General features: G+C 46.0%; 1 protein-coding gene across 1 annotated transcript; it reads right to left on the bottom strand.

Annotated features, from left to right (window-relative positions):
- Positions 1 to 2,042: 2,042 nt before the first annotated feature.
- On the bottom strand, positions 2,043 to 47,282 carry LOC115323378 (arylsulfatase B). Its single transcript, XM_042291610.1, has 10 exons — positions 46,826 to 47,282; positions 46,623 to 46,735; positions 31,679 to 31,838; positions 30,730 to 30,842; positions 22,209 to 22,319; positions 22,003 to 22,125; positions 12,571 to 12,697; positions 11,787 to 12,080; positions 5,183 to 5,628; positions 2,043 to 2,171 (listed from the first exon to the last, which is right to left on the bottom strand). Exons 1-10 carry the CDS (start codon positions 47,280 to 47,282, stop codon positions 2,043 to 2,045), a joined length of 2,073 nt encoding a protein of 690 aa, XP_042147544.1.
- Positions 47,283 to 60,157: the final 12,875 nt, after the last annotated feature.

Genomic DNA, 60,157 nt, shown 5'->3' on the forward strand with positions numbered 1-60,157 from the left:
TAAAAACTGTCCCCGAGGTGTGCCTCGAAAATTGGGTTTAGAACTTCCCATAAGTGACCATAAGGCAATGATCACTTTAGTCCCTAAAGATTAAATAAAGACAACTAAACAACGAAGTCGTGCACGTGTCTTCATCGCAATCATATGTAAATCGCATAGATGTATAGTCGTCTTAAAGTTGTCGTAAAGTTCTCGTAAAGCCGGTCCTCCTACTTCACGTGAAGTGGATGGGCTCTAATATATATATATATATATATATATATATATATATATATATATATATATATATGTGTGTGTTTGTGTTTGTGCGTGTGCGTGTGCGTGTGCGTGCGTGTGCGTGTGTGTGTGTGTGTGTTTTCAATTTGCGTAGAGTTTGACCTCGGTAGGTCTTCTGCTACTACACGCACTTGGGCCAGCTTGCTAGAAACAGCGTCTCAGCTGAGACTGGGGCCAACAAAGTACTGCCAAAGCCAGCGAACAAACTAAGCGGGACTCAAACCGCGTCACCAGACGCTCGTGCGTCCCAGACTTTGCAGTGCTTTCTTTTACCCAGCATCCGCGGAGATGCTGTTCTAGCAAGCAGACCCTGGTTTCTAATTATTTTTTACTGCGCAGCTGTGTCTTCTTCTCATTCTAATTGCCATCAATGACCGTACTGAAATGAAGCCTCAAGGCGAAAGCCTTATATTTCTCATCGTTCAGTCCTTCAGCGAAAACACGTCGGCTTCAAGAAAGGTACCAAAACGTTTACGTGACATCTGCAAATATTAGGGGGTTTAGGATAACGTTTACGTGACATCTGCGAATATTAGGGAGTTTTAGAATAACGTACGCAATTTTCGCGCACGTTACCTGTTAGCGCTAGATTTAGCGTTTGCGTTAGCGCACGCTACGTAAGAGAGTTTTAGAATAGCGTTTCTCCGCCGTGACGCAAAAGCCCAAGCAAAAGCCCAAGATAGCCACAATTTTTATTTCACACACAACGTACTATAACTTGAGGAAAAAAAAAACAATGTTTTTGGTGGGTCCAGAGTACCATTTTAGATTTGTTTAAAGATGAAAATGCGATGCATGCGATCGACCGGTCGTGTCCGCCTGCGTTGCCTCAGCAAGAGGGGTCTCGTGTACTGGCCTTCACACACCGTACCTTCTCCGATAAATGTTCGTGCGTCGCAGGTGATCGTTGCCCCTTACCGGGTTTTCCAAACCGAGTGCAATATCGTCCCGTATTAAAACTCGCAGTCGCGAGGATGCCGCCGACGTCACGCTCACGACACCGCCATGGTCCTGGGAGCCGCCATTTTTAACCCTGCTCGTCTTAGCTTCCAACTTCTCACTACGAATCCATCTTGGGGGTGCGAAGACAGTTCGCGTAGACAGGCAATTTCCGAAAATAGCGTACGCTAAAATATCGCACGCATAGCGCAAAACGTGGCTAGTGTTCGGCGCATGCGCAGTGGCGACGACGGTATTCTCTACATACGCAAAGCTTTAGCGTGCGCTGTTCTAAAGTCCCTATCAATATTCATCAACAAAAAAAAAAAAAAAAAAAAAAAACTTCTCGCTTTTGTTCCTCGGCAGGCCTCGAACCAGCGACCTTTCGTTGAGTAGTCCGACATGGTACCCTTCTCCATGGGCGGAGGGGTACCGCCGCAATCGTAAGTCATGTGTCTCTCTTTAAGTCTGTCTTTAATGCATCGGTGCTCGGGCTTTCGCCTTCAAATCTGTCTTAGGGATAACATAAAATACCCTCCGTTTTTTTTTTCTTGTGAGCATTGTTTAAGGTACAATTATGTCTTGGTTCAAGATGTGCGCACTGCGAATAATGTCTGCCCTGAACGGGAAGGGGCGACAATTGAAACCACGCCAATTACTTAAATATACATAGTCAACTGGACCTTTTTCTAGCAATGCCTAACACAATATACGGCGCTTTTAAAAACATTGAATGTGCTTAATTTGAATTTCTCCATTACACTAAATGAGATATTGTATAGGATCAGTTCTTAGCCTATTTATAAAATTAGAATTTAGAGTTACGATTAATCTAGCCACGGAGACCAGATGCCGCCGTGATATTCGGGGAATGCTCTGGGGTCCTCGGGCTGAAACAGAGGTGGCACCATGGTGGCGTTGTAGGCGTCCAACTTCGTCATCAGGAAACGAAGTGTCTGCGATCAAAATATGAACAGTATTAAACATTGGCGCTCATTCCGCCTTTTTGAACCGCAGTTAACTAATGCAACACCGTGGAGGACATATCCATGTGTCCATGGGCGACTACACTATGAGAGGAGCACTTATATGATGTACTGAAATCCGTTTTCCCAACCCTTACTATCCGCCAAGTGATTCTTGAAAATGATCCAAACCAAAATATGTTTGATTCCAGAAACTAAATGCAATCGGCGCTGACCTTTGGCCACGTGGAATTTTTTGGGGTGATGATCGCGCCGCCGATGGTATTTTCGTGTGTAAAAAGTGTTACTTCACGGCTACGGCTTTTATAATGCAACTTTCCAGCGAAATCGTGCGTCGTCCGTACGCAAAAAACCCACCCCACATAATCGCGGAGCGCGCACCGTCCCATCGCTGAGACGGTATCGCCACCTCCCCATAACCGTGTCCTCTCTCACACCCACGGCATGTACTCTACCTATGCGCCCCATTGCTCCGCCTCTCTTGCGCCTCTCTCTCCCCCCCCCCCCCCCCCCCCCCGCCCCCCACCCCAAGCCGCGGTCACCGCTGCTTCGCCGCCACTTAGGAATTCTGGAAAGTTCTCCGGCGCGTTTACTAGGAACAATTAACCAAAATCAAGTCACATTAACCTACAAGGTGATGGAGAGAAAGGGACGAGAGTGCATGGAAACGTCAGAACGCCCAGCTCTGATTGGATCAATTAGTGGGTAGACCTAAAGCTAACTGCCTTGGTCTACCCACTTATTATTCCAATCAGAGTTCATCCTCCTGGCGACCCCCTCGCGTTTTGGTGTCCTTCTCTCCCTCACTTTCTCGGGGAATATTAGCAATTCAACCAAGCAGTGTTGACATTTTAGCGATTTTGTCGCTAGATTTAGCTATTTTTTTTATACATTTAGCGACGGACTTTTTTTAATTTAGCGGCTAGCGACTTTTTTTAGCGACTTTGGTGTTCAACCGTAATCTTGTTATTTTGAACAATTTTAGAGATACTCAGGGTCTAAACCCTCTTGCTTCTCTTGCCGAGTTCGCTTTGGAAAAAAAAAAAAAAAAAAAAAAAAGAAAAACGCATTTTTACGTGGTGAATGATGTTGATTGCGGCGAAGCTCTGGTGGTGCTTGTCTGCGTAGACGCTGAGCCGCAGCATGCCGAGCCTTTCGTTCGTTTTCATCCATTTCACGCTGCGGTCAAATGCTCAGATGCGTATATAACCACGTTTCATATCACACATTCTCTTTCTGACATGGATGAAAACGAACGATAGGCTCGGCATGCTGCGGTTCACCGTCTACGCAGACAAGCACCACCAGAGCTTCGCCCCAATCAACATCATTCACCATGTGGAGATGAGTTTTTTTTTTTTTTGCCCAACACGAGCACGGGAGCACGTGCTCACGTGCTCGTGAGCACGTGAGCGGGTGAGTTCACGAGCAGGAGGACGTGCACCCGACAGCGGACGGACATACGGACATGGCTAGCCGCTAAGGAGCTTTGCCCCTAAAAAAAATGTCAACACTCTCAACACTGCAAACCATCTCGTCCGCGCCCACGTACGTATACGTGCCCTCCGTCAAACGTTGCTATCCGCCAGCCAAGAGCGCAGCCGCTTTTGGCTGGCCGCTGCGCTCTTGGCTTTCGCTTTTGACCACGAGCTTCCTGAAGTTGTTCAACGAATTGGCACACTTGAAGCCTACAAAGCTGGCAACGAACCGTCGACATTACCGATTGCATCGGTAATGTTTTATTTGGGAAACAACCAACCTAGTTGTTCTTCAGTGTAAGTTTAACCTCTCGAAATACCTGAGATGTGATTATTTGAGGGTCACTTACTTTAAAAGGGTTTAATAAGCTTTTGGAATTCAGCGAAAATTTTAGCGACTTCCTGGCGAATCTAGGGACTGTTTAGTGACTTACTGGCCTCAATTGAGCGGCGCGCCCAAAAAAAGAGGTGCCAACACTGAGCGCGTGCCTGTCTCACTTTCTGGCCAAAAGCGCCTCTGATCAAAGCATTCCGCAGAAGCAGACATCTCCTAAAGCACAAGTCCTAATACTTGCTGTAAAAACTGTTCTGAAGCCGGCGCGAATCTTACGCTTTCATAAAGTATATTAGTGTCTTCGAAAACTGCGCTACTTCATTTTCTTCTAACAATAGTTTAGTCACCGAAAGCTCTAAAAACACACAAGGCGTAGTTAGCCGTGAACATCATAGCATCGCTCCGAAGTCTATAAGATTCCATCTGTCGATTAAAAAAGTACCTCAGAAAAAATCACCGGGCGAGAAGCGTTATATAATAAGTTACGCCCAAAGTTTGTTTTTATTTTTTTTTTTTTTTTTAGATGTAAGTGACTATACGGAGAGGAAGACATCTGCTTCTCGCGAAGGGGTTGCGGTAGCGTCAGAACGACGCAGAACTTTGATTGGCTTCGATTAAAAGGATGGTGGGTAGTTAACTATTAAATACCGAGTTTTGCTGCTTGTGTGCCATGTCTGTTTTAGTTATATCGTATGAATTTTAACGATTTACGTGAATATATCTATTTTAACACTCATGCTGTTTTTACTCGGTTCTGATATGAGCTGTATTTGTTTATTGGTTCCCGCAGAAATCATGAGTACTACTTTTTTTTTCATACCAGTTCATGCATTAAAATTTATCATGTTGTCATTCATGTGAGCACCTGTTGCACTTTACGAACCCTTAAAAGGGCTCTGTAAGGTAAAAATTAATAAATAATATAAATAAGTATTTTTAGCTCGTACGTTCTAGAAACAATGTGTGTCTAGAGATAATCTTTCATAAAAAAGTGTCTCCCTGAGTGTAACAAAAGTAGATAACGGATGTGTAACGCCAAAGAGTAGCATGTGATTGATAAATTAAGTTATACGCCATTTAAGACTCAATATATTGTTAAACCCAAAAGACGCTGCATATTCTGTGTCTCTCGAATGAAACCGTTTTTTTTTCTTCTAGGGTTGACTTACATTTTTATGTGTTCCTGCCAAATTGTTGAGTTCGCAGGGATCATGCTTTATATCGAAAAGGTACGGGGGCTGGTGAGGAACGAATTTGTCGGTCAACTGATTCCTTCGACAGTCCACAACGACGTTCTTCCTCCAGGGCAGTGGCCACCAAAGTCGGTTCTGCTTCAAGTAGAACTTCCTGAGTACCTGCGCCACTTTGGAGTTCCTTCTTAGATGAGGGACGTCATTTGTCGGTCGCTTGCCACCGGGAAAGTGATAGTGCCCAGGCAAGTCGTTATCGGTACCTAGGCCCACGACAAGTTTGTACTGCTTGTAGCGCAGTGCCGCGCTGTCGTGCATTGGATCAATGTTCAGGAGAAGCTCTTTGCGCGGAGACGCCGAGCCGCGGGTCAGGGAAAGCCACATGTCGACTCCATCCATCGCGCCGAGAGTAGACGCGTCACCGCCTGTGAGGAATATTTGAGAATCGCGTTAAACACTTTGGGGCACAACCCGGGATGCAGCAGCTTGGCACGATGGATTTGCAAGGCGCCACAAAAATTGCACTAATAGGTCAATCCCTGTTCATTTTTTTTTCTAACTAAATTTTGTAAGCTACATGCTGTCGCTAAAACTAGCTGAGTGGAGACATATGCTTAGTTAGGACAAAATTATTAAAAAAAGTGAAAGTCGTGTACAACTCCCTGTAACGCCGAATTAGAGCGCAGCTTTTGAGGATTAGGGAAGGGTACTGAGGGGAAGGGGCTCATGTGAACTCGCGGAGGGGGGGGGGGGGGCATGTGACCTCGGGGGGTCACGTGACCCCCCCCTCCCCGAGGTCACCGGAGATCACAATGAATTGCAGTAAAAATTGTAACTTGAGAGTATCTTGAAAGTAACGAGTTACATTTTTGGAATATTTTGGTCTTTACTCAATTACTTTACAAATTTGAGTATTTAATGGTCTACTCAGTTACTATTTTTCGTGGTACTCAGTAACTTAATTAAATACTTTTGGTGAGTATCTTGTACAAGCCTGTGATCCCCCCACATTCTGTAGTAAACTTTTTCTGGGTCTAGACCAATATTTATAAATCTACCAGTTCTCCAAGAGCCGACTCAAGAACCGAAGCACTGATTTCATCGCAGCACTAAAGAAGCTCGCACACACGTGCGATTTCAAATACATCTTGAACAATGTCTTACGTAACCGTTTCGTCTGTGGGTTAAGGGACGAGTATTCAATAAACCTCCTGCTCATCAAGTCTGCTTGAGTGATCGCCCAAGTTTTGGAACTCGCAAGACAGGACAGGACAATCGTCAACTAACTCAGCATGCACCTCCTCACGACGGAAACATTCAGAAAGTTCAGGCCCAGGCAGGTCCATCAAAGAAGAAGCCGGTATCATTAGCATTGAGCGTCCCGGCGACACGTACCTGCCATCGTTGCGACAATTATAACCTTCAACAGACTAACTGTCCTTTCAAAGGCGGATTTGGGCATAACTGCGGGAAGAAGCGACACACCGCTCGAGTTTGCCGGAGCAAAGGACGTGTGTTTCACAACACATCAAATAGCTAGCTAAGAAAGTCTCCAAGACGACAATGTCACTCTTTATACAACTGATGGCATCATTTACACCGCCAGCGACGGCATTGAGGTCCTGCTGACGCTTGCAGGAAACCCGGTAAAAATGCTGCTCGATATCAGAGCGGCTTTGACCATCATCTCATGGAGACAATCTAATGAGTCGCTGCGCAGTTGGCCGCTTCAACCCTCGACCTTGCGGTTCTACTATTACACGGGCGACACCATTCCTGGGCTTGGAGAGCTACAACTTCCGGTCACATATGCAGACCAGGCGATAAGACTGTCATTTCGTAGTAAAACAATATTATATATAAAATTATTTCTTGGTCCAATAAACGCATATGATTAAATAAGATCATATAAGAACAAACGAGACATTAAAAATAACATATAAGAATGATATAATATTATATCAGCAGTTATAAGAGACTGATAAAAAGTTTCTTATGACTTCTTATATAATCTTAGTTTGTACTTATATGGTCTTATAAACTTCTTGTATGCTCGTATATGATTTTATTTAATCATATGCGTTTATTGGACGAGGACATTTCTTATGTGTATCAGATTCTTTAGTAGGGTTGGCGGTCGTCCAAGGAGATTATTGGAAGAAACTAGTCGATGCACAACCGCATCAACTGGTCAGATGAATTTTCCCTCTCAGTGCTTGCAGCACGGACCGGATTAGCCAACCTGTACACAAGCGCTTGATGCTTTTGAGCGAGCAACTGGGAACGGTTAAATCAGTCAAAGTTGCAAATCACGTCCAGTCTGAATCCGGTCTAATCTTCTTTAAGCACGTCCCCTTTCTTATGCCCTGCGTGAGTTTGAAGAGAAAGAGTTGAAGCTTTTGAAAACCTCGGCGTCAAGACAAGTACATTGGACTTTGTGGAGACTACAAGGTCACTGTAAACCGTTGCATTTGACCGGATGCCTACACGTTACAGACTGCAGAAGACTTGTTTGCCACTCTAGCTTGCGGCAAGTTAGTTCAGTAAGGTAGATTTGGCCAGTGCCTACCAACAGTTGGAGCTTACGCACAACTCGAAGGTCCACACCAGCACCATGCAGTAAGGACTCTGCCAATACGATCGCCTACCGTACGCAGTCTTCACAGCGCCATTAATTTTCCAGCGTACCATCAACAAGATCCTACAAGGAGTTGAACAAGCGGTAAGCTACCTCGATGACTTTTTGATTACATCAAGCACTCTCAAGGATCACCATCAAATGTTGGACCAAGTCCTTTGCTCTACTAACGGCGAACGAATTTCGGGCAAATCTTCAAAAATGCGAGTTGCTTCAAAGTAGCGCGGAATACCTTGGCTATTCAATCGTCACCCAGACATTATATCCCACCGACAATAAGGTGCAGGTCATTTAAAACGCTCAGTCTCCTTCCAATGTAATAAATCTGCGCTCGCTCTTATGCCTCCTCAACTACTACGGGCGATTTTAGAGCGCAGCTCTTAGGCGCCCGTTCCCGGCTTGAGCGGCGTCGGCGTCGCCGTCGGCGTAACTGCGCGGTGCATTATGGGTGAATTTCCCCGCTAAATCTAGCGGAAAAATTTCCCCGCTAAATCTAGCGGAAAGATTTCCCCGCTAAATCTAGCGGAAAAAATTCCCCACTAAATCTAGCGGAAAAAATTTCCCCGCTAGATCTAGCGGAAAAAATTCCCCGCTAAATCTAGCGGAAAAATTTCCCCGCTAGATCAAGCGGAAAAATTTCCTCGCTAGATATAGTGGAAACAATTTTCCCGCTAAATCTAGCGGAAAAAATTCTTCGCTAAATCTAGCGGACAAATTTCTCTGGGGGGTCACGTGACCCCCCCGAGGTCACGTGACCCCCGTGGACACGTGACACCCCCAACGTAACGTGACCTTGGGGAGGGGGTCATGTGAACCCGCCAAGGTCACTTGACCTCAGGTCACGTGGCCAACCCCCCGAGGTCATGTGACCTCCCCCCCCCCCCCCGAGAACACTTGAACCTTAGTACCCTTACCTCCTCCTCCTCAAGAGCTGCGCTCTAATTCGACGTTACAGGGAGTTGTAAACGGCTTTCATTTTTTCACAGCCCTCCCCATGACATTAAAACCGCTCCACTCGCTTCTATAGAAAAACGACCGTTGGAAGAGGATACACGATTGCGAAAAAAATTTCAAGGAAGAAAACGACAGCTTGCTGCAGAGCATGTGGGTAACTCAGTACGACCCAGGCAAGCCTCTCTGCTTCTCCTGTGATGCATTTCCAGGTGGGGTGGGAGCAGTCATATCGCACATCATGCCAAATGGTAAGGAAAGACTAAGCGCGCAGGCCTCCAGAACACTCTCAACAATCGAGCGTAGCTACGTACGAATCAAGAGAGAGCCGCTTGGTATTGTGTCTGAGGGGAAGATATTTTACGAGTTCTTGTACGGTCGGAACTTTACCCTTATTACAGACCATAAATCTCTAACTGCGATGCTCCACAGCCAAGCGTGAATCGAAAGTTTAGCCGCGCTAAGAATGCAGCATTGGCCACTTAAGGCCCGTTCACACTCTTGCGACCGAGTACGACTGAGAGAGACGAGATCTCTTACAACTTCTTAAATGTTTCTAGAATGAGGGAACACACTGACATTGTGGCGCCATCTATGCGGTGACCCTAGAACTGCATTTCACAAAAGCGAAGGTTTGGCGGGATTTCCGAGGTCAAATGTGCGTAATACCCATAGAAAGGCTCGTTTATAACATTGACAAAGGTTTTTCGAGCCAAAAAAGAAAGGATATTGCGCGAGAAATAAAAAAAATATGCCGGACCGCCGAGTTTACACTGCTTCCCAATAGATGGCGCCAGTGTGTTCTCTGGTTTAAGAAGTTTTAAGGAACCCAGGTTTAAGAGGTCGCAAGCAGTCGCAAGAGTGTGAACGGGCCTTTACACTTCGAATACCACTATGACATCGTGTACTGAAAATGCTATCACAACAGAAATGCTGACGCACTATCGCGATTGCCTTCAGACCCTGTTTCTAGTAACCCTGACGAAAACACGTCGGTACTTCAGGTCTCCCATGTCGAACAACTTACTGTCACTAACGACAAAATTGCAGTGGAGTCTAGAAGAGACCCCAACGCTATCCAGGGGGCTGGACTTGACTCAGAAGGGTCGGTCAACCTCCGTCCTGGACAAGGCGCTTCACACTCACTTCGACAAGAGGGTGCAGTTGTCTACAGACCAAGGTTATCTTCTGTGTGAATGCCGAGCCATCATACCGCCAGTATTTTGAAAGCGACTGCAGCATGAACTCCACGAGGTTGACCCAAGTCTCAGTCGCATGAAAGCACACTTGAAATCTTCTTTTATGGACAGCGTTGGACTAAGATATAGAATACTTTGTAAAGAAGTGCTGTGCTTGTGCATCAATTCAAAATCAACTGGCTGCAGCACCTCTACACCCATGGTCTTGGACAAGAAACCCGTGGAAGGGGATCGATGTTGACTTCACCGAACTTAACAAGCAGCACTACCTGGTCGTCATAAAGAGTTTTTTTAAGTGGACAGAAGTCCTACCCAGAAAGACGACGACAGCCGCTCGCACCATCGATTTGCTCTGGAAGCTCTTCCTGTCCTACAGGGTACCATCAGACGTTGTCCCATATAATGGACCGCAGTTTATTTCCGGAAACTTCAAGAACTTCATTTGAACCACCGGGGTAAAGCAGATTTGTGTAACTCCCTATCACCCAGCATCGAATGGAGTGGCTGAACGAGTAGTACAGACAGTCAAACGAGCTTGGATGAAATAACCAGGAAATAAAGTTGACAGAACAAAAAATCAAAGGCTGGTCAGGTTACTCCTTAACTATTGTAGTGCTCCACAGAGCACCAAGGAGAAGACACCAGCTGAACTGCTTCTCAAACGACCACTTCGCACTCGCCCTTACCTGATCAAGCCAAGCATGGAGAGAACCGTAAATAAGCGTCCGCGCCCGCAACAGATGGCGCACAAGTCTCGAAGACCACTTCGTTAGTTCAAGCAGGTGAATGGGTGCTCGTTTGAAATGGCAGCAGGAACTCTTGGTCACAAGGAATCATTGTTTCCCGGCGAACGAGCACTTCGGTATGTCGTGGAAGTACGAAATCTTATAATTTCTTTACATTTGGATGGTCTATTAAAGGTAAACACCCATCTTCGAAGAACTGTACGGCTAACTCCAGGTCTGCAGCCATGGATGCTTCTGGGTCCAACAGGAAGTCCTGGTGCACGGCCACAAGATAAGGTGGAATTTTGCCGCGTTCATAGGAAAGAATCCCACCTCCTGCGATGCAGACAAGTTCGGCTGGAGGCGCATCTACAACTCCGTCTGAGGATCCTCATCGACATTCTCAACGCATGCGACGTTCCCCGGACAGACTAGGCATGCCGCCTAAAGCCTAATGTGCTGTCGTTACCGTTGGGACTCAGACCTAAAGCGTGAGAAATTTAGCATAAAAAAATAGTCAGAGTGCAGGCGAGCTGGTGTAAGTTGAACATGATTGTAAACCTGAGACTGGGACAGGAAGAGAACACAACAGAAGGTGGTAAAAAAGGAGGCAACGTTTCAAACTCAGCTGCAAAGTTTATTTCGAACACGCTTAATATACCCCATCTCCAGCGCCGTCTCTACAAAAAAAAAAAAAAAAAAAAAAAACACATGACAAGGGGACAATAACACTTCGGTAAACCTTCTCTTATCGAATAAAAGGTTAAAAAGCGCGAACAAACGAGGACAATAAAGAAACACGGACGACAGGACAGGAAGCGTTTGTCCTGTCGTCCGTGTTTCTTTATTGTGCTCGTTTGTTCGCGCTTTTTAACCTTTTATTCAGTAATGGACCAACTAGCCCAAACCCAAGTTTTAATGCTTCTCTTATCTCCCTTGACCTTGGCTGTGGGACACAATGTGTCCCCGTCGGACCAGCACTACGTTAACACAGCCTGAAAAGTAAATAAATGTAAATATACGACAATGACCACGATGACGACTGGCGCAAAAATGGTAAGGCATCTTACCTGCTGCCGAGTAGAGCGTCGGGAGCCAGTCACTGATGTGCATAAGTTGATCAGAGACCCGGGGCATCTTTGCGAGCTTTGAACTCCAGACGAAGGCCGGAACTCGGATAGCGCCTTCAAAAAGAGTGAACTTAGCTCCCCGGAGTGGCCAGTTGTAGCCACGGTTGGATTGCAGCCCGTACGGAGATCCGCCGTTGTCCGAACTGAAGGCGATGATGGTGTCCTCAAGCATTCCGGCGTTGTCCAGGGCCTCGACAATACTCCCGATGGACTCGTCAAGGGCGTCTAGCATTCCTGGATTTTTCAACATTAAAAGCGTGAACCACAGCCGCAGACAGAACTTGCAGCATATATTATTTTTGTATTTATTGAAAGCTTGAGAAATGCAGGGTGTTACTTAATATGTTCACATACCTTGCCTCGTGATCGGATTTTAAGCGTTCTTGTCGGCCAATGCCGCAGACTCATTGACTGCGAAGGTATGTGTCAATAAGACTCGACAAGGCCTGCGTTTCTTAAGCTGTCAGGGACCATAAATGCTGCAAGCTATTTGAACAACCTTATCGTTTTAGTATCATTCGTCTTTTTCGAACCTCAAACTAAACTAAACTAGTGACACCGAAGCGACCGCGCAATTTCCAATAAATATTGGTTATTGTTGCACAAATATTCAAGTTAAGTCGCCTTAATTGCGTGATGGCGTAAAAGGCTAAGAAGATTGCACAATCTAGAAATGGTTATGGCTAGAAAAGATATGGCCAGAAACTATCGATGGCCTTCTCACCCGCGTATAATGTCCTGTTCGTCTCTCCTATATAGGGAAACTTGAGAACATTGCGTGCGGGAGCTTGAAAAGGTTCCGTCTCCAACGCACCGTGCACTGCCTGGTGACTGAAGTAGCAAAAAAAGGGCTGCGAATAAAAGTTGGACGACAAATTATTAGATCCTATACGCCGCACCTCGAATACTCTTTCTTCATTTTTTTTTTTGCACAATAACCACACAATGAGATATGTGATATGACATCAACATCTTTTTGCATTTATAGAGTGTACATTAAATCAAATAACTGTTTGTTTCGACACGAGGTGTGAGCACTGCATGCGCGTGCGCCATGCCAATGCGGAGAGTAGGTCGCCCGTTTCTTGCGCAGGTGTCGCGGTGACGTCAGAACGACACCGAGTTTTGATTGGCTTTGATTGAAAGGACAGTTGGTAGACCTCAATGCTAGATGCCTCGAGGTCTACCCACTATTCTTTTCAATCAGTCAATAAGAGCTCGGCGTTCCGACATTATCGGAACCCATCTTCAAGAAGCAGACGATCTTGCGCTCCGCAGCATCACCGTAGTGGCATGACGTCATTGCCGCGTGTTGCTGTATAAGATGGCGCTGGAACTTATATACGACTTATATAGTTTAAACTTATGCTTCCGTATGTCCATTACACATATTACATAAAACTCTTTCGATTTCCAATAGGTACAAAGCGAGACAAACGTCTGTACAAGAAATTATGTCTAGTACGTTATTTCCAAACACTGCAGCTACAGATATGTAGTTAAGAGCGTGACTTCTAACATTTTAGTATAAAAATAATACTTTATGAATGCGAGTGTTCAGGGTCATGTAGCTTGTTGAACAACGTAAAAAAGATATGCAGGCTGCTTCTCTAATGCCGGGCCAAATTGCCACTGCAAGAGTACGTACCGCACAGATATAAGGTTGATATCCTATTGGTTCTGTAAAGAGGCCTATTGTCGAAAAAATTAAAGTTGTGTGCGATTTGTTCCTTACTTCTGCATAAGTAACTTCTTAATTTGTAAATGCAAGCAAGTTTCGCAATTATAGACTTTCTGCTTATGATCGGAAACTACTAAATCAGCATACTTTACAAAAAATATAGCTTATAAGGCACACGGAACATTTCACGGCCTTCCGGAAACCACTCAAATTGAACGCGTTTCGAAGTTTGGGTTCCTTATTGTAGTGTTTTGGATTGTTCTAGACTCGAAGTTAAACTGTTCTGGAACGATTGGTAAGAAAACTAACTTAGTATTTTTTCAAGATAGGACCGAGGACGAGAAGCAGTCTTCGGAGTCTGGTGCCGTTCGGTTGTGAAATTTCTGTGCAGTCCCCCTGGTGATCTTGCGCAGTATTCTTTGATACGCTCGTGCAGTGGCATAGGCAGGAGTGGGGTTTGGGTTGTTGAAACCCTACCCCCGTGGAATGCCAAAGCTACCTCCCCCCTGCTCCATAAGGGGGAAGAGGTGCTCGCTGCCCTGCTCACGCAGTCGGTTTTGCACGGGGTATGGAGCAAAGGGGGAGCGCGGACTACATCCAAATTATATATTTTCGGGAAAAGTGTTTATGGGGCAGAAAATGCTTAAATTAAAAAAAAAAAAAACGGGCAATATTTCCTCAATCATCTTTATTTGGTTGGGTGCGGAACTTCTCAGATAAATAGAGGACGGATATTTCGAAACATTTGCGGGGTGACGGGTGCCAATTTCAAGGCAAAGTATAACAAACTATCCTGCCTAAAATACACAGCTTAGTCAAACCAGAGCGAACATAATAAAACGAATGCATGGTGATAATATAAAACAATGTCAGTGATGTAATATTAAATAAATTGTAAAAACGATTGCACTGTAATCAATAGGTGGCGCTGCGCTCACTCACGTCTTGACTACTGAAAAGAATTACGTGCTTTTAGGGGCGTAGCCGGGGGGGGGGGGGGGGGGGCTTATAGGGCTTCTCTCTCCCCCCCCCCCCCCCCTCACCGCCGAAATCGAGCCGACCGTATCATATACATTTGCACTTTGACCCTCCCTCATCCACTCCTTACCCCAAGTCATAAATAGCCCAGACAGCTGAGCCCCCCACCCTCGAAAAAACATTCCTGGCTACGCCACTGCCCTGGTGCGTACAGTGAGAGAGAAATATCCACGCTGCGATGGTGGAACATGAGTTATAATCCAATGTTATGCAACCTACCACTAATGCAAGTGTGCGGCAAGTTCAGCCGACGACGAGACACATGAATCGACTATCGCAATCTGAAGAAGCTCTCAGGAGCCGATCGAATCGAGAGGAGAAATTTTCTGTCGGGAGCCACTGTATGTCGGTGCGTGCGTGACCACAGTACTCTCTCCCCAGAGTCTAGGCGAACGTTGGTAGAATGGTGTTATCCGAACCTATGCTTTTGCCTCGCTGCGGGCGAGCTAGTAAGGCGTGTACCAGCTGTAGGTGAAGATGCGATGCCCAGGCTCTGTGGCCAATGCACGTGGCGGCCGAAGTGCGTCTAGATCTTCGGTTGCTGGACATTCGGAGCGATGATCTGCGGGCAATCGGGTGGAGGAGGAGGAGAGGTCGGCGCAAGCATTGTTTGTTTAGGCGGTGCTTCCGGGTGGGTGGTACAGTTGCAGGAGTGTCTGTTGGGGCGCCCATCCAAATAAGCTAATTCAACGCAGAATAATGCGACGACCAGGAATTGCATGTAAGATGTTATTTGAACCTTGCCTTAAGACCTTGCGTGGCCCATCGTACGGCGGTTGCAGGGTCATTTCGCAGAAAGACATGTGTGCAGGTTGTCAAGTCCTTGCTGATGAAGGAGGATTGGCTGGGGGTTCGTCGGGGTGCAGTAGCGCCGATGTGTGTTTTGGCCTCCCGGAGGTTGGTCACGGTATAGGTTGTTTCCAGATAGGTGTCGCCTTGCGTGAAAATGAAGAATTTATCGAGGAGACGAAGCGTTGTCCCGAAGACCAACTCCTCAACGCTGCAGCCAAGATCAAATTTGAGGGCTGTCCGAATGTTGAGAAGAACGAAGGGCAGAACTTCCATCCGATATTGACGTTGATGGGTCTTGAGGGCGGTTTTCAGCTGGCGATGAAAGTGCTCAACCATGCCATTGCTTGGAGAATGGTAAGCAGTTGTGCGAATGCGCCAGGAACCCATCAGCTTGGTGAGACCATTGAAGGGACTGGACTCAAACTGCCGGCTCCGGTCTGTGGTTGTATTGATAGGAGTGCCGAACAGCGGAATTCTGTATGCAACAAGAAAATGCGAAACTGTTTCCGCCGTGATGTTAGGCAGAGCGATGACTTCCGGCCAGCGAGTGAAACGGTCAGTGCAAGACAGAAGGTAGGCATTTTCCAGGGAAAGTTGCAGGGGTTCCACGCTATCTATGCGGATGTGGTCGAACCATGCGTCGGGTAGATCGAATGCTCCTAAGAGTGTGCCCATGGCATGCCGAACTTCGCAGCGCTGACACTGTAGGCAAATGCGGGCCCAGTGGCGAACATCTTTGTTGATGCTGGGCCTCAAGAAGCGAGGCTTTATAAGATGTTGGGTAGCCTTGATTTCGGGGTGAGAAAGTCCGTGAAGGGCATCGAAGATCCGGCGGTGAAACTATAGTGGCACGTAGGGGCGCGGTGATCCCGTTGTTGTGTCCCAGATGAGGTCGATGGGACACATGGGAAGAGGGACTTCACAGAACACAAGCCGGCTGGGTGTTGGACGGAGGTCGCGCAGTTGCGCGTTGTCGCATTGCGCAGCTGCCAGTTTTACCAAGTCGACGACAGCCAGAGTATCGCTGGTGCAGGTGCCTATTCGTGAAAGAGCATCAGCCACGACGTTCTCTGCTCCATAAACGTGCCGGAGGTCCGATGTAAATTCCGAGACACATGACATTGGTCGCAGAGAACGAAAAGCGTGCACGAGGGGCTTGTGATCGGTCAACGCAAAAAAAAGAAAAAAAAAGGAATATCTACCTTTGCCGTAGTGCCTGAAATGCGACAAGGCCAAGTACGCCGCCTGTAACTCGCGGCTTAAGTTGTTGTAACGCAGCTTGGTGGGACTCAGTTTCTGGGAAAAGAAAAGAAAGCGGCTGCCACTGTCCGCGTACTTCCTGTTGAAGTACAGAGCCAGCGGCGTTGTCCGAAGTATCGCTGGCTACCGAAAGTAGGACTGGTTCCTTGGAATCCACAAGCATGGTTGTTGTGATGACAAGTTGTCTGGCAAGATCGAATGCGGAAGTAGTGTGCTCGTCCCAAGCGAGCTCGGCTTTGGAGTTACGTGCACCCGGAAGCATGCCGTGCAGCGGATGGAGCTTTTCTGCGCAGCCCGGGAGAAACAGCAGATAGAATTTTATCCTGCCGAAAAACTCCCGGAGTTGTTTCTTGGTTATTGGCTTGGGAGCTCTTGGGTGACCTGCACCTTGATGGCGAATGGGTGGGTGCTGAAAGGATTGACTGTATGGCCGAAAACGTCGAGATCGGGCTTGCCAAAAATGGACTTCTCCACATTGATGACAATTCCAAATTGTGCCAGAAGAATGGACAGGGTTCGGAGGTGTCCGAGATGTTCGTCGGTCGATTTGCTTGCCACAAGGGTGACATCAATGTGGGCGTAGAAGAAGGGAAACCCCCGCAACACCTGGTCTACGAAACGGTGGAAGGTCTGCGCAGCGTTTTTGAGTTCGAACAGCATCCGCACAAACTCGAATATACCAAAAGGTGCGGTGACGGCGGTCTTTGGAATGTGCGAGGGCTCGACAGGAATTTGATAATAAGCAGGTACCAGATTGATCCTGGAGAAAGTGGTAGTGCCTAGGAGCGATGCGGTGAAGTCGTGAATATGCTAAATCGCATAGCGATCTTCTGCTGTGTTGCGGTTGAGGGCTCGGTAATCGCCACACGGGTGTCAGTCCCCTGGCGCGGGCTTGGAAACCATGTGGAGAGGCGAGAATAGGAACTCTCCGACTGGCGAACAAAAAGCCCAGCTCAAGCATGTGTTCGAACTGTTGCCGCGCGGAAAATCAACCTTCACGTGCCCGTTGTGCGCCCTGCCAGCTTGTACGCTGCAACGAAGACTCTGCGGATCACCCCCCCCCCCCCCCCCCCCCCCCCTGTGCAACCCCTGTGTGGGAGCCGAGAGATAGCAAACTAATCACTGCGGCGGGGCTGCTTGGTTCATGATCGCCATGCAGTGACCGTCGGACTCAGTGGCTACGTTTACATGGGTGCGACAGCAGCGCATCGGATCCAGTTAGCGAACCGGATCCGCTTCAACCACTACGTTTACATGGATTCGGATCGACCAGTAGCGGCACCTCGTGTCGAAGGATCACAACGCACCTCGGGACCTTCGGATTGTTTCCGCTAATGCCTCCGTTGTAAGAGGCTTGGGAGTTTGTTTAGTGCTTTCAGAGTCTTTTCAAGGCCTACTCCAAGCCCACCTCTTGAGGCCAGCGAATGTGCACCGGCCATTTGAGGTTTCTCTGGTCCCGGACCTTCGCATTGGGAGCGGTAACGACCCGGTCGTCCACAAAAGGGTGGAAAGCATCTTCTCCTCCAGCCACACCCTTGGGGGCGGGCGAAGGATCGTGGGCGAGCTGCTTTGTTGTCCGGCTCCAAGGTCGTCTTCGGAAACAGGAACGACCCCATTAGGAGAGGATCAGGCGTGACCTACTTTCCGGCCCAGCCCACGAGATATGAGGGAGTTTTAGTAGACCGTGTTTCCCCCTCCGCTAATCCTCCGCTACGAAGAAACCGCCACCGCGCCTGCGTGCCGATGGCCTTGGCTGTAGAGTTCCGGGTAGCGGAGCGGCTTAGTGGAGGGGGAAACACGGTCTACTAAAACTCGCTATGGTTTCCGAGTTTCAACGCAGCGGAAATGAGGACAGCACAACGCTTCTCCCCGGTAGGGAAATTTCCCTACCGGGGAGAAGCGTTTTCCCCCAAAGAAAAGGGACCGTCATGACAAACTCACCCGACTGTCGGGGCGTGTGTTTGCGGAAACGAGTGTCGACGCGTCCGTGACGTCAACGGAACGTGTGTGAGTGTGTGTGTGTGTGCGTGTGTCTGTGTGTGTGTGTTGGTGCGCTCAGGAAAGGCAGAGAGACGTGGCCTAACTGCGCGCGAACGTTTGCTGCATCATGCATTGGCGGCAGTTTTGCTACCCTGGCGGGGAGTGAGGGAGAGACGGACCCCATATAAGGCGGAGCGAGACACTGCTCCGATTTTCTCTCCGGTTTTGACGACTGTATTGCAAACATGCAATGGACCTTTTCCACGTACCGACGGCACCAGGCGGTGGCTGCACGAACTAAAAATCGAGGAAGTGACCTACCTGCGCTACCAATCGATTATGGAGGCTACACTACCAGTTTCTTCGCTTTCTGAGCAGCTGCGCTTGCCCAGCGCGACCTTAAAGGGGGGAATCCGTGGCGTGCACCCAAATGTCGTGTTTTCCTTTTCGTCGACGTTCTTTTTTTGTGTAACCCAATTATATATATGCTGCAGTTACGTGTTCTACTCGCTAATATACAACCTCGTTCCGAATTTCCTCGATTTTTCGTTCCAACTTCCGCCGCTTGGCATCGGGCGCTCGCGCGTGCGCAGAACGCTTCTCGGAAAAGGTCCATTAAACCGTTCGTTACGTTGCCAAGTCTCCCACCTCCACTGAACACTTGGGTTCTTCACATCGGGAAATGGACGTCGTCGAGGGTAAGGAAGCCCCAGGACGTGCGGCTCAAACCCCGCCTCTAACAGTGGGTTGGTGTCCACTCGCCAAGTTTCTCTGCGGTCAAGAGTTGCTGTAGGCGTTTCTCCTCTGAGGCGCTTGTCCGGCGGATCAGCTGTGCCTTTAGGGTGTTTTAGGCATCGATGACTGGCGGTGTGAGCAGCAGATCCCGCACCTCTGTGGCGATTGTTGGGGAGAGGCTGAACACGACGTGCAAAAACATCGCCATGTCAGCTGTGATTCGTTGAGTGGCGAATCGAGACTCGACTTGGACGAACCATATTTGCGGGTCCGTTGACTGGAAAGGAGGAAACTTGCGGGGCGACGGTGGAGACAGTGCTGGAGGGGGGCTCCTCGTCCCGCATAGCTGAGCTGGGTTTGTTGCTGGTTACGTGGGGGAAAACCAGTACATCACTGTAGCGTCTGTGGTTGTTCCAGACTCGAAGTTAACTTGGTATGCAACAATTAATAAAAACGCTAACTTTTCTTTTTTTTTTTCAAGATTGTGTCGAAGACGGAGGAGCATTCTTCGTAGTCTAGTGCTGTTTTGTTGTGAATTATCTCTGTGCAGACTCCCTGGCGATTTTGCGCCGTATTAGAGAGTTTTAGCAGATCGTTTTTTCGCCCCGATGACGATACCTCCACTCCCTTCCGGCGGCCTTGGGCATGCATCGTATAGTTATCGGGACGAAAAAACGATCTACCAAAACTCTCTATTGTCTCCTGATACCCTGGTTCGTTGGGTTACCTCGCGGTGTTGTAAACCGGAGAAATGGCGATGCAATACGGCAACCAGACGAAAGTGCAGTATCCGCGGCGTGATGGTGAGCCATGAGGTTATTATCCAGTGTTATGCAACCCGTATATTACGCGAAACTGATGCAAGCGTGCGGCAAGTTCCGTCGACGACGCGGCACCTGAATTGGATATCCTAATCCGTTGATTTCAGGAGCCGTTCGAGTTCAGCGGAGAAATGTTCCCTCGGTAGCCGGTCTGTGTTAGTGCGTGCGTAACCACTTTATCAAAACGGATCTCGGCACCAGTGGTTCTACTCCCCTGTCGCCAAAGCATGCAATGAACACGCGGCACCGCGCAGTCTCCGCACGACGGAAGTGATCCAAGAATCAGTGTTTTTTTTTGTTTTGTTTTTATTGTACTTCGAACAGCATAGTTCGAAGGACTATGCTGTTCGAAACGCGTCCACATTGAATGTTATTTCGGAACGGCGAAAAAATATTGTGCATGCCAGATATTTTTGTAAGGTGCGCTGATTTAGGGGATATTCATTATGCCCAGAGAATTTGTAATTAAAATCATACCTTTAAATTTACTAACTGGAAGTTAATTATTTGAACGTAATTAAGCACCTAATTTAAACTCAATGTTAGTAGTTTTCGTGAATATTCCCTATGGAATAAAGCATTATGACACCCCCTTCTATTTGTACGATGCGTACTTGTATGAGCGATTCAGCGCACGTTACAAGAAAAGCGAGCACATAAAATATCATGCTTATCTTCCCCCGCGTTTTCCACGTTGTCGAAGGAATGCTTTTCTTTAAGCTCGAGCGTCATCCATTGGAGGCGCTCCATACATTCTCAGAAGATCCATTTCGATTTTCGATCAGAAGATCGAAAATCCAAATGTTTTATCTCTTTCAATCAGCTGAGCAAATGAGATAAGATATCGGTTTTTATGCTCCCACGGCCACGGAGGCTAAGGGGCGAAAATAGTTGTCATCTCTGACGTTGAAATAAAATGATCGCTGGGAGGTGATACATCGTGCCTTTCTAGCTATCAAAAATTATTAAATGTAGAAACATTATTGACATTATGTATGGGACGCCAAGAATATTGTATATTTTTTTTGCAGGTGTGGATCTCTCAAGCATACTTGAAAAGTAATCTGTTACTTTTTCAAGTAATTTTGCCATTTCTACGTAACTTTTTTGCGACTGTACTTTATAATGAAATTTCCTTTCAAATTAGTGTACCGGATTAATTTGATTACTCGCTTCTTCTTAGAAATATCATAAATACAGAAACTAGGGCAGTTGGAGTGTGCGACCACCCGCTCGACGAAAGTACAAAAACGAGCGTCGTTCCACTGCATTTTTCAGTTATAAGCTGACAGTGCGTCACACCTGCAGGCACGAGACCCCAGTTTTGCGACGATGCACTCGTCTATGAAGAGCCCATTTCATAAGGGAGCTTTCCGTAGATCGGTCCCCAACCTCCGAACCTCCTAGCGGAGTAGACACTGCTATTGATCGTGCCCACGGCTAGCTTTGTCTGCAGAATAGGGATCCTTTCCGTTAGCCGTTAGCCAGCGGGATGGCGGCTGTGGTTGCAGCTTTCGCTGCCTTGTCATCTTACAGGTGAACGGAGTGCAACTACATTCTGATTCTTATTAAATAAATCGCTATTTTTTCAAGGACTACCATAAGGCGGGTGTATGAGAAATGGAAACTAGTGTTACACACAGAATTGTTTCAATATTTTTATATGTGTACGTTAAAAGTAACGTGAAAGTAATTTTAACGTAACGAGTTAAGTAATCCGTTAGTTTTCAGAAAATGTAATTTGTTACGGTAATCAATTACATTTGAGACTCGGTATTTTGTAATTGTAATGTATTACATTATTTTTAAGTAACGGGCACAAGTCTGCTCAAGCTAGGTTAAGCAGTACCTTTGATTTGTTGCGGTTTCCAACGAGAGAACGAAATCTGTTTGTAAAGCGATGGGTATTGTAATATCCCGTCTCATTCAAGATTGGCGTCTCGTAGTCTCTGGAGTCGTATCCAATGTGGTCCTGAAAGACGTCCCAAGAAGTCTTACAAAGACGCGTCATATTGTCCTCACCACTTCTGTACTGTCTGTGCTCACATCACTTACCATTCCAGCGGTGTGATTGTAGTAATCGTTGTAAGCTGTATAAAATCCAAAGAAGCTGTCGAAACCTCGTCTGGTCGGAGTGTATTCTGTTTTGTAGAACCCCAGATGCCACTGGAATCGAAAAAAATTTACCCAGGCTTTTCCGTTAATCACTGAAATTGAAAATGACTGCATTCGTCCGCATTTCGTAAATATTTCTTTAATGGTCAAAGGAGTAATTTCTTTGGGACTGAATGATTAATACTAATTATGCAAAAAAAAAAACATATGTTACCTCGACAATGTAGGAACCTCCTTGAGTTATTTGAATTAAAGCCAGTGTTTCGAGAAGAAAACTCTGTTTCTTCTATTTGATATCGGAACGTCAACTGTTGTTCCGAGGCTTCAAGAATATTTTCAGAAAACCAACTTTGGTTATGATTTATGTAGGAAGCTCAGATGTTACGCGATCCTCTGTTTTAATAGCTCAAAAAGCTCAAAGGAACTTCTAAGTTAAATACTAAAGACGTGACTGAGTGCTGACGAGTTGTGTACGAGTGTCGCACGACACCATAGCTCATAGAAAATGGAAACACAAACTTAATAAACAACCTTTATGGCGTGAAAAAGTGAGCCTTAAGCGCGCATGCTAAGTAATCTCATGAAGGTCTGAATATTTTTTTGAACTAAGTTGGATATTTCACTCTAACCTTAGTATATATATATATATATATATATATATATATATATATAAATATGTGCAGATGAATGAACCGTACTTAATCCAATGAATCAAAGAATCAAAGTTTTCAGGAACCCGCCGAAAGCCTGGCTCCGCCAATTTTTGGCTTTCGGCGGGTTCCTGAAAATTTTGATTCTTAAGAACGGCTCATTCATCTGCAGATATTTGTTTATATATATATTCGAATTTCTTTTTGCGAAATCTTCGTTTTACACGGAGTACTTTTGAATATGTTTGGTTGTTCGCAAGCTCGCTAATTGTCTCCTGCAAAGTACTTTTCTTATTCATTGCCATCTTGGCGCATCACATGTCTGGGCAAGAAAGTTTACAGTGGTGTTCCAACGCAAAGAAAAACGGAGGGAGGGCAGGAGAAAAGAGCGGGCGAAGGCGCCACAACACCAAGCTCTGGTTGGAATGACTGGTGGATAGGGCTAAAGCTGGCTGCCTGTGTGTCCGCTGCACTCGTCGAACACGTTCGAATGCGAAAGGAATACGGTGGACGCCGACGTTCGGCGTTCGAATGCGTTTGACCAGTGCACTGGAGACAAAGGCCACTAGCTTTAGATCGACCCATTAGTCATTCCAACCAGAGCTCGGCGTTCTGACGTCCCCGAGCGCTCTCGTCTCCTCCTCTCCCTCAGTTGCCTGACGTATAGTCACTGCAAGCTTACCAAACGCAGTGCCTGGCTCATTATCGTCAGGTTTCTTGCGTTGTGATTTGTTCTGGGACGCTCATATCGACCAATGCAGCAGCCTCATTGGCTGCCAAGCGATGCTAATAAGTTTCCCTGCATTCGTTACGCCCTGTGTTTTAAGTTTTCAGTGACTGTAACGGGCGCACTCACAGGCATGGCTAGATGAACACTGCATATTTCTCGACGGTGGGAGACACGCGGCATGGCAACGCCGCTGTCGCCGGATTGGCTGTTCCTCGAAGAGGACGCTTCGTCGCCACACATAGCAGTGCGAGATTGCTTTACCGGCCGTTAGGTGTTGTTTGGATATCACTGGGGCGCATTTGAACCAACGTCCTCCTTCCCCCCCCCCCCCCCCCCCCCCCCCCCCCCTTCCCCCGTTTTCACGCCGCCGCTTCGCAGCGATGTTGCGCGTGTACCACTGCGGTGCGCGAATGATTCGCCCAGACTGTCGCCGCGAAGCTGCGTCACCGGGAGGATAGGGGAAGGGGGAGGGGGGGGGGGGGGGGGGTGAGGTTAAAGCGCGCTTCAGCGCTATGCCCATTGTCCGCCGGCGCAGTGAGCATAGGCCGTAGCGCGGCTAGCGGAGGAGCTGGCGTTCGACAGTGAGGCGCGTTCAGCAGCCTGCGGCGCCTTTCCGCATCCGAAGCTGTGGCGGCGGAAGCGCGCACGGACGAAACTTTTGCTTTTTGAGCCGATACGTTGAGGGCGACGTTGCATGAGTGCTGGGGCAGACCTAAGAAGGGCATCTAGCTGTTCTCCACTTCTTACATATTGAGTTTGAGTCGTTATTTGGGGGTAATTTCTCTAGTTGCGACCAAAAAAGGGGTTGGAGCAATTTTCCGAGAAGTAAGACGGCCACCACCATAATTGCTCTGAGTGGTAAATTTGTTTCGCTCGTCGTTGTAGACGGGACTGCTAGAATGATGATATTTGGAGGCGAGTGATGTGTTCACTAAGTTTGTGCACGAAGTCTGCCAAGTTTCATTAAGGCAGCAGGTGTGAAAGTTACGTTTCAAACGAATAAAGAAATAAAGCTGTACGGGACATCCAATATTGGACCCAAAATGTTGTGTTATAACCGGGCTGTGCGAAGTGCAGCTTTGGGCACACAGGTGCTTGGACTTGACAGCAAAATGATACAGCGCTTATTACACCAAAAATAGGTGGCATAGGGAAACCAGGTGAAAATTTGGTTTGAGCGGCGAAACTCAATGGTAACCATGAACCATTATAACCATGAAAGGGCTGTCAAGAGAATACTACTCGTCGTGGGAGGTGGAGACTTTACAGGTAGGAAGGGACTAGTGGACTGCACGCCCAACTGAAACAGCTTTACGAAAAGTGGTTCTAAAGCCGAGAAAACTGTTTGGTTTGGCCGTCAAAGGCTTTTGCGGTCAGCTGTTGTGTAATAACCTGTTGCGCGAGGTGCTGATTTTCGGCACACATATACTTTGACCTGACCGTAACTTGACGCAACACTTATTATACCAAAAAGAGGTGGCATAGCGAAACCAAGTGGAAATTTAGTTTAGGCGCCGTAACTAAATGGGAACCAGTTTTGACCGTCAAAGGCTGTTAAGATAACACCACTCATCGTAGGAGGTGCACATTTTACAGGTAGGAAGGGACCAGTGGACGGTACTTCCAGTTCGAACAACTTTGTGATAGGTGGCTCTAAAGCCGAGAAAAAAAAGTTGTCTACAGAACTCGAGGTGTCAGCGTTTCCACATCCAAAAGGAGGCTGATCAAAAAGAAAGAACACCACATAAACTTCCATACTCAATCGTCGATTCTCCAATTATTCCGAGTTTCATTGTAGTTGTCCTTAGATTTATATTTGTCACTTTTTGTTTTTTACCGTTCGAATTTTTCTACATGAAGTACAGAATACGTGCCCTACTTGTCCGTAAATATCATCGACACGTACGATGGGGACGGAACTTCTTTGGAGGGTATTTCTCCAACGAAATTGGCACTGCATACCCGCAGTGTGGGATGGCATTTCAGTTCGTCCCATCGGCGCTAACACATGTAAGCGTCACTGGTACGAAAACAAACGCAGAGCGCAAAGCGGCAGTGTAGAATATGTCAGCCGTACCGACACAGTGGCAGATATGATCGGGAGACCAAATTTTTTGCGTAGTACGGCGCGGGTCCATCGTTGTCGCTGTCCCACAAAACATCGGCGAGGTGAAAAACTGTGAAACTTTGTCCCCACGAGATACGAGGCATAACTAAGCACTTCATGCTGTGAACCCAGCGCAACCGCACCGCTCCGACTTCAATGCATACCAAAGTATGTAGCGTAGTTTCGGTTTCGTTTTCTCTGGGGTTCTCACTGCCTACCTTCGTTAACGGCCGCGCGGCGGCGCGCCAGTCGCGTCGCACAGAGTGTGACTACGCACGCAGCGTTCTCTTCGAGGGCCAGCCAGCCCGGCGCGGGCGGCGGCGCCATGCCGCGTATCACCCACTGTTGACAATTGCCCGGGACCAATCATTGGTCCCGGGCAATTTTTATCAGATAAGCCAGTGAGGAAGAACAACCTAAGACTTCACCGCACCGCCATGCGCGCAGAAAACCGATCATTATTCCTTACTAGAGTGGACAGTTGGGCTAGCGGGTTTACGCTCATGTAGAAACTCATAAAATGCAAAAACAACGCCTTGACCTGTGCGTAATTCTCTCCTCTCTGTCCTCGTGTCTTTTGCGCTGTTTTTCATCATTAACCCTCCTTACTTCGTTTGCCCCAATAAAAATAGCGAGCGCTATCAGGGCTCCAGAGTCACGACTTCTCGGTCCCGCCTTCAGCCACTTAGACCGCTTCACCGCTAGAGGCTAGAGCAAGACAGCAATCGCTCCCCTTACTGGCCAAAGTTTTATAAAATACAACTGTAGCGATGTAATGAGATTCATGAAAATGTGAAGGTATGCAAAGCGAAATAAATTCGAGGGGCTGTACAAGATCAGAGACCATGGCGCATTCCGCTTTCTATACTACCAAGAGGTTCAGGGGCACGATGCAACGGGTTAGTACAGTTTACCCACCAGGATGTACTTTCTAAATCATTAAGTTTGAATTCCTCTCCCACCTGAATAGTCAGTTCCTTAAAAACGCTGGGCGTATTTTTTAATGAGAACGTGTCCTGGGATTGTTATATAAATTATCTTATTCCAAAGCTATTTCGAGTGATATAGATCCTAAATCGCTACCTTTCTTTGTTCCCCACGAAAGTTTATTTGTTAATTTAAAAGTCTCCATTTTCTCATACTTAACACACTGTCATCTAGCCTGGGGTTCATCAACTCTTACCAATATTAAAAAAACAGTTTTTGTTACGAAAAAAAAGAAAAAAGATTAAGGAGCGTATGTGATGTTCGTTATGATACTCACGCAGCTAAGCTATTTAGGAACATTAAGATAAGTACAATTTACACGTTATATGAATATAGACTATGTCGTCTGTTTTAAGATAAAAAAAATAAAAAAAGCTAAAGCAAAAAACAAAAAGTGCTTTGCGTCTCTTGAGGAAAATTTACCAGCGCATCCCACTCGCTGCGTGGATAAGTGGAGGATGACAATTCAGCGAACAATGGACTTCAAATGCATAAATTTGCACTCCCTCATTCGTTAAACATTTTTTTTTTATGTAAATAATGTAGGTTTTTACTACAGCGTTTAAACATTTTCGTTTGTATTTTTCCATGTGATTTCTATTTTTGTCTTTGTTTTGTTGATTTGCTAGGTTAGAATCCGTAGTCATGTGAGTTCCAATTGTTGCTTTTTGTGTGTGTGCATTACTTTTTTCTGTATTTCCTACACGCTCTCCATTAACAACTGTAGGAAACTAAGAAACAGTCAAGCGGCACAATGCAACTTTTTGTTGTCGTTTTTTTTTCTCAAAACGACAGAAAGAAGTGTATAAATATTGGGACACAAATTTCAGAATATCGGCTATAACACCATATGCGCCTAAGTTGCAGGCATAGTTGGTCTTTGAATTGATATAATAATAATACAACTTCATTTACATCGTCTATGATGGTGCGCCATCATAATAAAAGAAAATAAATAGGTATTATTATTATAATTATATTAATTCAAAGACCAACTAAGCCTGCAACTTTACGCTGCTATAACCGATATTCTGAAATTCGTGGCTTAACAGTTGTATATCCTTATTTTGTTCTTTTGAAAATAATCAGCGAAAACACAAATACGACTTCCATGAGAAAGAAAAACTATTGGTGCTCTATCTACAGTGGCCCAATTTCTTTAATACTATCAAGCGAGCGTCGACCGCCGGGACGGCCAGCGCTGTGCCGCGGAAAAATGCGGCGTCACGGGAGAGATTAGACGCGTGCGCACAAAGCTCTTTCTGTTGCGAGCGTCGTCTGCTAGGCCACACAGCCCCTGTTCATTATCTGCTGGCATAGATAACCGCCTTTGAGCAAAGATAGGGGGGCTAAGCTCGCCTTTGGCGGGAATCTCTCCGATGCGACGTAACGGGTGAGGGGAGGAGCTTCTTCTGACTCCGCCCCGGCGAGTTTCCCACTCTTCCTCTTACATTTCTTACCCCCCCCCCCCCTCCCCCCCCCCCCTCCCCCCCGGGCGGCGGCGAGTTCCCCAGCGTAGCTCCGATTTGTCCCTACGCTCCGCTCCTGGATTCAATCCTCACCCCTGCCCCTTTGGATCTTGATGATCAACGTACCGGCGCGCGGTCGTGTATGACTCACAACTCCGTGGTGCACGTTAAAGACCCCAGGCTAGCGGTTGTACTGCACTGGTTAAATTTCTCATCTACAGCTGGGAGAATCATCGCCCGTTGAGGCAGGCCAAATTTTAGGCTGTAAAACATACACAGAACCCAATTTTTTTTTATTTAAATCGTAAATGACAAATAAGAATCGGTAACAGCACGGATCCTAATTATACAAATGCATATGGGCTAGGTGGTTATACATTGTGATGGTTTGCTGCGCTGCGTAGAGGCAAGAAAAACGCATTTGATAACGATTTACGCTCAAGCAGAGAATAGACGAAAAACAACGTACAGGAATGGCGCAGACTAACAACTCTGTAATTTCTTTCTCATTTTTCTAGCCCCACACCGCCACACTGCCACAATATATTTTCAAAATAGGGTGCACGTGGAGCGAAAGCTCGCGCTGCAGAACCCAGGATCTTGGGTTCAATCCCCACCCCTGCACGTGTCGATCTGAATGAACATCGTACCGGCGTGCGTTCGTGTATCACTACTGCGTGGTGCACGTTAAAGACACCAGGCTAGCAGTCGTACTGCACTGGCTAAATTGCTTATCGACAGGGGGTGACAATGTCGCCATGTTCTGGCATGTTCTCCTGCTGTATAAATAACTAACGACCAATTTGTTTGCCAAAATACGGTGTGGAGGGAGAAAGACGAAAAAGAAATTACACAGTTGTTAGTCTGCGTCATTCATGTACATTGTTTTTCTTCTATCATCTGTTTTAGTTTCAATTTTATCAAGTGCGTTTATCTTGCATCCACGCAGCGCAGCAAACAAACAAAAAAAAATTGTAAAAGCCTGTAGGTAATGATAAATTGCGTTTCTGATTGCAGAATGCCGTAAAAACATTTGTCTCTAGAATTCACTTAGTAGAATTCGTATGTAGAATTCACGACGGGGACGACGGTCCATTCACGGCTCCATCGCCTCAAGCCCGGTTCGCCACGCAGTTCATCGCACAGCCACCTTACCACGTCTTTCGAGAGGCGATAGTGTTGTTGGAAATAAACGTCGTTCATGTCAAACACATTGGCGTGGCTTAAATAGCTAAGCCGACGGCGAAACACGAACGAATGCGCTGCCATTTTGGATGCTTCTCCCTCATCTTGCGCCCAACTCGCCCAAACTCGCCTAGGTCGGAGCCGGCAAGCTTTTCCTATCCGCGGCGGCTTTTGCCACGTCACAATGACGACACAGCATCTCGCCGCGAGTTCCGAATAGGCCAATCTCCGACCGCCTCAAACCCTCCGTTCTGACGTCATGACCTAGGGAGTGACGGCGCGTGTCGTCATGCACGGCGCCGACCAATCGCGACGGGCGGCGAGTTTGGCGGGGAACTCGCCTTGATCTCTCCTCCGTGCCGAGCTTAGCCCCCCTGAACAGCGCTTGCTTGCGTGATACTGTACCGGCGTGGCGTAAACCGCGCGTCATCTCGAGGTTAATTTACTTTTTTTGTTAATTTCATGTTTGCGTTTACTTTTGTGGACACCAACAGAAATAAAAATACGGTGACGCGACACACTTAATGCAACGATGCATTGAAACTATGTACCGCAGACAATGCTACGAGGCATCAAAACCAATCTAGTGCTTTTACCCTGCCACGTGATATCGTGCTTCCCCGCGCAGTTATACTTAACGGGAAGGCCACGTGACACATTTTTAGCGATGGACTGGCCAAGATAACTCGCAGCGTCGGCTGCGGTACAACACAAAGTGCAAGGTGAAACGGAGTATAGACGGCGTTTCCGCTTCGGCTTGGTGTTTTGTGTTATCAACTGCGTTGTTGCTGTCGTCATCTAGCTTATGTAGACAGTAGCCGGGTAGTCACAGTTTTTTTCTTATTTTTTTTGACCAGAGGGCGCGCACACTTTTATGCCTCCTCCAGGGCCCATAAAAACACGGGAACGCGTCGTGAGAATGTCGATTGTGGCATGACGCAAAGGGATATAGAAACAACAGTCGGGGTTACACAGGCTAACGTCAATAGGATTTTGAACGCATTTCAAGAAGAGGGCCGTATCGGCGATGCACTTCGACATTGCAAGCGCCCTGCCCTCCTTTGCTATGGAATAGGGGCTGTGTGCCGTCAACGGAATAGCCTAGCAGACGACGCTTCCACCAGAAAGGGCTTTGTGCGCACGCGCTTAATCTCTCCCGTGTCGCTGCATTTTTCCGCGGCACAAGCGCTGGCCGTCCCGGCGATCGACGCTCGCTTGACATTATTAAAAAAATTGGTCCACTACATGTTATGACAGTTCACGCGCAGGCGCTTCTACTTCTTCGACAATCTAACTCAATATAACGCGAAGAATAATTATCACTCAAGATTACTTTGCCGATCATGTTCACTTCGTAGCCCAAATCTTTGAAATGCTGCGGCAGGATCTTTATTTCCAGTGGTAGGCCCCACGGGGCAGCGTCCAGGATAACGCTAGACTGCATGCCTAAGACAATAAAGAAACTGATTAGTTTTAAAGAACTGTGCAGAACTTTATGATTTGCTTTTTTGCGTGCTTCTCTGCCTGAAAAAAAAAACAACAACAAAAAACGTGACTAATGATATGACGCGTAGAAACAATTTAAGGAAAGTTCAATGTATTTAAAATATTTCTATGAATAAACTCTTCACATTGAAAAAAAGTGAATAGCAACAGGGACTTCAGTAGATAGCAAAAGTTTAGGACACGTTTCTAGAAAAAGGGGAAGTGTTTCCCTAAATTTTTATGTTTAATAGAGTAGGTGCTGTTACTCTGATTTGTCTGAATGTTTAAGGGAACTTGGCTGGCAGTTGGTATTATTGGGCAATCTCTGAGTGTTCCGAAAAATGTAAGTGCAGTCTTAGAGCCCCCTGCAATTATAAGACTCGGTGTTGCACTTGGGTCACCAGTCATCGGTTTTCCTTTAATCAGGCTAAGCTAATATAAAGTGCTAGCAGCATATTAAGCCGCCAATGCTCATGCCATCTCGGTGGTAAAACAATATCTACTCTTTTTTTTCTCCCAGCACAAGGTTCATATTGGATTTAACTGATTAAACGGAATACAATAATTCTTGAATGGGGTGCATCCTGGAGCAGTATATACTCAAGGATTTCTCATAGTGTTGCACGTGAAGCTTTTTTAGTACCTGCTTCTCTGCGCAGAGGCGACACAACAAACACATGGCTGACCTAATCGCAACGCACGTAAGCAATCACTTTCTTTTGCCAGGAACCAAAGAAATTGTCCCCATTATATGAAAGCCGAACTCATGTGCTTAGAAGGGGAAGCCAATATTGTACCTGTGTGAATTGGATATAACCCAGTCATCAGGGCAGCTCTGGATGGAGTGCAGAGCGGCATCACGTAATAGTTGTTGAGTATGACACCATCTCCCGCCAGGACATCGATATTTGGCGTTGGTATTTGGGTGGAACCGTGAAAACTAACGTCTCCCCATCCCTGAGGATAAACACAATAAAATATCCAGATTAATTCGACGACTCATGACACGCTCTATTGAAAAATATATTTTGCCGAGAAATGATTGCCGGTACAGTATCGATTTTACTGGATTATGGGCCTCTTTTCACTTCCAGAATGGCCTGAATTTACCGGAAATCGCTAGAATTTACCAGAAGCCACCGGATTTCCCTAGATTCACCGGAAAACACTATACGTGACTGGATTTGCCGGGATTCACCAGAATGCATCAGAAGCTTTTTTTTTTTTTTTTTTTTTTCGGACCTCATCGGAAGGCACTTAGGGCGAGCCAGGGAATCATGGGTAGTGGATGTTTACCAGATGCTGGAAGATCCGGTAACCATGCATTAAAATGGCTAATTCATACAGACTTGAAAGTTCCATGTCTTTATTCCACAGAGTTGCAAACAGTGAAACAATTTTCACGACGAAAACTATATTATTCCAAGCATTGAATATTAGAAATATTTATCCCATAACATGCAACATAGTGCTACCCATGATGGCATTTATCTAAACACTTTGAGCGCCTAAAAGTATTAAAACAAACTGGGCAGGTGTAAATAAAACAAACGTTTAGTAACAGGAAAATGAAGTGTATGACGAGAAAAAAAAACTGGAGGTGGTTGTTTTAAAGAGGATACAAGCCTCTTTACAAGGTTAGGTAAAGGTGTTCCACTGGCATGTATTTAATAGTAATATTAAGAAATATAAATCCACCAGCAGAACTGGCCAGGGCACCCAGAAAAACATTCCACATTAAGAGTACCTCTATTGGCTTTCGAAAGGAAACATGACATAATGAATATCTAATAAAAAAGGCATTTTGTCTGAGCCATCCTTAACAACAGTTCCCCGATCAATGCGATTGAAATCGTGTGCGAATATGATTATCTGAAACAACTGTAGTGAGGCGATTGAATTATGTTTCAGTTCTTTCCGCCAAATTTATTGGACAAACTGAATCGGTCTCTTTGTCCCGTGACCGCCTTGCTCCGGGGTGAAGTTGGAGAGCTTTCCAGAGTAATTAAACCCACTCGTCATGACGCTGCGGGGACTTACGGGAAAACACCTTCCTCTTCGTCTCCTCGAGGCACGAGTTTCTATAGTCAAGCGTTTTACTACCTTTAGGTTCCACGTGAGGTCACATAAGAGATGAGCGCCAAGGTATTTAAAGGATGAGAAATTTTCAATGGCGTCACTTCCAATGAAGTACGTGTGAGGAGTGAGATGTCGTTTCGAGGTGAAGGTCATAGCTTTTGTTTTGTGTGTATTTATTTTCATCAGCTTCACACCAGTTGGAAACTTTGTCCAAGTCATCTTGGGAAATTATACTATCGTAAGGTTCCATAACGGGACGGTCCGCGAATAGACGAGTGCGAGATTAGGTGTTAGAGTGAAGGTCATCGATGTACATAAGAAAAAGCACAGGACCCAATACAGATCCCTGCGGGGCACCTGACGTCACGGGAAAAATGAAAGACAGGCGTTTGTCAACCACAACTGATTTGCGTTTGTTAGCCAATATGTTTTTATTCCATTTAACAACACATGTGGATAATTTTAGTTTAGTTAGCTTATATATCAACCAGTTATGTGGTACGCAACCAAACGCTTTCGCAAAGTCAATAAAGATAGCGTCAACGTGTCTGGAGAGGTGAACAAAATGATGAAGGTAATTTAACAACGCAGACAGCTGCGTCTCACATGAACGTCCACACAGAAAACCATGCTGGTTAATAAAAAGAAGTTGATTGGTAGTCAGGTGGGATATATTGTGTTTTAGAAGTTTACAGGAAACACAGGCGTGTGATATGGGTCTGTAGTTGTCAAATTAATTTTTATCTCTCGTTTTAAGTATAAGAACAACCGTGACATATTTCCAATCGTCTGGTAATTTACTCATGGAGTTTGATTGTTGGAACAGCCCTCCCAGAAGAGGTACAGAAATTTATTTGGTTAGATTTAATAACTTTGTAGGTATGCCATCCGGGCCAGGACTAGAGTTAGTGGGGAGTCGGTCAATGGTACATATAACCCCATATAACGCCATAGGTATAAATTACAATATCCTTCCAAATTCCTTTCAACTGATATTTCTGATATGGTCGAATCAAAAAGAATGCCTTCAGCAGTGAAAACACTGCTGAAAAACTCGTTGAACTGATTGGCCAACTGAGATTCACCAAGGTGTCACCAGAACCAAAGCACTGGAGCACACTTACAGGGTGCGGGTTGACAACCATTCAAAATTTCTTCGAGTCTGACCGTAGCATATCCGAGACATCAGCGTCAAAGAAACCTTGCTTGGCCTCTTTTATCAAGTTCCTGCAGCATAAAGCATACGCATGATAGGAGGTCCAATCGCGGTCCAAGTCAGAGCTCTTCGCTTGCTTATATAAACGTTTTTGGATACTTCGTTTAATTTTAGATGTAAACCATGGGGAACGTAGACATGGTGCTATGTTTAAAACAGGAATACAGGCAGCCAAAAACTTTATTAGTTTGCCGCGAAACAACATCCAATTTCTATTTACGAAACGCTCATCAAACCCACTCAAAAAATAGGTGTAAAACATAGACAATCTTGGCATCAAAGATTTCTCATCTGCTCTCCTTTAATCAAAATTTTGTTTCCCGATAATATCACGCTTTGAAACGTATAAAGAGAAGGTACAATGTACAACACAATAATCTCTAATTTCGTCATAACATTAACCGATGAGTGCTCAGGCTGCGTTGTAAAAATTAAATCCAGCACAGCATCTCCACGTGTAGGGGTTGGGACAATCTCCTCTAGTTAGCTCGCCATCTCAAGAACTTTTAGGCATTCCCTCTTGTTTGTACAGTTGCCAGAAGCTTCATTTGTTGTCCAGTCTATACCAGTATAGGTAAAATCACCTGCCAGGACTCTAGGAGTGTTAGGGAACTTAGACTGTAAATCGTCTACAAGTTCTGTTAAGTGGTTAATAAACTCTGCCTTGGAGTCCGGAATAAATGACAATGGGATGCACGTTTTTACGGCGTTCATAACCCCCGCCCCCCTCCCCTGGAGTAAAACCGGTCCTTTTGATAGACTGAAAACAGATCTGCAAATGTCAACTCTGAATTTGCCATGTCTGAGCTGAGGTATGTCTCAGTTTCCAAAATGACGTCAGCGGAACATATATCAATAAAAGGGAGTAAGTCATCCTGTTTCGGTGTTAGACTCCGAAAGTTGGCGACAAGAAAGGACAGCTGACCAAACTTCTCAACGACACTAGATTTGAAAAGGCTGCCGCTTGGTAACGTTCCAAGAGTAATGATTTTGACAGGGCACATCCTGTCCGTCGTTAGAATCACGTTTCTAAACCGCATTGTTAAGAAAAAGCTTGTCGTAGGAGAGCCAGTATGTGCTTTTGCCTTTATTCAGCCTTGCGATGTCCCTCAGTCTTTTGCGGATGAGTTGCATTTTAGGTGAGAAGTCACCTCCGACCCATACTTCAGGCGGTGTCAGGTTTTTTTAGATTGCACGCACTACCCAAGACCTCACTCTTGCTTTTGTAGTTGAGGAATTTTATAATTATCCGGTGGTTAAATCCGGGTCTGCGGGGTCCAAGTCGGTGAGCAGGCTCAAGTTTTCTCCGACAATTATGTATAAAGAGAAGCTGACATACTTCTTGAAAAAAAACGAGTTAGAGGTGAATTCTGGCGTATTTTTATCCCGTGAATCTGAATATCACGTTAATTTTCCTCGGACATGTAACTAAACGCGAGGAAACACGAAAAACCTCCGACCAGTCGTGACGTCATACTGGGATCTTTGGGCCGCTAAGCGCGTGCCGCACGTGTGGGCAGGGCGTGCGATCGCAAGCCTGACAGCAACGTTATTAGATTACCTCAGTTGTGGAACTCCCGCGGAGGGGAGTACCCCTCCTCACTCACCCCACTCCGCCAAGCGTCGATCGAAGCGCCATCTATATTTTCGTTTCATAACTATGCGTTCCGAAGAGCCCAGCTGACTGAAGCACCAAATGGCGATCACAACGCCGCCATTTACCCTGCAGCGGTCACTCAAGGAACTACACGTAACATCTATTTTGGCTTCTATCGGCCATTTCGGAGCCGAAACAGATACAGTGGAGAGGGTCACAGGGATACCACCCCGTGTCCCCAGCGGGCGTGCCGGGAATTCGACCCCGAAGTTAAGATTAGCCTAGGTCGGGACGCGCTACCTAAAACCTCCGCTGAGGCATGGTTTTATGAAAACAATATTAATTGTATTGCAAAACCTTGCAAACTAAAGATTTTAGGAAACATCACGCCCCCCCCCCCCCCCCTTTGTACTGAACTCCAATAAAAGTTACTACAAAAAGTTTTTTTCCGTTGGTTTTTACGGTTTTTACGTTTCTATAATGTTGAAACGTACGTATCCTGATTACGTTACCAAAGCAGTCGTCTGGCGGCGCATCGAGCGACGCTTGGTGAGTCGTGGTGAGTGAGGGGGGGGGGGTACTGTTCGTGTATGCGGCGCCTATGAGCAGTTCCGTAACTGAGCTAATCTAATAACGTTGCCTGACAGGTATATTTTTCCGCACTGACCCCAGCCATGACGTCTCTTTCTGACCTTTTTGAAAATAGCAAGAGTGCGCGTGCATAGCTCTGACAGGCGCTGAAGATGCGATAGAGCAGATTCCGAAAACTGCTAGTGTGACGTCACGCCCCAGAAAGGAGGGGCTTCGGCGGTAATTTAAAAATTAATTTATGCAGCCTCTGTGCACCGAGTTGAAAAATGAACTCGACATTCGTGATCCTGGAAACCGAATGAAGGCCATTGAAGTGTTTTTTTCTTAAATACAGAACCGCTTCAGTTTCCTTTTAAGTGTGTAGAGAAAAATGTCTCAACCTTCCTCTCTGTATCATCCCATGCTTGAGGCTCTTGTTCGGGCAGACCCTTAACTATGAGACTATTCCTGCGGAGGCGACTGTTTAAGTCGCCAACTACATCAGCCAGACCCTCCTTTTCATGTTGCCTTTCAGTGAAACTGATAACCTCACTATTTATACTGTTAATAGGTTACGTGACGTTAGTTCTTTCCGCCAAATTTATTGGACAAACTGAATCGGTCTCTTTGTCCCGTGACCGCCTTGCTCCGGGGTGAAGTTGGAAAACTTTCCAGAGTAATTAGACCCACACGTCATGAGGCTGCGGGGACTTACGGGGAAAACATCTTCCTCTTCGTTTCCTCGAGGCACGAGTTTCTATAGTCAAGCATTTGGCTACCTTCATATTGAACACATTGCTAACAAGGCGTCGCGAACTTTTGGCTGTTCACCGTTCCAAGCAAACTCGGACACAAAACGTCTGGCCTACAATGCCCTTGTCAGATCTCAACTCGAGTATGCATCCACCATCTGGCACCCTCATTAAGCATCTGTCAGATAACATTGAATCTATTCAAAACAATGCTGCTAGATTTATAGCTTGCGACTACTCCCGATTTACAAGTGTAAGCAGTTTAAAACTTCGACTTAACTTGTCATCTCCTCATACAAGAAGACACCTCGCACGCTTATCATTTATTCATAAACTTTATTACAGTCTCTCACGTTTAGGGACTCCTTCATACTATCGGCTCACCACCATGTCGTCCCGCTTAGATCACCCTTTCAAAATTAACCCCATATTTGCACAAACCAACATGTTTAAAAACTCTCCACTACTCCTCGCTTTATCGGACTGGAACAGCATCCATAGAGAAATTGCCTCCACCAGTGACATTCAGCCCTTTGTCTCCGCACTAAACATGTGAAACCTTGAATAGTCCTGCATCCCTGCAATATTTCTTGTTGTGAGTGTCTTGTTTCTGATGCACATGTTTTTATTCTGCGCTATCTTTTTTACATCTTATGTATGAAGGGCGAAATTGCGCCAAATGCTTTCTTCCTTCAAATCATGCTTTGTACTTTTTTTTTATCTTTGTCTCTTTTTGTTGTCACTCGGTTCAGTTGTACCAGTCTTTCCATCACGTTCCCCTGATGTAATACCCGAACGGGCCTTTTAGGGTTAAAATGAATACATATATAAATAAATTCAGTTTCCCCGCTAAATTTGGCAGGAAAATGGCGTCATGTGACGTAACCTGACGTCCCGTGACCAATACACCTTCGGAAAATTGACGGCACGTGACCTATACGTCAACTCAGTTTCCCCGCTAAATTTAGCGTGAAATTCATGTCACGACATCTACAGGGTGTCACAAAAAAAATTTACAGGTTTTTTTTTACCGCAAAAATAAACTAGGCATCGCCGAGTGCTCATTCTCTGCCCAAAGGTAGCCAGCGCCAGAGGTCACAACCAGATGTCAAAGTTTCAGCACAATCCGATACCTTATTCAAAACTTATAAGTGATTTTCTGAAAAATTCAATGAGAAAAAGGAGCCCATTTTTGCCCGTTTTCGGTTTTTGGTGCCCCCCCCCCCCCCCCCCCCCCCCCATAGGGCCCCATGTATTCAAAACCTCGTCAGCCGCCATTTTGCCTTTGAACTGTTCACAATATCAATTAATACTTTTGAATAAGTCATCGGATCGGGCTGAAACTTTGGCATCTGGTTGTGACCTCTAGCGCTACTTTTAGGCGGAGAATGAGCGCTCGGCGATGCCTAGTTTATTATTGCTGTAAAAAAAAACAACCTGTAAATATTCTTTTGTGACACCTGTATACACCAATTCAGTTACCCACTAAATTTAGTGGAGAAATTAACGTCTTGTGGCCTAGCCACCAATCCAGGTTCCCCGTTAAATTTGGCGGGAGAAATCCACGTCACGTGACGCCAAGTCACGTGACGTCGATTCTCCCTTCCCTAAATTTAAAGGGGGACGCTGGATTGGTGTCTAGGTCACAAGAAGTGAATTTTGCCGCTGAATGTATAATTTTTATTTTTTCAAATTCTTTACCACAGTATATCACAAAATAAAAATGCCTTTAGAGCTGCGCTCTACTTTAGCTTTACAAAGACGCGTTAATGTATAGAATTGTTCTTGTGAAATCAAATTCCGAGCTTCGTCATTTGTTAAGATCGTTCAATTGCTGGACAGGAGTGACACTATCTGTGGTTCACAGGAAAGTTATTTCAGAGACGTTGTTTCAGAGTGTACACTCTAAAACATTTGCAGCGTCTGCTTTCCTGCAAAGCACTTGGGAGAACCAATCGCTGCAATCTACGAGTGAGCTTGACGAATGTCGGGGCTGATAATTTGTTTGGACCCACCAAAAAACCTTGTCTGTAAAAGTCTTGTCTGCGCTGTGGCACTGGTCATGGTGAAACGACATGCTCAGTGTCACAGCGCAGACAGTTTTCTTTTTTAGGTTTAAACTCGATTGCAGCCCCGCCATTCGACGAGCTCCTTCCGTAGATTGCAGCCATTGTCTCCCAGCTACTTATGGAGAAAGCGGACGCTACAAATTTCTTAGAATCTATTGACGAGGCCAGATCACAGTACCGAAAGAAACCACCCAGAATGACGGAGAAAAAAAAACGGTTTATTTCTTATTGTAAAGACTTTTAAAAGCGAAAGTAAGTTTTCGTGGTTTCATAGACTCGTGCTATTTACCTTGTTTTGAATCAAATATTGATATATGTACGGTACTTTTGCGCGCTATTCTACTTGTTTTCCAGATATTATTTGTACAGAAATAGTTGGCGGAGCGAAAACCTTACGTCCGTTTTTATATTATAAATAGCAGAGATGAAATATGGAGGCTGTTCACCCGAAATGTAAAAAAAACAAAAAACTTAATCGGCTTTTTATACGTTTCATCTGTACGAAATGTTTTTTTTTCCTGCATTTATATTTACAATATTTTCACTGGTTCACAATAGAACGATGTTTTGATACTTTGAAAAGGCGAAAACGTTTTAATATTTTAAAAATTTATATTTTTAACCCCAATTAGACACACCAAAAGGACGTTGACTCAGGCAACACGCTCGCGTTTTTACCTCACTGAATGCAGCTGCTGCATTTTTTTTTTTTGGCCAGCAGCGTCCCACCGAGTTTATAAAAACAAAACAAAAAACTAGAACACCTGTTGGACTACAAACCAGATTAAAAAAAATCTAGCAATCGAAACTTTGTTTCCCCTAACGTACATCTGCAATTTAAAGCTTAATAAGAAAATTGTACTCGCAATTTCCCGGAACTTCATATTTTATTCGGTCAGTGTTACCTTCGGACACCTGCGATTGCTACCAATAACGTTTGATTTAGTTTTATGTGCACTTCTCCCCAATGTATGCACAGCTACTGTGTGAATGAATTGTTTACTTTCTGCGCAAACTGTGCGAGGCAGCATTGGTCATTAGTAATGATGAGTACTCGAGGTTGAGGAAACCAAGCAAGAACAGCAGGCAACCAACGACCTCTCACTGTTTACCGCAGACGTCCGAAATACCAGCTCGCCTGCCTCATGACCCTCTCTGAATTCTAGACCATCTGTTGTGAACACGATGAACTTCAAACATCAATCATATTGTTTCCTATAGTCAGTTTAAGCAATATTAAGTTTCATTTCGTCTGTTTTTCTTTCACTGATAACTAAAAAAAAAAAAAACGCATTTTTTTTTGTGCACGCTTTTTTATTGTCATTCATTATTCTGTTTTCTGATCGGGTAACGGCGTAGTCTTGTTGGCTGAGAAGCAACAATCAAGTTAAGACTTTTAAATATTATCATCCAACGTTTTTAAACAAACTGGTTTATTTAAAGACAATAAAACTTCTGGTCGCGCCATTTTAGCGGCGCCGCCATTTCGAATTTCTCCCTCTCTGTGGCTGCCAACCGAGGATTAGTTAACCGCCGCACCTGGAAGTCTAATCGTCGGATCGCTAACAATATTATGCTCTGGTACTCACTACACCCTATGTTTGTTAAGCTGTCACTGACCCTTGCCTTATAGACCACTTCGAGAAAGTAGGCACACGAAGATAATTCATAACCGCATGGGCCAGGTGCACTCCAGCCCTCGTTATCTTCTAAAGTGCACAAGTAAATTGGGCGACACTATGGGCGCGAGCTCAAACCAGCGTCAGCCAGGATGTAAAACACAAATTTCTATACAGTGTATTTGCAAATATTTAACAGATTCGAACCTCTCAATGCAGTAGTTTATTCCAGACACTGTCGCACGGCTCGTTTTTCGGGCCCCTATAGGGATTTTAAATTTAAAACAGAAGGTTCTGCCATCGAGGAGCTTCGATTTGTCAACACGTGTTCTCTGGCGTCGCCTGACAGGCAGGCAGCTTCAAAACTCTGAGACGCGAAACTGCGGCGCAGCCATGGTATATTTAGGGTTCCGCGTTTTCGGTTTCTATTTTTTCAAAATTCGGCGTACTTTTTTCGGTGTTTATTTTAAAAATCAATTTTCGGTTTTTTTCGGCGCATATTTATGCCCACAAAAGTTTATCGGCTTTTTTCGGTGAATATAAAATGAACACCAACGGACACCGGATAAGATGGTCCTTCTAGCTCTGATATTTGTTATCACTCAAAGAGTAACGGTACAGATACATTGAAATATAAACGGACACTTTATTCGGCAAATATGTGCAACTGTAATAGAAACAAGAAAACAACAACTTTGGTACAAGCAAGTCATATACGAGGCCTATGCCGAAATAACATGAAACTTCACCTTTTGTACATCAGGATTACGTGATCTTATTCTGGTAAACACACATGTACTTGCCCAGGTTCTCCTCGTTGATCCGCAGCCTTTCTTGCCTGTTAATATGACCCTGAGCTTCGAGAATGCCCTCTTAACGCTAACACTGGACAGTGGCCGGATGAGGAGGTGAAGCGCTGCCTGAGCCAAAATCGGCCAATAAATCAATTGTGACCGCAAAAAGAGACACGGTGCGACGTTTTGAGGCACAACACACCATGCAGAGCTTGCATCAAGTCAGTTTTTTTCACAACGAGTTTGAAAACACGCTCGTACATGGCGAAGTCATGAAGCATTTCGGACTTCACGTTTGGTTTAATGTGCGATGACGGACACATTAAACCAAAACAACGTGATGGCATCCTTCTATCCCATACATTCGGACATCTGTTTATAGACACTGTCGTTCCATTTTTTCGCCAAGGCTCTGCGGTACGACTGGAAGGTCAAAGTGACCTTTTCCAGTTAAAACTGAATTTTAGAAAAGGAATTAGACGTACTTTTATCGGTTTTTATCGGTTTAAATTGAAAAGGCCGAGCCTAAAACCTGACCTTTTTCGGTTAAAACCGAATTTACGAAAATGGATTCGACGTACTTTTATCGGTTTTTATCGGTTTAAACCGAAAACTCCTAACCCTAGGTATATTTAACATGCGTCATTTGATGTAATCTCATTCAGGGAGTATTCGTTGTCCGCCTGCCGAGCCTCTTTGTTGAGACATCGAACATTCGGATAGATTCAGCCTTGGGAGTGAATATTGTGAGAGTCTATCGAATTTCTTATTGAGCATAAAAAAATAACGGGATTACTCGTGCGACGAAAATAAGTAATATGCATGGGTCTCCACTACAAAGCGATGTAGTGAGGCAAGCCCTTGTAGTTGACTTGTATCAGAAGGATAGAGGAAAATAATTTGTATTATTAAAAAAAAAAAGAGAAGATACCTTACCAAATCATCAACCAAGATCATCACTATATGGGGCTGCTTCGCGTGGCATTGTGAGACGGCCGTCAAAAGCAATAAGACGATCAATATCATTCTGCAAAGAAAGAACCGACCACAACTGAGTGAAATTTACTTTCGCGCCAAGCGCACTCTATGAAACCGCGATGGAAATGTTTCTCGTTATATTCGCGTACAATAGAAAAGAGGACACTTATGCAACTGGATGGTTTATATATTCTAGTTAATCTGACGGTGTTACATCCGGCGATAATAAGAAGAATGACGGTAGCTGGAAATCCCAACTACTCGTGATGTGTTACTATAGCCGACGTTCCTATAGGCGCACTTCTCCACGATAAACTGAAGACACCAATGGCTGGCCTTTAGCGAATCAGTCCAACCCACGAGGAGCATGATATTTATCGTGCTCCAGTAACCGTACAGGCACGGTGTGGGCGGTCTTCCAACTCTGAAACGGATCCATCGTTGCCGCGCTACATACCCCACTCTTCTGATAGGCTAGACAAATTTAAGGAAGACCAACCGTTGATGTTCCGGTTCTATCGCGGTGAACTATTTATTGAGTCCGGCAATTATTCGGGCCGAGGAGGAAATCAGCATATGTATGCACGGGCTTCTGCCTTTTGATTGCCTCAGGCTCTCGGTCGTATGGTTGTTTTAGCCAATAAACACCTTTGAACCTTTGAACCTTTGGACAAGTTTCCCAGTTTTATTTTGAAATAAGAGTAATAATCGAAATACAAGTATTTCGCGCGGCAAAAAGAAGACTCGTTCTTTTCACTCACCCTGTTCGGAATATGGCCAGGCAAATCTGCAGTGAATTTGTTCGAAACCAAATTGCACTCCACCACCTGAAGGCGATGATCTGTTTATCAACTGGCTCCGAAGGGAAACTTGTAACGGCCATTTATTTACACGCTCTCGCCAGTTGCGCGCATCCCTTCCACGCTATCGGATATTGCAGCTGCTAGGGGGAGTGACACCACGTGTTTTCGGCTGCCAACATCTGGGGGAAAGAGAAAAGGGAGCGTTGCTCGGTTCAGAGCAAACCATGATGATCCACGAAGGGGGAGGGAGTAAATGAGTGGCTGTAACTCTTTTATATTTTGCTTACTTTATTTCGCCCTTTATTGTGATGGTTTTGTAGCGCAAACTTATTTATTGTATGTGGGTCGGGTTTCTGCGAGTGCTACTGTAGCTATGAGTAGCTACAGTCTTGCACCCAATATACAGAATGTTCCCCGCTTGTTTAGGAAAAAGAATTGTGTCGTCGAGGTTGTACGTATCAAAAGCTAGTCGCATCCGACGTTGCTTTACTTTATGTCACAAGATTTGGTCCATCGAATTTTATTCTTGTCATTCAACCCCCCCGTCCCCCCCCTCCCCCCCCCCCAAGAAAGACAACGTCTGCATAAGAATTAAGGTGCAACCCCACCGTGCATGACGCTTTGGTGCTTTTTTGGCGGCTTATAACTTTCTTGCTATGTATATTACAATTATAAAGTTAGTGTCAAATTAAAGAGCTGTTTTTCAGCGATACTTTAATGTCTCGTTATTACGATTATTTTTAGTTGTTAGTTATTTATTTAACTTTCCATAGACCACAGCCTGTAATATTGAAAAAACTATTTCTCGAGTTGTAACGTCCCATCCCCCACGATATTTTACGTGAGCGTTCGGTTGGATGCAATAAATTTAAAAATAAGCAACGAACTGTACAGATAATGTATATTTTAAAATAAAAAAATAAAGTTTAAAATGGTAGTTGTTTGGGATCTGAAGACAGTACAACCCGATCGACTGATGGTAGCGGTTTATCAGAATGAGAACATGGCGGGTTTTTTCCCACGCGTGCCCCGTTGCCCACTTCTTCGTCGTCCCGTGTCCATTCTCCAACATCCTCCCACCCAACAAAGTCAGGCCAACTGTTTTGCCGGAATTTCTAGACGGTAAAGAAGCTGGATGGGCCTTCTTATCTTCACGCCCCTTCCGAGTCGAATAGTGCAGGCACGGACTTTCCCATCTCGACCAGGGAAGGTCTTGTCGACGACGGCCAGATCCCAGAATGTTCTTGGGCGACGGTCGTTCCTGAGGAGCACCACATCTCCCACTTGGATGCCGCTTGAGTCAGATGAGCCTACCGTGTGCGCAGATTGTAGCTCCAAAAGATATTCCTTCCGCCATCGGGACCAGAACACGTCTAGCAGAGCTTCACGTGTCTTCCACCGCCTGGATAATTCTTGTTGAGTGGACCGTTCCGCTTCAACGGTTGTAGGAGGTAAAGACGTAAGCATTTCGCCGATTAGAAAGTGTGCAGGTGTTACCGCCGAATTCAGAAACCTCACTCAAACTACACTCAAACTGAAGGGCCCCTCCACTTCCTCGAGGAAGGCGCGAGGGCCGGCGCTGGCCAAACGCGAGGACGGATCCGCCGTCGCGATTGGCCAGCGCCGGCCCTCGCGCCTTCCTCGAGGAAGTGGAGGGGCCCTTCAGTTTGAGTGTAGTTTGAGTGAGGTTTCTAAATTCGGCGGTTAGAACCTCTTCATCGGCGGATGAAGTAATTTTCGTTAGAGGTCGCGAGTTAATTACCGCTTCCACTTCTATGAGCACGGTTAGCAGTTCATCATACCTCAGACAGCTTTGCTTCAACGTCTTCCGCAACGCTGTTTTGACAGATCTTATTAACCTCTCCCAGAAGCCGCCCCATCATGGGGCTCTTTCGGCTGAGAACTTCCAGTGTATCCTGTTGTGTCGTAAGTGTTCTAATATGTCTTCCTCGGCGTTGAGCCTCCATATCAATTTCAAGTCCTTTGAAGCACGCTTCAACGTGCGTCCGTTGTCCGAGTAGATGGTTTTGCAGATACCTCTTCTAGCTGTGAATCGTCGGAACGCCGCCAAAAAATCTGGCGTCGTTAGACTGCATGTCAATTCCAGGTGGACTGACCTGGTTATTGCGCAAGTAAATATTACAATGTATGCTTTTTCTGCTCCTGTGGAGGAGCGGTGAAACAGTGGGCCTGCGAAATCAATGCCTACAACTGAAAATGGGTCCGATGGAGCAACTCGATCTTTAGGTAAGGGTGCATACGGTTCGCTTGCCGCTTTTACAGAGAACCGCTTGCAAATTAAACACCGATTAATTGACTTTTTGACCACTTGGCGTGCTCGCAGTATCCAGGATCGGTCTCGCAGTTGTGTTAACGTCTCTCTTACTCCAGCGTGTAGTATTCTTCGGTGTTCTCTGTTGATTAGTAACTTGTTGAAGGCATGATCGGAGGGTAGAATAATTGGGTGTTGTTCGTTTGGCTTCAAGTTGCTGTATTGCAGCCGTCTTCTGAGCCTGACGATATCTTGATCATCTTTAAACGGTGCGAAGCTCCGTATTGTTGAATTCTCCATGAACTGCTTGCCAAACGCTTCTTGCTGTGTCTTTATAATCCAAAAGGTTTCAGCAGCTTCTAGTTTGACCGTTGACAGTGGTCCTGCTCTTCTGTCCAGATTCCTTAAGTTGAAGCAGAATCGAAGTATCCAGGACGTAATGCGAAGAACCCTCTGGAGGCAGTTAAACTTGCCTAAGTCAAATAAGTCGGGCCTCATGCTTTGGGAAGTGTGGAGTACTTGTGTCTTCCTTTCTTCTACGTGGCTCTCCTCATTTCCTTTCGCTATTTCCTGAGGCCAAGCAGATACAGCTAAACTTAGCCATGCCGGCCCCTTCCACCAGAGCGTATTCTGGACTAGATGTTTGTTTGTTTTTGTTTGTTTGTTTATTTTTATTTTTGACACAATTGTCAGGGATGTTGGGACAAAAGGCGAAAACGAATCACCGATATTCCTCGCGCGAGCAGGTCAGCCGGATTTGATTCACCTGGGCAGTGATGCCACTGGCTAGGCGAGGATAGAGATTGAATCTCTGCGACTCTATTCGAAACGAACGGTTTCCACCTGCTTGCTACGGACTTGATCCAGTAGAGGGTCACCGTGGAGTCTGACCAAAACCATGTGTCTCCACTTAATGATAATTTCTTTTTCACGTTATTCATGAGGCGAGCCGCTGTAAGGGCTGCTAGTAGCTCCAATCTTGGCAACGATACATCTTTGATCGGGGCCACTCGTGACTTCGAGATGACGAGTCTGACGTCCAAATTTCCATTTCCATCTTGGGCCCTGGCGTAAATAGCAGCTCCGTAAGCTACCTTGCTGGCATCTGCAAAAACGTGGAAGGTCGTGCCATTATAAAAGGGTACCGCTCGGAGAATGCGAAGTTGTCCTAGTAAAGCGAGATTTTCACACCAGCCTTCCCATTCTTGCTGAATGTCTTCGGGTAGCGGGTCATCCCACTCTATACCGCGTTGCCAAATTCTTTGAAACAATATTTTGGCTTTGATTACAAACGCCGATAAAAGCCCAAAGGGATCATAAATGCGCGACGTCGCTTGAAGTACCAGTCTTTTAGTCCATTTTGCTGACAGGATGAACAAGATCAAGCTGAACACTTCGAAGTGTAAAGTGTCGGTGTCTGGGTTCCAGAGCACACCCAACACCTTGCTCGCGTTCGTCGGTTCGAAGTGGATGTCAGGGTGCACTGACGTTTCGTCTGCTACTCGACGTAACTCGCGGCTATTAGTTGTCCATTCGCGAAGATGCATTACCGCTTCACTTAGTATCATAGCCACTGTATCACACATAGCCTGGGCTTCCTCGACGGTCTGTGCTCCTACCACATAGTCGTCTACATAGAATTGGTTTCCCATTTTGCTTGCCGTTTCTGGAAACCGACCCTTCACACTTTCAAAATGATGCCGCAGGGTGGCCGCCAAGAGGAAAGGGCTTGAGGTTGCTCCAAAGGGCACTCGATTCATTCGCCAGACTTCAATAGGTGGCAGATCCTCTCCGCAAGCAGGCAGATACTTGTACCATAAGAACCGTAGAGCATTTCTGTCTTGTTCAGCCAACCTGATCTGGAGGAACGCCTTCTCAATATCTGCCGTAATCGCAATCTGGTAAGTACGGAACTTAAGCAGAAGGTCTAGAATGTCTGGATTCAAATTTGGCCCTTTGTGAAGTGTGTCGTTTAGTGACAACTGTCCGGGACCACTGGACGAGCCATCGAAGACTATTCGCACTTTAGTAGTTTCTTTTTCATCTTTAATTACAGCCTTGTGTGGCATATAGTACCATGGACCATCCATGTGTTCCTCTTCGACTTTATCGGCAAAGTTGTTTTCAAGGTACTCCCGAATGACTCGGTCGTACTGATTCAACTGTTTCCCGTTTTTCAGGAGGCGCCTGGACAGCCCTTCCAGCCGTCTCCGGGCTATATCCTGATTGGTGGTCAAGTTGTTGACGTTCTCTTTCCAAGGAAAGCAGACTTCATAATAGTTATCACGTTTCTTAATTGTGGAAAGAAACCATTGAAAGACTTCGTCCGTGCTTACGTCGTGTTGCTCTCTTTCCAGAACGCCAAGGGTTTCAATTTCCCAGAACGCCCGTAGCTGTTGAGAAAGCTGGTCGCTTTGATGTCGAGTCATTACCTGCATAACAGTTGTTTGGCGCCAGCCCACTTCCGGTGATTGCCGTACTGGCCCTTGCAGTGTCCAACCAAATATTGTTTCTACCGCTGTCAAATCTCCGTCAAGTCGCTTGATGGACCCAGTGACAGCCTTCCAGTAATTATCCGCTCCGATCAGTATATCAATGTCAATGTCGACCCCCTTGGACTCTGAGCACGAAAGGTCGGCGAGTTGCAGCGTGCAGGTTTGAGCTGTCCTGCAGAGACTTACAGGGAACACAGAAGAATGGCAAATGGCAGGAACTTCCAGAGCCTCAATTCGTACCCCTCTTCGATCGTGTTGGCTTTGGAGCCATACCTCTACCTCGCGGAGTTTCCTCGCATTACCAAGGGTTGTATCACCAAAGACTGTGATGCTCAAGGCCTCTTTTCCTAGAACCTGACAAGACAGCTCGTTGACAAGCCTGGACGTCACAAACGTGCGCTGGCTCCCTCCGTCCAGTAAGCACCGGAAGAGGCGGCGCTTAGTCTTCCCTTCAGCTCAGATTGTGGCGGTTTGCAGAAGAACTGTTTCGACGCAGTTAGACACAGCACTCGTTACTGACACTTCCGAAGTGCCTGGTTGTGACGATGCATGAGCGCTGTCCTTCGTGGGTTTCAGGTCAGGATCCCAGAGGCAAGTCATGTGTCTCCCTTGACAGTTGGTGCAGCGGAGAAATCTGGCGTTGCGACAATCTCTTGCCCGGTGATATCTCTTGCAGCACCTGAAACATCGGCCGTCTCTCTTCAGTATTTCTCTTTTCTCACTGATGGAGCGCGCGTTGCATTGATCGAACGAGTGCTCACATGCGTCGCAAAAAAGGAATTTGGCATCCTGAGCGTCCGTCCTTGCAGCTAAAGCCGACGCCGATGGAGTGATGTACGCTTTGCGTACCTGGTTTGATGGGTCCTCCTTTTGGGCCTTTGATGGACCGGCTTGATCAGGCTTTATTTCCAGGACGCGCTCTCGGCTCTCTACCTCAGACTTCAGAAAATTCAGAAACATCTGCAGACTACCGGTGCTATCTGCGATGTCAGTGGCTCTTTGCTGGCAGTAGCGGAGGACAAAGTCGTTAGGAAGTCGCTTCTTCACGGCAGCATGTAGAAGCACACTGTACTCTTCCGCCTTTACGCCAAGTGCTTCAAGGCTGCGGACATTTATCGTGATATCATCGTGGAGCCGTCTCAGAGCGGTGACGTCGCTCGATGTGGTGACGTTTTTTTTAAATTCAAGAGTCGTGTCATGTGGTCGTCAATTATCGCCTGGGTCTGGCCGAACCTGTCCTTCAAGAGATCCACAGCGATGTTATAGTTGTTCTCCGTAATAGACAATCCCCGTATGCTGTCTTCCGCATTTCCGAATAGATAGCTTGTCAAATATCTAAATTTATCGACTGAAGAAAGGTCTGGGTTGTTGTGTATAGACCTTTCAAATTGATCCCAGAAAGGTTTCCAGTTATGGAGGTCTCCTTCCAACTTCCGGATCTTTAATCTTGGAAGTTTGATCGCTATCGTTCTTGACCGTTGATGGCTTTGGTCCCGATCTTGTAACCGTTCGACAGCATTCGAAATGATGTTAGGCGTGCGCAGGGCATTCAGCTTGAGCGTGGCTTTTGTTCGTAAACGGCAGATCGATACTTGATAAGCCTCGACGCTTTCCCTCTCTTCTTCAATGTGTTCAGTATCAACCCCGTCTTCAATCTCACGGTCAACTGCCTTCAATTATGCTTCCTTCAGTTCGAGGATATTCAAGTTCTCTGTGAGCTCACCAGCGGTGGCATCTGAGGAATCCAGTAGAGCTTGCAACTCGTTAGTGGCTCTGGTCACCGCTGACCGGATGACGGCTCGTTTCCTCCGCAGTCGGACCATTCTCTTAAGGCGAGTTGTTATCCGAGTTCCGAGTCTGTCAGATGAGGAGCTGTCACTCTTTTTGTCGGGCGTCTCCTAGATCCCGGGTTTAGGCACCAGTTGTTTGGGATCTGAAGACAGTACAACCCGATCGACTGATGGTAGCGGTTTATCAGAATGAAAACATGGCGGGATTTTTCCCGCGCGTGCCCCGTTGCCCACTTCTTCGTCGTCTCGTGTCCATTCTCCAACAGTAGTATTTTGTGGCGCTCTAAAAACGGAATCACGTCAACTAATCAAAATAACGAGACATTAAATTATGAAGCATCCCTCGATATTACATTTTCAAGAACTTTCATATCGATATATTACACGTTAAGAATGTTATAAGACCTCGAACTTTTCCCATTCAGTTACAGCAAATTGTAGTGTCTTAATATAAAGTACAGATGGCGACACGTATTCAGAAACAGCTTGATGTGCATTTTCCGTCGTGTGCCGCTTGGAACGCGACGTGAAAGACAGAAAAAGCGCCAGATGTCAGGGTGTCAGATGCCTGGATGCCCGCAGTGAGCGAGCCAGAGATCTCAGAACAACAAGCGCGAGGCTGCTGGTGCACCACAGCTACTTTTTCGCGCGTTCTACTGTGCGTCGGCGGTACACATGCCCGACGCGATCCAAATGAAATGGGCGCCATGAAGTGCATTCTGCCAGTGATTTTGCCATTTTAGATTCCGCCACGTATGCGAAAGCATTTTAATGTTTTTAATGGGAATTATATTAAAACAAAACACGAAACATTAAATCGTCTCAGTGTCTCTTAGCCGACGCGCTGGCCCATGAATCCATCTTTGTCAGGTTTAAATATCGGCCGAGGTGCCTGCAATCCGACTGAGGCTTTCTGAGGTTTCGGTAGCACGACAAAAGATCTCCAGTTAGTCAAAATAAACCCGCTCTTTTTTTTTATTGGGGCGTGTTAAGTGATTTTTGTTCGTTTGGCTTGTGAAACCCTAAGATCTGAATATTTGCTTTGCTTTACCTTAGTCCGGAGCGCAGCCAACTCTACGGGCTGATAAAGCCACTGAAGCGCAGCGCCAAGAGCCCGAGGTCGAGCCTGTTCGTTCTCTTTCTGTGCCTAGAGCCACTAAATAAGCTACGCTTCATACATATCTTGGTGCTTACAATGATGGTTGTCAGTTATCTGAAGCTTTTTCTGAAATCACGGGAAACACTTTTCCGTTTTCCAGAAATGTTTTGAACAGTTTGCGACAAAGCAAAGCAATATTACGTAAGCTTCCTGAAACCGAAACTAATGCTGAGGAAGTCACACTTTAGAATCATGACGATTGGCAGTTGCGCTTGATTTGTTACTAATCAGCAAGATGGCTGCGCCCAAAACAATATCGGGGAAAAAAGTGCCGATAAGTTTTTGCGTGATTACACACTTGTTTATCATTATTGTTTCGTTTCCCACTGCGATTCAGTTCGTGCTCTTTTGTGTGCTAGAGGCATTAGAGACCAAGGTAACCCAAGAGCATTCTTTTTCACGGATTGTAAAAAAAAAAAAAAAAAAAAAGCAACTTGCCACGTGTGCCACGATTAATACAAACGATTCTAAGCTTCACATTGTTGTTTGTCAGGAGAGATTGCGATTGTATGAAATCACGTGGGGAAAACTGTTTCTAAGCACGCGACCGTTGGCATACAGTCAGTACTCATAATCGGCACCGAGGCGATTGGTATCTGTCAGCAGGTGGAGTTTTTTTTATCAACCCTGAGCTAGAATGTTTCCTTCTTTCTGTTGTAAGCAATCAGAAAACAACTTACACCAAATCTGAGGGTAATAAAGTACAATGAGCATTCAAACATAACGGCCTGAGCAGTATATGTGCACAAGTTTTAGCTTTTGATGCACCCTTGACCTTCGATTCGCTCAACGCTAGTGTAAAATGATGGGCTGTTTCATTCTTAATCAGCCTACTATGTGCGTGCTCACACTATATTTTATACAACGTGAAACTCTACAAATTTGCATTTTTTTTTGTCAATTTTGCGCACCACTACTTGCGCGCATAAATCACCAAATTAAAACGGGTACAGGATGTCACAAAAAAGATTAAAATTTTTCTTTTTTACCGCAAAAAAACTTCCCATTTTTAACGCTCATTTTCCACCCAAAGGTAGCGCTAGGTCACAACCAGATGCCAAAGTTTCAGCCCGATATGATACCTTATTCAAAAGTTATAAGTGATTTTCTGAAAATTTCAATAGGAAAATGGAGCCCATTTTTGCCCGTTTTCGGTTTCTGGTGCCCATAGAGCCCTATGTATTCGAAAACTTCGTCGGCCGTCATTTTCTCATTGAACTTTTCACAAAATCACTTACAACTTTTGAATAGGGTATCGGATAGGGCTGAAACTTTGGCATATGGTTTTTTTACCTCTACCGCTACTTTTGGGCGGAGAATGAGCGTTCAGTAATGCAGATTTATTCTTGCGGTAAAAAAAAAAAATATCTGTATTTTTTTGTTTCGTGATACCCTGTACACTGCTTAAACTATGTGCAAAAGCTATTCACAAACCCAGAATCTTTGCCTGGCCAGTCATTGCATTTATCACTGAATTCGTATTACAATTAATTCTTATCATTTATTGCTGTGACTTAATTTTTAACCTCGGCATTTTTTTTATTATGACTCCCGCACCAGTCCTACTTTGGGCTTACCAAACTCAGCATCTAAACCTGAGTGTCATTTTCTGTGTTTTCTAGTATCATGGTTTTGGTCAAAAGAAATACCAAGCTACCTAAATGAGACACCTGACCGGATAAAATATAGTTCATTTATTTTTTTTATTTTTTAGGCAGTTAATTCCTCAAGCTATAATTTTCGCAACCCAAGTCTATCACGTAATCACGTTTTCCTGTAAATTCACAAAGAGCCCAACTTATGCTCGACAAAAGGGCCGGCCCGTCATATTGCCGCCCGCAGAGCCGAGAAAGCAAGGACTTCTAGAAGATTCGCGTTCATTCTTGTACCAGACGTAACTTGCCCTGCTTTCTTGTTCTCGAAAGTGCCAATTCATCTTCGCTCCGTACGCGCGCGCGACGCTCGAACCTTCTTTGCCACACTTTCGAGATGGTGACGCACTGTAGATAAGCAGCTGCCAGCAGCGACATTTTCGGGTCAATCACGCTCTCGCTGTGTTCTGCTGTCGAATCGCCGCCTGCCGCCAGCTTTTCTGCTGTCTCGCACTTTCTTTACTTTTTTTTTTTTGTTTGGCACAAGTTCGTTAATTAAGCCTTCATTTTTAAGTTCACGTTCACTGTTCGTCCTCTCGTCACCTTCTTTCGTGTCAATATAAATTTGATCACATTGAAATATATGTAATTGGCCTCTGAAATCTCCGATAACGGCACACAGGCAATTTTATATATTTTCAACGGGTTAGTGGTTTTGTTGTGCATGTGTCTCGCCTTTTGGCTCAGGACGATTTTCGCGTTTTGCACTGCCCACATTTGCTGGAGACGTGAGCTCGGAGGCTATAGCAACTGGCCCCCTTGCACTAGAACAGGCGAAGCCCTGCGTGTTCCAAGAAAAGCTGCTGCAGAGAAAAACAAGCAAGGGACCAGGAATCTCAAATTCAGGATATAGAAAAATACCCCACTGTACCAAAGGCGCTACCACACACGATGTCTCGCATTGGTGTACAAGCCTGGAAGGCGATCCCACCGCCATCTGTTGGTTCAGAATCACACTAATTAAGGGTGGGGTTACACCTTAAGACTGGTTCCCACATGCATGGAGCCCTGATCACCGTAGCCCTGGGCCGGGTTGCTCATCTTGCGGCTGCGGCCGCGGCCGCAGCCGCAAGATGAGCAGACCGGCCCTGATGCAGCGCTGTTTACATGTCTTCAGCTACTTATCGTCTGCCATGAGCTACAATTTTGACGGTGTGATACAAATATGGTGAACGCTCCCCGACAGCACGCGCTTAGCGCGAAGACAGCGCTCTGCTATTGAGCAGAAGATTGAACTATTCGCGACTCCAGCAAAACGGACGCCGCCAAGCGGGAAAACCGGGAACCAGCCGGTCCAGGTCGCTCCGCGCCCCTCCGCGTCTCTGGTGGCTTTCGCGGAAACGTGGTGTCGGCGCGGTGGCGAACATATTAATTTGACGAAGGTCCGAATATTTCTTAGTTCGCCTGAGTGATCATTAGTGTGGTGAAGCCTCAGTAGATTGTTTTCTTCTATTACGTGTTTGAAAGCCCGTTTGCTCCACAGCACACGGTCGCGTGCTTTCGATTTCTTCGATGGGGAGGAATCACGCAAAAACTTTTTGATTTCTTGTCTGTCTCGAATCTCATTCAAAGTGACGACTGCTTGGTAACTGATACTGGAGGGAACATCAATGTTGCAGTCAAGTGAATAGGAATTTCGATAGCTGCTTTTCTTGAGTTTGGTTGTGTTCGGTTAGCTTCAAGTTTGAGCCACCCACGCCGGTCGGTGCGTTGGCTATTCATCTTGGCTGCCTTTCGCCGAAAAAGCCTCTGGACCATACTGAACGAGTTGGGCTGATTTCGCAATTACTTGATTCAGGAAAGCTTGCTCGCTGCAAATGATGAATGAGGGAAATTATTTGTTTGCAAAAGGTGGAAGACAAGTCTCGCAACGTTAGATGCTGTCACGGCATTTGACCTATGGCGCCTCCAATATTTATAGTACGAGGATGTCGAAGCCAGCAGCAATATGTCTACATTGGTCAGGTGAACCGGCCACAAAAAAAAAAAAAAAAAAAAGAAAAACTAAATTTTTACGTTCGGGATTCGAAGGAAAGTTCAATGCAGAGAGGTTCTGCGTGGATCTTCAATGAAGACTCTTTTCAGTTTGTCTCCGTGCTGCCGGCTATAGAACCATTTGGCTAAGTTTAAGTAGTATGTTTCCGTCTGTCAAATATACTTTTATTCAGCAGCTCACCTAATAGCTAGTCATCTAAGCTCATATTTCAACCCGAAGAATATACTAATATCGCTTTAGTGGGACCCCCCCCCCCCCCAATAGTACGTAATATAATACATAACCCGCTCGTCAAAATGAATTCTCGATTGCTACTAAAACCTGAATCGAAATACGAGTATCAGCTGCTTAGTGGGGCGCCGGCGGGTTAACATGGTCCTTGGCTCAAGAAGCGGTTGCTTAATTTTTGTAATTTTCCTGTAGCCTGTGTTGTTGGCCGAGCAGACGACTGGAGTTGTTTCGTAACGCGGATACGCACAAAAGCTCGATTTCGCGGACAGATAAGTCGCATGGTCGAGGCATGCGAGTTAGCTGAAAAGTTACTCTCTGCGGAACAATTCTATGGTCATCGCCGCCTTCCTAAGATGATCAAAACTGATTAGTATATTACCGTCTCTCCGGAGCCCACAGTTTCGGTTTTGAACGAAGTCTCCGGAACGAAAGTTTGACACGAAAAGAACAAAAAAACACCGGCAAAACAAAACTATGCTTTGCAAGTTTATCTGCACCGGCTACACTTAATCGTCTCAGTTCAAATACCTATAAATTGGGCATTAAACAAAAGAAAATCTGTTAAATTGAACGCACCACCTGTTCAGGCGGCCCGGCCGAGCCGCCGCGACCTGGACTCAGCCGCCATGTTTGTTTGGTGGTGGCGCCCCCTATAGGTCGCTGGAGTCGCGAATAGTGGGCGCTTTATCAAGCTTGTTGTCCCCCAGCCCACTGTTTACAGACACAGCATAACATATAAATTGAACATCACCTAGCATGGTCGTGGGAACGGGCGCTTCGCTCTGACCAGTGCTCTGTTCGCACGAGGAGCGGCCTTCAAATAGTCATCTTCGATTTTTCTGATCAAAACAAACAAGAGAATTTGGTTTGTTGTCCCCACAGCTGAAGCGTGCCGCTAATGAACTGTCCGTTTGATCTCCTTTCCAATATCGAGGCGATGTATGTGTGAGCAGGCCTTTAAAGTTCAGGTCGAGATAGTATAGAGTTTTAGTAGATCGTACGCTGCGGAAAGCGGGCCGAGCGGGCGCGTGCTCAATCTATCCGTCGAAGTGACGGCACGAGCTCTTGCTTGCAAAGCGAAGCTCTAGCGTACAGCCAACGAAGTAGAGAGGCTTAGAGCGATAAACCGTGAGTCCGGCCCGCACACGTAAGCGCCCCCTCCACTCAAGGCCGCTGCCGTTGTACGCAAATGTGACTACTCGTCACGTGACCAAACCAAATACGTGACGTCAGAGGAAAGATGGCATCGCCCAGGCACTGGCTAGCCCCAGCTAGGGCGGAGCATTGGATGGAGCTTGTCGCATGCGTTGTTCGTTGTCGTTGGTCTGAGCGAGTTGATTTCAGATACGGGAGCGGTCACATGAAGCCGGGCGAAAGTGACTTCATAGTTCAGCGTAGTTTCTCTCGTAGGTATAACGTGAGAATTTAAAGGAACGGTGCGCATTTCGCTGGCAGTCGACGGGGATATTGCCACAAAAGAGACAATCGGCCCTGCGTTGCTCGGACCTCGGATTGATTCGGATATTGGTAGGACAAATTTTAGCGCAACGTTTTTGTGCTCTCGTTGACCAACGAATCTTTGATGAAGGCAATGAAGCATGTGCGATGTATCTGGGTACACAGTTTAGCAATGGAAATCGCGTGAGTCGTGCTTGGCAATGTTCAATCGTGGTGTCGCTTTGTTCAAATGACCGAAGGCTCACTTTTGTTGTGCGGCGCACGAAGAGATGCATTGAAGCTGGTAGTTCGCGTGCCATGCTAGATGATTCTGTACTGCTTCCTAAATATTTCTGGCGTAGATGTGCACTTTCACGGAGCACAGGTGTGCGGCGCACCGAAGAGCTTCCTGTGTCGTGCTATATGATGCTGCGCGGCTTTCTACATAGTTTTGGCGTAGACGTGCACTTTCATGGAGCGCAGGTGTTGCAGTTGGTATCAAATCCGCTGGTCTGCCGCACGTTTCGTCGAAACAAAGTTTCACCAACAATTGTTACGCAAGATGTAAGGATATTTTATCGCGCGTACTACCTGCATAGCGCACCGGTTCACGCCGCTTTGCGGCGACAGTCTGCAGCGGCTCATTACCAGAGAAGTGGTCCCACATCGATTTCAGTTCAGTTCATCCACGACGGTCGTAAAAAAACACAGAAGGTGAGAACTTATTCGGACAGAATGCTACTAAAGCTATCCGGCTTCTTTACTGATCAGAATAAACTCTCTTCTGTCAATTTTGTTATGTTGTAACGGATGCTTGGGGCAGTCCTTTCATTTATCTTTTACTATTCTAGAAAGCTCCAGGACAGGCTCGGCTGTCATCGTATATGTTCTGTTGGAAGTGCTGGGTACTTTACCCTTAACCCTCCACTCTATGGTCATCATGGTGGCTCCTCAGCCGATTTGCCCGATAACGGTGCACGGGTGGCAGACCATCCCGCGTGGCGGCGGAGTCGAGCCGTCCATGTGCACATCGCGCGCGCCGCCGTGATAAGGATGATCAGAGGCGGCGCATCGGCAGTCGGTGTTTAGACTCAAGCACCGCCGCTGGCACGTTGTCTCAATGTTAGAGATCCTCATCGTCCCGTCCTTGTTCAATTAAATGTAGTTCCTTGTTGTCAAAACCGTTAGCTCTGTGTAATCCCCCCGTGTCGTGTATACAGCAAGGCAAACTGACCACTATGGCGTCCAAGCGAGGTAAGCTATCCACCTGCTGGAATTTTACGGGGCTTGGTTTCTTTTCATGGTAGGACTTTTTCCCACTTCCAGTTTTTTTTTCTAGCGTCGTACCATGCTTCCGCGTCCCGTTCGCGTTGGTTGTACTGGCGCTCGCCTGATTGGTTTTGTGACCGCAGCAAGAGTTTGCATGGTTGTGTCGGTTTTTCGGGAGCGTTTTTCTGTGTCTGTTTGCAGTCATGCTGACACGTCAAGGAGATCAAGAAATGGCTGAAGCTACACAGAGGAGCCTCCTGACAAAGACCACGCAGAAGTGCGCCTTCCTGGCGCAGCGTCTGGCCATCCGGCCTGGCCAGCAGGAGACCCCATCACGAGAGCCCCGACCACACTTGAATGTGCCAGTCTGCACGAGGAATGACGACGTCACGCCCGTGACAGACATCTTAGGCGAGCTGAAGACCTAACACCGTGCCTCTGGTGCCTCGGACGCCTTCATCGTGGACAGCATCGTGCCGTTTGCACTACAAGCGAGCGCCATTTGCTCATTGGGGCCGCTGGCCCCCTTTATCAACATGGCGGGCTTCCAGACAAGACTACGAGAAGAGTTCCTGCCCCCGGGCTACGCGATTCAGATTCTCCGAGAGCTCGAGGCAAGGACGCAGCACTCGGACGACAGTCGGGTCCAGTGCGTTCAGGTCATGCAAGAGCTCTTCAAGAGAGCTGACCCGAATACACCGGAGTCGCAGAGAGTAGCTCGGGTCAGAAGACAGTGCTAGCCACCAAATATACCGCGTCTACTTTATCAACATAACCTTTGAGACCATTCAAGAGCTAGCCTGGGGAGCCCGCCCCGCAGAGCGGAATCATGTTCTCCCGCCATGGTAGACAAGACGGGCCTTCCGGTACTGGACTGCCGTCAGCGTCGTCCCAGTCCTCAGAGAAATCTTTGTCTTCTTCTTGAAGAGATCGTTTCAGGTCGGTGACATTATTAGATTTGGTTTATTCACTAGCCTTACATTAACTAGTTTATAAGTGAGTAATGAGCACTTTTTATTCATGCGCAACGTACCTTCTGACCTGTTGCAAGGGAGGCTGTGAAGTTTCGAGTGACGTCACTCAGTGGTTTAGTACGCCAGAGCACAAAATTTCCCATGTCTAGCTGCAGAGGTCATGTCACCCCTGGTTGTACTGTTCCGACTGCTGCACTCGAGTTCATTAAGATATAAATTCACCCACCAGGCGTTCAGAAAACGGCTTTCTTTTTCCACAGAGTGTTGTTTGAGTTCACCCGACTGCAATTTGGTTTGTCTAACTCGCCAGGAAGTTTTCACGCATGATGGATTTTGCACTCTGCGATGCGAAGTACATAATTTGCCATGGCATACATGGACGGCGTGGTTCTTTTTTTCGAGAACTATTGAGGAAAATCTCGAGCACCTTCGAATTGTATTTGAGTGAATGAGTAATTCTGGCTTTACGATTCATCCCGCAAAAGTTCAATTGGCCATGGTTTTGTTGTGGATCATCTGGCACTCTCCACCCCAACGAAGATAACTTGCGCGTGCTAACGGAATACCCAAGCCGGCATGAAAAAAAAGAGCCTACTAAAAATACCTCGGAAGGATTGCGCTTTACAGGGTTTTCATTCCAAACTCTTCCGAGATATTTCAACAACTAGATCACCTTCTAAAAAGTGTAAAGTGGTGTTGAGCCGAACAACGAAAATGCGCGTTCACAGCCCTTTCAAAAGCCGTGTCTGACAACGCTTGTTTGCAGCTCCCAGAATTGAACAAGCCGTTCGTTTTGCAGAAATATGGTATTTTTCTTGATTTCGCCAAAGCGTCCAACCGGGTCCCAGATAAGCGTCTGTTGCAAAAACTTACCCATCTAAAATTAGATAGTAACATCATCCTGTGGATCAATGACTAGCTTTCTGACTGAAGTCAGTCCACGGTCGTGAACTCTGATAGTTCAACTTCTATTCCTGTGTCTTCGGTTGTACCTCAAGGCTCCGTCCTTGGACAACTGCTTTTCTTAGCATATATTAATGACTTACCTTCACGTATTTCCTCCCGCATTTGTATTTTCGCAGGCAACTGCGTTGTATACAGGCCAATTTCTAACGCTTTTTCCGCTAACGGGGATCAGTGACCTAAATAATTAATCAAAGAGTGCATAACTCTCTCTCTGTCTTGCGTCACTGTCGACGATTATATATATATATATATATATATGTATAATAGTGTCGAAGTATACGATCACAACAGCAAGTTAAACTGTATGCTTCATTTGATTGATACGCCATGTCGCGATATCCTCAAGCGTCCGATAGTCTAAAGACAGAAGAGCATACGGAAAGTGTTTACATACTAAAGGTGTAAATCAAAATTCTCAGGGCAAAGTCCTCGTGCCGGTGGTGATCACACAAGAACACTTGGTTCTGGTTTGAAATTGATCGTTTAAAAAAAAATCTCTTTCAGAAAGATGCATTAGTATTTTGAACGAGATTTAAAAGCACAAAAACACGTTTATAG

This window comes from Ixodes scapularis, unplaced genomic scaffold (genome assembly GCF_016920785.2).
Source record: "Ixodes scapularis isolate PalLabHiFi unplaced genomic scaffold, ASM1692078v2 PGA_scaffold0__279_contigs__length_252992795, whole genome shotgun sequence".
Classification (NCBI taxonomy): Eukaryota; Metazoa; Arthropoda; class Arachnida; order Ixodida; family Ixodidae; genus Ixodes; species Ixodes scapularis.

What these genes read in the sequence shown, in the direction of transcription:
- LOC115323378 (XM_042291610.1), bottom strand. Translation starts at nt 47,282, where the DNA reads ATGGGAAACCAATTCTATGTAGACGACTATGTGGTAGGAGCACAGACC. An exon ending in CATTCAGCAAGAATGGGAAG is followed by an intron (nt 46,736 to 46,825) that starts GCTGGTGTGAAA and finishes ACGTTTTTGCAG; the next exon opens with ATGCCAGCAAGGTAGCTTAC. An exon ending in AAGTGAACATGATCGGCAAA is followed by an intron (nt 22,320 to 30,729) that starts GTAATCTTGAGT and finishes TTTCGATTCCAG; the next exon opens with TGGCATCTGGGGTTCTACAA.